At 38.1% G+C, this 72,089-nt stretch overlaps 1 long non-coding RNA gene across 1 annotated transcript; it reads left to right on the forward strand.

Moving 5' to 3' along the window:
• Positions 1-6,713: 6,713 nt before the first annotated feature.
• On the forward strand, positions 6,714-34,636 carry LOC121514683. Its single transcript, XR_005992321.1, has 4 exons — positions 6,714-6,995; positions 13,580-13,663; positions 21,350-21,484; positions 34,528-34,636. It is a non-coding gene; the product is annotated as an uncharacterized LOC121514683 (long non-coding RNA).
• The last annotated feature ends 37,453 nt before the right edge of the window (positions 34,637-72,089 follow it).

Consider the following 72,089-nt stretch of genomic DNA (forward strand, 5'->3'; position numbering starts at 1 on the left):
TTAGACTTTATAGTTGTTCTGACCTCCTCCAGCACTGAGGCCTTCCTCACTTCTGGGTTAGCTCTACATCAGCTTTGTTCGCCAGGAAAGCTGACATTTGATTTTGGTGTAATGTTTCTTTGGTTGCACTGGGTCAAATATCTCTGCACAGAGGAATGTGGAAATAAAGGAGTATTGCTCTCTGCTATCTCAACAACCTTATATACCCTCAAGCGAGGCACCTTCGACAGCTGCTCTGTGGTTTAAAGTAGTGGATGGTGGCTTTCCTGAGCTACCTCTCAGGTCAAAATAGAGTTAAATAATGTAGCGTAAGTAACTAACCTTCCTTGGATTAAATAGTAGCTGCAGAAAAATGATACAAGCAGCAGTTCAGATTTATATCCAGATTTCTGGATCCCCCCAGGTGTGCTGAATTAGCACTTTTGCATCAGTAAAGTAAGAACCTGTCATATCTGGATCAATTAGTGGTGCACAATGTTATTGGCATGATATTAATATCAGCAGATAGTAGTCTAAATGTTGGTATCAGCTGATATGAAAATTTCTGCTGATATTTACAGCTACTGTTTCCGCTTTACATATCGGCAGTACAAATCATACATACAGTTTATCTCCTCTAAATAGTGAGAGGGGTCTGGCTGAAGACTGTTAATCTCTGACGGCTACTCTGACAGACTGTTCATCTGAGACACTGTATATCTCAGAAAAGAAGTGTCATAATTTCCCAGTACATTGTTTTTCCAGTCAAGATTTTTTTTTTATTCAACTTTATTCATAAACAAAACCCAGCAGTTACATTCATGAAATAACAACACTGCAAACATTATAGACTAAGCAACATTTTATAAATACAATAGAAAAATGTCAGAGGTCTAAATATGTATAGGCCATAACCTGGTATAGATCTGTTTTGGAAGTAGTTACATGAACGGTGGCTTGCTTTAGCTCAAGCAAACATAACTACAGTAGCAACATAATTAACATTACAACATAAGCCAATGTAGCAAAGTAAACTTCAGCAATGTGAGCTTTGCGAGCTCAGCTTTAACCACACTGATAGCTATATATGTACAGTGCTTAACAAATTCATTAGACCACCTGTCATATTTGTCTCAGAGACCATCCAGCATCATGAAATGCTTTAATGCAGACTCTTTCATTTTCAGTGAGCTCTCCACGTTTTTCCATTTTGAACAGGAATGAGGGATTTCAAACTGAATTCACCCAAATTTGAGCTGGCTCACTGGGCTTCTCTGAGAAGTCAGAAATGAATCAAGCATAACATTCATACACTAAAACTCATTTTTCTGTTCAGGAGTGCAAGTAAATAACTATAATTTGACATATAAATCAAGAAATAATAATGTTCTTTACTATTTTTCAGGTTTTTTTTGTAAATCAGTAAATCTGAAAATTCATGGATAACAATAATAATTTTATTTTAGCATTAAAAATATCATTTCGGTTTATGAGCTTCTACATATTGGTGTATTAACCATTGTGGAAACATAAAAAATGATTTTGTTTATTACCAGTGCTGTTGATTTAGGGCAGCTGTGGCATAAACCTTACTTTGGTTAGGGTTAGGGTGGTCTAATAAATTTGTTAAGCACTGTAGCTACATTTGCTATGTAGCTATATTTTCTACAGTTAAGTTAACTGTAGAAAGTTAACTGCTTCGTGAACTTTAGCAAATGTAGCTAGAGCAAATGTAGTTACATAGATAATGTTGATATGTAAATGCATTGTGAGCTTAGCTCTAGCTCTGTTAGCTACATAGCTCCATTATCTACATAGCCTAATGGAGCTATATAAGCTATGCTTGCTGCATTATTGGGTTTTCATGGAGGACAGGCTTTTTTCCTGTGCGCAGACCGTTTACTGGGCCTTTAATAAACGTTTGTAATGCAGTTTTGTGGGTCAAGTTTTTATTTTTTTACCTTTTGGTATCCTAACCATTACTTCAACCCTTACCTTAACCCTAAGGAGAAGTTTAAAAAGGCTGCTCTGAGATATACACTGTCTCAGATGAATGGTCTGCAGCCAGACTATGTTTTAAATATTAGCAAAATATACAACTGTATCATCATCAGGCAAAAACACGGTTTACCAAGGAGACACTTGGTAATCAGTAAACATTTACAATAAAATGTTGTATATTTTTATTGGTATTAGTATTGGCTAAAATGAGTTGATCAAACTTTACTTAGTTGGCACCTTTTAGATAAATTCAGTTCCATGTCAAAGTGTTTTAAAAGGGGCAAAAAAGGGACTGACAAAGGGAATATTATCAAGTGAATTTGAATCAATCTACTTTAAAATGAAGTCTATAAAAACAGAAGATGGAAGTTAAAAATAATTGATCAGAAATGTAAAAAAGCCATAAGATAATGTTATTCTACCAAAAAATAAAATTTGATAAAAAGTCATAGATAATCTTAAGAAGCCATATCAGCATGTGTACGTTTTTGACTAATAGCCAGTGTTCTCTGTATGTCTGTGAATGTCTTTACTGTTTAATGCATGATGCAGTATTTTTGTTTTCCATCCTTTTTTTGAGCACTTATATCTTTGTGCCCAGGGTCCTTATCATGATAATTCAAGCAAAATTACCTCATAATTGAAAATGTACTGCTGGATATAAACTGATTGTACTTTTAAGGGTGACTTTTCTAAGAGGAAAAAAAAAATCTTATTACACAAGAAGCTTTATCAAAATCCCCCAGCAAGGACAACCCTTAAGAAAGGGCTTCTTTTAGTAATAAGGGATGCCCTTTCAATGTAAATGTGCACACACAGTATGCAGCTTCAGCAAGAAAAAGCAAGACCATTTTATTCCACAGTACTCTCCCCATCCTCTCCTCTAACAGAAGAATTAACTTTAAAAAGTTTAACTTCTGTATCATCCTCCTGTTGTGAAATAAAAGTGCTGTAGTTGCACATATGCTTCCCAGTCATATATTTTACCAAATGAAACATTGATGTTCCCTCTAAAGCCTCCATCCTTCTTACTACATGTTTCACAGACAATAGCACTTTGCCAGCAATTTGTTTCAGCCAAGATGTATGGTGTGATAAATATTTAAAATCAAATTTGGCAAAAAGACATAGATGGATGTGCCACCCCAGGCTGTTGCTGAAGCCACACACTAAAGTAAAGGGACGTCCCTGCAGAACTCTTCTACACACAGGCACTACAATACGCACATACAGTACCTGTGGAAGTATATCTGTTACCATCACTTCTTATGGGTAAATTCTCCTTTATTTCCTTATTTTTGATAACATGGTGTTGTTTTGGCTCATCAATGCATACATATCTCTGTGTGTACAAGGAAAAGCCATATTTGTGACTTGTTCAAGTATGTACATGCAAAAGAAAGCTGCTTACAGTTATGTATCTGCGTAGGAAGGGTTGGTATCAGTAGGGCATAAGGTTTTTTACACATCAAACACTCCTGCTGAGTCTGCTGAGAAAGTTACCACCTTTTTGGCATGGATGCAATCCACATTCACTGCACCTCTGAACACACACAGCTGACCTCTTTGCACATGAGTCACAAGAAATTAGCCAAAGATGTGGTCTGATCTTTTTGCCTGGAGGTCAGACCATATTCTGATGTCATGCCTTCTGATGGAGGAAAGTTTTTCCTGCTGGATGCAAAATTGAAGGGCTGAAAGTTTTATGATAATATTGATAATCTCAATCCTGAAATAATGTGAACACAAAATCACACAGGACCTCAGGGGGGGGGCCTCATCCCTTGCAAAGGAGTCTCACTGACCCTATTAGTCCCCACTTCTGCATAGAAAAGGCATTATATTATAGGATAACTAATTCTACCAGTTTGGTACAGCCATAACTTCAAATTCTATTTTTGAATGATGTGTGTAGTCTAATACGTATTAACCCTGCCATCCTGAGAGAGATGAGGGATCAGTGTGTGTAGCTGATGTCTAGTTGATGAATGACTGCTGAAATGCTGCTTCATTCATCACCATTTAACAGTAAATGCTCAGTTTCCGGGGCTTGTCATTTACCCTGTGATGACTAATAGCCTGAGTTGAGATGTCTGATAAAGGCACAGTGTAAATAATCTGCTTGGGAACAGATGATGCTCCCTGCACTGTAACTGCCCGGCCCCTTGAGCAGCTTGTGTAAACCATTTGGAAAAGTTCTCTGAGGTGCTCACTGTGGGAGTGGTGTGAAAAATGTTGCCTTTCTTCAGCCATTAATAAACTTAACAGTTTATTAAAGTTGGCTATGGGCTCAACTGTGAGGAATGTACTGTCTTGTGATTTCACTGAACCAAGACTTTAGGATTTAGCTAAGAGTCCTGAGCACTCTGCTGCCCACTGAAGGGCAGGACTGTCAAAATGTCAAAATGACCCTTGTTTGGTCGATGATTGAAGTCTGAGGAAGCAAGACATTTTGGCAATTTAACTATTTATTCATTTAACAAACAGGAGCCTCAGTAAAGAGTGGAACAACCACACGCAGCCATAACAGCCTGGCACCTCCTCCTCAGACTGGTCACTGGCCTGGTCACACAATGCTGTGGGATGGCATCTCATTCTTCACCCAGCATTTTTCTTTTGCAAGACAGCCATTGTGGTTATGCTGGTCACACTGTATGTTCACGCTGATCCTACAAGTATTCATTAGGGTTGAGGTCAAGACTGCTGGCAGGCCATTCCATCCTCTCCACTCCCAAATCCTGCAGGTAGTCTCTGATAAACCCCGCTCTGTGTTAGCATTGTCATCTTGGAGGATATAGTTACCTCAAACAATAATTGCTTCTGCCTGTTCCCATCCTAGCTTGTGTAGCCTTTTTAATGCTGCTGTACAGCAGCCCTACTGGCCCTGAAACCATCCCAGCCTGCTGGGGACTCTCACGGATCTCTAGGTTGGAGCGCAACCCGCATACTCAGCTCTGCTGCTCATCCTTCAAATGCATGTTCCTTACAGATGTGGCACCATTTAAAAGGGAAATAAACAGGCTTTTCAATGGTATAAGATCTACTGCCAATAATCATTGTAACAACAAAGAAATAATCTAACAAACACACATTTCCTTGCTTTTGTGCTTAGTTTAGTTAAATAAAAATATCTTAACTAAAATGTAAAAATCATTTAGTTAACTGAAACTAAATAAAAACTATGTTTAAAAATGAACAAACTAAAAGTGTATAGTGTGCAACACTAACAAACAAAATCAAATTAGAGACAAATTCTCCTTAGTTTTAGTCTTTGACAGTAGCATACTCACTGACATGAGCCCAGAGAGTGTAAATGGTTTGATTTGATTGAAGAAGACTTCACACAATGGTAATTTTAGATATAGAGTTGTATTCAGACAACACTTTTGAATAAATAAAAGTCAAGAGCAGCCTGTTTGAATATATTTTCAAAAATTATATGATTACTTTTTCGGACCCTTTTGGGTCACATCCTCAGCAGGTATCCCTTATAACTTAAAAAAACTAAGATCAACACAAAAACTTATAAAGCTAAACTGAACTAGCATACCAGCTGTGAATTAGATTTAAACTAAACAGAAATTTAAAATTTAGAGGAAAAACTACATAAAAATCCAAACTGATGAGAAGTCCAAAAATGATTATGACCATGGTTGTGATTTTGCTCTGTTAAAAATAATTATTTTAACCTTACACACTTTTCACATGGTACACACTTCTTGTAATTTCATCCATCCCTCTTCAAAAGAGGAGGAAACCAAAACATAACAAAAACAAACAAACAAAAAAAAAAACAAACTAAAAAAAAACAAAAAACAAAGCAGAAACTTGCATATGCATATTCTTAAGCATTTCTGTTTACATGAGTAAAGGAAGTATAAACTTATCTAGCCCTACCACCTTGAAGTCATTGTTTTGATTCCTGTCACTTAAAGAGCTACAATGATAAACAGAACGTTTGGTGAATATTGATCAATATTAACATATCAACACATCAATATGTTATATATGGTGCTTAACAAATTTATTAGACCACCTGTCTCAGAGACCATCCAGCATCATGAAGTGCTTTAATGCAGACTCTTTCATTTTCAGTGAGCTCTCCATGTTTTACCATTTTGAACAGGAATGAGGAATTTCAAACTGAATTCACCTTTTTATACCCAAATTTGAGCCGGCTCACTGGGCTTCTCTGTGAAGTCAGAAATGAATCAAGCATAACATTCAAGCACTAAAACTCATTTTTCTGTTCAGGAATGCAAGTGAATAACTTTAATTTGACATATTAATCAAGAAATATGAATGTGCTTTACTATTTTTTCATTTTTTTTTTGTATATCAGTAAATTTGAGAATTCATGGATAACAATAATAATTTTATTTTAGCGTTATAAATATCATTTCGGTTTATGAGCTTCTATATATTGGTGTATTAACCATTGCAGAAACATTAAAAAATGATTTTGGTAATTACCAATTTTTTCCCATGCTGTTAATTTAGGGCAGCTGTGGTATAAACCTTACTTTGGGTGGTCTAATAAATTTGTTAAGCACTGTATGTATTTTACAAACTAGCAACCCTATGTGTTAGTAAGTTACGAAGCTGATGTTCCCAGTTTCCAGTGAATGCAACTTGGCTGTCAGGATTGGCCATAAAGGTGTGACGTAGAAAAAGTCCGCGTGAAAAAAGTATCCTCTCTGTCGGAGACTGATAAAGCTTTTGATAAGCTTAACTTTTCAGGTTATTGGTGTGACCTTAAACACGAAGGCCTCCACCTCTCTCTCCTCCACTGCAGGTCACTGTCAGTTTGAGAACCTGTGAAAGACGTTAACTAGCTTACGGTTTTGAGACTCCGACGCCTGTTAACCCAGAGGAGCAACAACAGCAATAAGTGAAGAAAGCGCTTTTCAAGTACAACAAAGCGGATATAAGTCCTGAAAAACTTCAGCAGCTAGGCTTCTTAGTGGACGTGGCTGTCATGAAGAAAAATGAGTTTTCAAGCAGAAAGATGCTACGTAAGTAGCTAGCTAACTCAACCACACCACCTGCTGTACTGTCCTGCCTGTGAGTTAATGAAAGTTATATTCAGCTCCTTTGATGGACAGGCTAGATGTTTATCACCAATTTGCTCAACATGCTTTGAAAATGACGCAGTATTTAATTCATGCAAGCTAATTGCGCATAGCACTATGCTTAAGATTTTTAAAAATCTATTTTACAGCACACTACAGTTGTGCTGTGCATTGAAAGGTGGCATTAGCTGTTGTAGCTGCAGCTCTCCACTTTTTCTGTACCAGTGCTGATGTATTTAGAGCTTGTTCATTCAGTCAAATCATCTGTGTGAGGCCACAGTAACTCAGGCCATGGTCACTGCACTGCTGTTATTAAAGGAGACATCTTGACATGTCATAACAGGAGAAGCACAGGTGTAATTAATCACATTAACAGCATAATAGCTGAATTTAACTGAGGTCTTCCAGGTCCAGGGTCATGATATTTTACTTGCTAGCTGAATGACATGGCTCTCTGGAAGAACATTGTGGAAAAGAGCAATAATTGGTCTTATTACATCCACCTGTGCTTGTTTAGTTATGACAAGTCATATCTTCTGAAATGTTAGAAGTGGTATACAGTTGAGGTTGCTCTCTAGTGATTTGATAGACAGGCTCTTTTTAAAAGGTAAAGGTTAATTTTCACAAACAGAGCAAACTTTGGGTTCATTGTTGAGTTTGCAGTCATGCGCATTGCTGTTGCCAGATAACATGATGTAAGTTTACTCTCCAGGTGTAGCATATTTTTATTCAAACTTTCCACTGGAGCTGAGGCTGGGTTTGTGACACATAAGAAATGAATGGCAGACACTGTTTCTGCCTAACCCAGCGGTGACCTCCTTTAGCTTTATGTGTCACCTGGATAATTTCCTTTCCATGGTTTCCATTCATTACCTCTGTTGTTCTGGGTGTTAGAGATGAAATACAGTTGCCTCAACATCTCAGGTCAAAAAGACTGTAGTTTTCTTAATTAATAATGTATTAGGCTGTATACAGGATTTGTATTGCTGACTTAAAATACCCTTACTTTCAAGAGTTCTAATGGGTAGACCTGTCATGAAACACTGGCAACTTTTTCCAATAGTTGCCAAGGTATGTTATCATGCTGGAGGAATGACAGTAAAGACGGATTATAAAGTAAGATTATATCTTTCTTGCATCTTTCTCTCAGATCTCTTCTTTCCCCTTTTGTCAAAGTTTGTGAACACCCTTCATGGCAATTTAATGTTTTGTCAGCCAGGATGAGGTAATACCACAGCAATATCTCCTCTGGTGTCGCTCCTCCAGGATGGCAGTTCATTCCTCCCAGTATGCCGAAAGTGACATTACTACTTGCCTTTTACCCTAGCCCTTGGAGCTTTACACACAAATAATGGCTTAAGATAAATTTAAAATTTATTAGTATTTCCTGATCTTGAAAATTTTCCCTGTCTTGCTAATACTGTTGACAAAATGTTTCCTCAGAAATAACACCAAACAATATGTTTTGGCTTATGCTTGAAAATGTTATCTGGCCTGTTTGATGCCATAGTTGATGATGGGTCGCCATTGCTTAGAAAACTATTAGAATAATCCAACATTCAGTGTTTTTATTGGAAAGTGATTGGAAAACTGACCCAAAATACTGAATTATTACCATTTTTCTTGCAATTTTGGGAGTGCTTGTTCACTTTTGACAAGGATAGCAGTCGTAAAAGCTATCTTACACAGCTGAGGACCATGTTTGCCCAAACTTCTCCTCAACTGCACTTTTTTTTTCCCCAATGGCATTTTACTTGGGCAGTAAGGATGGCCATTCTGTCCTGACTAATTTTGAAGGTTTGATTATTTTGTTTCATCCCTTTTGATGTTCTATAGTCATGTACAAATAACATCACTCCCCTTTTCATATTAAATATTCGGTGCAGGTGAGTTGCTATCATAACCAAAGTGTTTAATAACTATCATGGTATCAGTGTGGTGTATCACATCCTCACAGTGCAGAAGTAGGATAATAATAGTAGCAGGAAGCTAGAAGAATGTTGAAAACAGCATATAAAGCTTCACTTTTGACATGAGATACCGCAACAAAATTGGTGCATTTACAGGAGGGATGTTTATTTATTAATTTATTTTTCAAGTTTATTGAATTAGGAGGTTTCACATTAATCAACATATCTGCAATACACGTTAATGTAAATACACCCGAAATAGCACAAAGGCTAAATGTCATCCATTGTCCTAAGGCAGGTAATAGGCAGGCATCTCACAGCCCACAAGACAGAACACGGAAAAACTTACATTTTTACTAACAAGATGGACACATGTTGTACACATCACAAATAACAGACCCACATCCAATAAGCCATTAAAATGCAGTAATGCATTACAGTAACTCTGTTACTTTTTATGGTAACTAGCAGTGTAACACGTTTCTTGTTAAAATCACTAACAGTGTTACAATTACAGAGAATTTAAATCACTCGTTACTCGTTACTTTTACAGCCGACAACTCGATAATGAAGGTTAGTAAACATCCGGTTCGGCGGACGTGACAGGAGTGTAAGCACAGCAGCATCTTGGGAGAAAGAACAGAGCGGCTGCACAGACACTCACAAACACAGGCACTGAAACGCATGCACACACCATGGTTGAGCACTGGAGCATAAGCTCTCTGTCTTGGAAATAAGAGCATTACTTTTCCCTCCTTGGGATAAAGGACGAAAATGAACAGGGAAGTAAACGTTTCAGCAGCCGTGAACAGTACCTCCAACCTCACGAAGTACTGAGTTCAACAACCTATTCAGCTAAGTTAGTTTTCAGAGAGCCGGACGCTACAAACACCAGTAACCCAGGTGAAGCTCACGTTAGCATAGCAGACCAAGGAGGAGCTGCTCCATCAAACAACCAAGACTTAAATCATCACCAGCTGCACCGTGTGTCACTAAGGAAGCACTAAACAGACTGATAGCAAGATATGTTGATGAAGACATGCTTCTGATGCCTTCAGAGAAATAACGAGAAAAAAATGATTAAAAAAAAAAAAAAAAAAAGATTCCACATCACATCAGGGTTAAACATATTGAAGTTGTTTTTAACTCACAAACTATAATTTTAAATACATCCTGAGTTAAATGGTCTTCAGCGTTGAAATTATTTGACAGTGCTGATCCACCAGTGTTAGTTCAAATGTTTCTGGTGAATTGTTGTTTTTTGATGTGAGACACATTTGCACCATGAGTGATGTTACCCACTGAGCTGGAGTTCACAACTGTGACTTTGGGTGCCTCCAAAGGATGCATAGAGCATATTCTTCATCGGTATTCATGGCCATGCTATGAGGTTGACTCTCAGCGTAGTTCTTTTCAGATAAGACCCACCTTGCCACAGAATTTTATGATACTGAAGCCCTGTCATAACGTAAAAAGTGTATTTTAACTATATGTAGTGTAGACCAATAAATACACTTCTAAAGTGTTCTATTTAACTCTATATGAGTTTAATCAACACTGGCAATATTGCAGTTGTTTCCAAATAAGGAAAGATCATATTTTACTGTACAACTCCTCAGTAGCTACTCAGTGCTCAGTATTTAAAGTAAACATTAAATTGAATACTTTTTACTTGAGCAGATTTATAGATCAATGCTTTTACTTACTGACTTGATGACAATAGTCATGTAACTACTTTTTCCATCTCCACCAATGTGTACTGCTTGTTTTCTATTTGACACAGTTTAAGAGTTTTGATTTCACTCCAGGTGTAAGAAAACATCTTCAACATAACCGTGCTAGGGGACGTCTCTTGCCTGTGCATGTGGTGATTACTGTATGTACAAATGTAAAACAAGACAAAATGCTCTGCAAGTGTACTCAGATGAGTGTAGATTTACCTGGGCCATCCAAGTATTGTCTACATGTGGGAAACACTGCTAGTTTTTATATTGCTCTATTTTATTCCATCATTTATATGAAATATTTTTCATATATGACAATACTTGATGCTTCATTATAAAACAGCTTCACACAGTGTTTTCATCAGTGGTCATCAAGTAAATATGCACGAGGGCCAGATTTTGTTTTGAAAGAGACTCTGCGGGGCGGACTTTTAAACAAACAAAAAATAAATTAATATTTTTGGCTGGTTAACATATTGTCTTAGTATTAGTATTTTCTTTTGAATCCCACAGAATGGACCTCCCCAATTGTGATTTAGCACCAATATTAACCCACTTCTGACACTTTTTAAGTCCTTTTCACTACTTTATTTTGGCCATGTTTTGCCACTTTTTGCCCATTTTACCACTAATAACCACTTTTAGCCACTTGCCTGCCTATTATAGCCCATGTGTGTCTTTTTCACTACGTTGCCAGGCTATTTTTGCTAGCCTATATTTTTGCCGCTTTTAGTGCATTTTTTGTACTTTTTGCCCCTTCTTGCCTCTCCAGCCCAATTTTGGAATTCTTTAATCCCCTTTTACAACTTTTCCTTCATGTTTTATCCGCTATGTGCCACTTTTGTATCCATTATTGCTAATTTTCAACTATTTTGGCCACTTTTCATCTATTTTGCCACTTTCCAAACCCTTGTCATTACTGTGTTTGCACCATTTTTTTGCCACTTTTAACCCATTTTGGTACTTTACTGCCCCTTCTTACCAATTTATGCCACAGTTAACCTCTTTTCACCACTATTCCAGCCAATTTTTGTCCCTTTGTGCCACCCCACAACCCATTTTGCTGCTATCTAACCTCTTTTCACATCTTTGTCTGGCCATTTTTGCAACATTTCCACTAGTCTTAACCTGTTTTTTGAAATACAGTGCTTAACAAATTTATTAGACCACCTGTCATATTTGTCTCAGAGACCATCCAGCATCATGAAGTGCTCTCAGTGAGCTCTCCACATTTTACCATTTTGAGCAGGAATGAGGAATTTCAAACTGAATTCACCTTTTTATACCCAAATTTGGGCCAGCTCACTGGGCTTCTCTGAGAAGTCAGAAATGAATCAAGCATAACATTCAAGCACTAAAACTCATTTTTCTGTTCAGGAATGCAAGTAAACAACTATATTTTGACATATCAATCAAGAAATAATAATCTGCTTTACTATTTTTTCAGTTTTTTTGTATATCAGTAAATTGAAAATTCATGGATAACAATAATAATTATATTCTAGCGTTGAAAATATCATTTGATTTAAAGAGCTTCTACATGTTGGTGTATTAACCATTGCAGAAACATAAAAAATGACTTGGGTCATTACCAATGCTGTTAGTTTAGGGCAGCTGTGGCATAAACCTTACTTTGGGTGGTGGTCTAATAAATTTGTTAAGCACTGTATATTTTAAGAAAATACTTATTGACAAGTGAATTTCTCTAAAAATAGATCAAATGTTTAATCATTCTAAAACTTTTTCAATATTAAATGTTATTATATTCATTTTGGGGTGGGTTTAACAGCTGCAGACATTTGAAGCCAAACAGTACCCTTGAAACCACAACATCTTCTTTTCCTCCTTTTCTGAATTTAATGATCTTCTGGGGGCCAGACAGGAAGGTTTGAGGGGCCTGATATGGCCCTCTGGCCGCCAGTTGATGATCAGTGGTTTACGTAGTCAAATACTTTGCTAACTGCACTAAAATTATTAATGTAATTTTCTTCCTTCTACCTATGGATCCAACAGCTGACACTCTTACACATTCTGTTCTGGATAAACGTATTCAGTACTCTAAAGCGTGATGTTTTTCTTACCTCTCCTAAACTCACATCCCACTTTATTTTCAGCTAAACAACTTCCTTAAGGTTTGCTGACAATGTTAGCTCACAAAAGAGTAGAGAGGAGTAGTAGGAGGTGGTGTAGGAGGCATGCAGAGGAGGAAGAAACAGTAGAAAGCAGCTTTAAAAGCAAGCTGAGCCACCAACTGCTCCTGCACATCTTTTCTCTTATCTTAATAAGTAATGAGGCTGCCACAGGCTGACAATGAAGTATTTTGAAAATAGTTCTAATGTATGGCTTTGAAAGGAGTTGCTGGGCATTGATGTATGGCACAAACAGGCTTGGAAACAAGTGAAATATTAATGGGCTGTTTCCCTGGAGTTAATGTGGGATTTACCTGATTGCTTTGGTAAGGGACGGGTGCTGGGATGAGGGCGATGGAGAAGCAGGACGAGGATATGACTGAGATGAGGCTTAAGGACCAGAGTGATGGGGCAGTTTGGAGTCGGCTTTCAGTAATCAGATATCCTAAATACAGCCATCACCATATAAATTAACATTTACCATCAAGTAAACCCTTAACTGCTGCTCTAATTGGCATGTGAAGAGCATTTCCAAGGGGCAAAAATCCTACTTGAATGACTAGGCGATACTTTCCAGTGATAAGATAAAACTGTAGAGTTTACTCTGTTTTGTTTTGCTGAAGAAAACCTGGCAACAGTTTTGCTTTTTTGTATGAATGGATGTATTTGATATATATATTTGATTTTAATCAATATTTGATCATTAACTCTTGAAACAGAAATGACCTCAGTCCATCTCTTTTCTGTTGTTATTTGATGACCAGGGACATCTGCACTTCGTGAAAGCAGCCTTTCATATCTGGATGCACCACAAGGGAGCAGCAGTGTTAAAGGAGAGAAGTCACCAGGTAAAGTGCATCACAGAGGGTTGATAACAAATAAATTCTGTTTTGGTATTTTATGGTTTTGTTATTTGTTAAAGCTGTTTAAACTTTTGATGTGCAGTAAAAAAGTTAAGGCCATTTTTTACTGGTATGACAAGGATAGTTATGCTTCTTGAAATGAAAATCCTCTTAACTGTAATTTCTTGGGGACAGATTTTTTAGTGTGTGTTGCCAACAACAGTACAGAAATGTCTGAATGGTCCACTGTTCAAATAGTGAGCTAAAATAGAGAGCATACAGTAATAGTTTAAGTGCTTTACCCTGGAGACATGGCCTGAAATAACACTGACTCATAGAATTAAAAAGAGAGGAGCAATGGTATCCCAGAATGCTTGGAAATGCCATTCAAATAGTGTAAAGGTCAATAGTTAGAATAACTTCTGTTGAAGGAAAAACAAAACTTGGCTGCAATAACACAAATTGCTTCCAGATTCTTTCTTTCTCTCAAAGCAAGTTATTACCAAAATTGAGTGCAGGGACCGACACTGTTTTAGCAGAGTTGTACATTTTTCTTTGAAGTGAGGAGTAAGTGGGCACCATTCTCAATCTGAAACAACCCTTCTTAAAGTCACCCACTTCCTGTTTGTCAAAAAAAATTGGTGCTCCTCTGGGATTAACTGCTCAAGGGGTTAAAGACTGAATTTTGATTGACAGAAAATTGCCCAATATTTTAAACTGGTCCTATTTGTTTCTTGTGTATGTGGTCCTGCACATTCTGTTGAGAAGAATCATGTGTCAAGCGCCACCTAAATGGTACTATTTATTATCTTTAACTGATTTATTAACATTAGTTGCAGCAATTTCTTATTGCAATGAAAAGTATGCCTAAGGTAGTTGCTATGGTGTATGGTACATATCTTATGAGGCAGAAGTATCCTGTGTGATTCTGAAAACAGTGATGCTTTTTTTTATCATATGCAACCATATTTTTTGAACAAAGTGTGAATTGTTTAAATTTACTATGGATAAATTCTATAAATTCTTGATTTAACATCAGCTTAGGTTTTATCAGATTGTTTTACAATTGTTCGATTGTTTCTCTAAGCGTTAAATTTTATTTCCACATTAGAATTCATTTTAAGGCCACTCTGTGTTATCTAATATTAGGGATTTGCCAAAACTGGAGCATAAGTTTTGTTTTTTTTTTATGCCCACATTACGTTTTGTGGAAGAAGAATGCTTCAGCGAGCTGATAGTGTCTGTCGAGCTAAGGCTCAAAGCCACCAGAAGAGCAGCAAAAATGAGTGTTAATTCATTTTAATTCGTGTTGACAAAGTGACTGTTACTGCAGACTTGTGGATAGACTCTATGTAGTCATAAGTCACTGTTAGCTATCTTTTCAAAGAGCAGCATATTTGGAGGAGTTGGCAGCTATGGCTGTAAAAGTTTGGAACGTTTTATTCATATTACCAAGCACCATATTGATGTTTTCTTTATATTATACGGTTAAGGTACAATTGATTTCCTACAGCTACATATTCATCTGTTTTTATGTCTTAGAATTTAAATTTGAAGTATTGATAAGCAGTAGCAGACTCAGGCAGATCCGTGTGGAACATATTTGATTTCATACAGTAAAAAATAGTTTGCAATGATTCAAGTATTTGTTCATAAGGTTGTGTAAATACTCAGGTACTGAAATTACTGTAAAATCCCATACCAAGTGGAAACTCCTGAGACAGGTTGACCAGTACATCTTCTGCCAGTCATTGTCTCACAGGAAAAGGAGGGCTTTACCTCACACATTGATCTAATGAGGTCTCACAGTGGGAGCCCTTTATGCACATTTATTTTCATTTCATCTTTGGTTAAATATATATCCTCGATTACAGTGAACTTCCGTTTGCTGACTAATCAGGTCATCCTGTCTAAAGGCCACATTCACCACACACTGGTTTTCCTCCCTCTTTGACCCAACCTGAACAGAGTACCACTGCTACTTGAAATGAAAAGCAAATATTAATATTCGCTGGTGTTACTCTGGAAGGCAAAATATCTGAGGCCCACGGAGGAGTTATACATTCCCTTCTTAATGACACATTTAGGTTCCTGAACTGTGGGCAGTTTTCCCCCAAAATGGATGTATCATCAAATGTTTTTACTGTAGTAATGATATCATTCCTGTTTCCACTTTTGTTTGCCTTTAAGAGCCTCTCAGTTAAAGACAATTTCCTCTTGATAAATGTTTTTTATGTAGCCATTAAAAAGTATACAGTGACATTTAAATGCATAATAGAAATACAGCACCTATTAAATATTTAGACCTTTAATATTAACCCATTGAGTGCCATTGACATATATATACGTCAAAGTGTTTTTTCAGCGGCTGGCACAAGGGGGCGCTCTCATGCTCCCTGTGAGTAATTTTGCGGCTTCTGGGATCCATAGTCGGATGTCTATGGTCGGAATACAGAAGAGTTGGTAGATCAAAGCCACAGAGTTAAGAGGTGGAGACCCTGGGGTCAAAAAGCAGAGCGATCGGAGGTAATCTAAGCTAAAAGTTCTAAAATAGATGCTGGAAGAAACTTTAAACTTTTGCCTGAGAAATCGCTTACTCACTGAAACCAACACTGAACTTAACAACAGCGAATCCAGGGATCGGCGAGTTCATTCATCTGCCTATGCCAGCCAAGAGGCTAAAGGATGCCGCAAGGTCTCCCCCGTAGGTCGGAGGAAAAAGGCAGCCGCTCGCCAGCTGGATGCATACAGTGACAACACTTCAGAGATGGACTTTTCTGACCCAGACTCTGAGGAATGGCTGCCGAGTGAGCGGAGCGGATCTTGTTCTCCATCCCAGAGCGATGGAGGTAAGTTAACGTCAGAAACCCACAGATTATTCAGCCAAATTTATCGAATGAAACCATCACTCATGCGTTCCTGCTCTGTGATTTCAGATGCAGACTTGAGAGAAGAGCAAGCCCCATACAGTTCTACAACACCGTCTATTGGCAGAAAAAGAGGTAAGAACAAAAAAATTCAATATTATAGATTATATATTATATATATAAAACATATTTTATATTATATTACTTCTATAATTTACAGGTAGTGCCAGGGGACATGCAAGCAGGAGAGGGTGTGGCGTATGGGGGGGTCCCGTGGGGGCCGTCCAGTTCCAGAGTGTGAATGGCATGACAGTGACTGGAAGCATTGTTATTTATTTTATAATAAAATAACATTTGCAATACAGTTTTTAGATGTCTTTTTTGTCATTGAAGGCAAAATTATAACATTCAAATCACTGTTTTGCTTGACAGACTCTCTTTCACAAAAATGCATTTTTCTCAGCTTTCTAGAAAAAAAGTGGTCTTTTTGGTGAAACTAGCCTCTATTCAACTTAAGATAAATCAAGAATGGAACAAGGTGCAAACAAATGCTTTTTTTCCGTGATGAAATAGAGAGTTTGTTCTTTCAATTGAGCTACTCTGTGTTTTCAAAGTCATAGTACAAAATATTCTGTAGGTCTTGAAAGATGACTCAAAATGACCAAAAATGCTGGCACAAGCCACTTTCCATTTTATAAAAGGGCTGGCACTCAATGAGTTTAATAAAAAACAACAGCAATGCAAATGACAGTCAATTTTCAAGTCATCAACCGTTAGAAAACAATTCAAATTTTATTGAACAAACCTCCCAATGATAACTATTTTTTAAAGAGTAAAAAACTCAAAATGCACAGTTCCACATTATTATGCACAACAGAGTTTCAAAATATTTTATTGGTGTAATGAATTAAAAATGGTCATTTGTTTCAATTTGCAGTATTAGGAGGTCATATTTACTGAAATCAAAAGCTATTTCAATCAAAAACATCTTAAAAGGCCAAGTTCCATGTTAACGTAGGAGCCCTTCTTTGATATAACCTTCAAAATCTTGCATCCAAGAATCCAAGAGTCCAAGCTGCTGTTTTGATGTGAACTGCTTCCCACCCTCATAGATCTTTTTCTTGAGGATGCTCCAAAGGTTCTTAATAGGGTTGAGGTCAGGGGAGGATCGGAGCTACACCATGAGTTTCTCTCCTTTTATGCCCGTAGCAGCCAGTGACACAGAGGTATTCTTTGCAGCAGGAGTTGGTGCATTGTCATGCATGAAGATAATTTTGCTACAGAGGGCACTGCTCTTCTTTTTGTACCACAGAAGAAATTGGTCAGTCAGAAACTCTATATACTTTGCTGAGGTCATTTTCACACCTTCAGGGACCCTAAAGGGGCCTACCAGCTCTCTCCCCATGATGCTTGAAACCTATGGCCTGCTTAATAATGTGGAACGTCCCTCTTAGTTTTCCTTTAATTGGGCTCATCTGGCAAACTAATTATCACAGGTGTCAGAGATTGAGTTTAGTAATCCAAAGAGTTGAATTTTTATGACACTAAAATTCATTTACATAATAATTTGGAACGCAGTGTAATGGTTTCTGTTTTGATACTACGGCATTAAGAAATGAGTCCAAAACAACCAATAGTGGGTAATTCCATGTTTGTTATGACTTAATATTACACTGTCTTTCATGTGTATTTGTACTAAAATGTAACCATGTACAATGTTCTCTATTTTGCACATGGCAGCTTTTGGTTAAAAGTCTGTAGTGTCTTTTAAACCTTATGACTAGAATACAGATTGAATAATTTAAAGCATATTGTGTGGATAATTATTGGTTGTCTGCAGGGTCTTAAAAAGTATTAAAAATTGATGAATCAATTTAGCAAAAATTTAGCCTTTTAAAAAGTGTTGAATAGCCTTAATTTAAAGACAGTAATGTCTTTCATTTTCAAAAGATATGTTTTTGGGCTTTTAGTGCCTTTATTTAGAGAGGAGGATAGTGGATGGAGTCAGAGACAGGGATAAGAGAGTGGGGGAGAGACATGTGGGAAAGGAGCCAAAGCCAACATCTGCACCCCAGGACTTAAATTTTAATTGTTTTCAGTTTTTATAGTTGTCATAAAAGGCATCAGGGTTTTCTGCCTTTGCTAGCTAGAAAGCTACGTCTGTGATTGAGTGGTGTGTGCATGTAAATGATGAGTAAATGCCATTTTTCTGAAAAGTAGTTAGAAGAGAAGGTGTTTGAGATAAAGCTAAGGCTGATTCTACAAATAAGCAGCTTTTGCCTGGTACTGTACTAGCACAGAGTCTGTTAATGTTAGCACCGCTAGCATCTCAAAAAGACTTTTTGCATACTACAACAACAAATACTGTCTGCATTTTCTTGACTATGTTGTCACACTTTTATCCAGCAATCTGCAGAAAAACATGTGTAACAGTGTAACTGGTTAGACATTGAAGAGCTAATGGGGTCTTAAAATAAGTTGACAAATGTCTTGTATTATCTATATTATATTATATTATATTATATTATATTATATTATATTATAGCTTATCTATATGTATTATATGTTATAGTATTGAATTTAATACCAGATATTATGTACATACCCTGAATTAGTGGAAAATATAAATTTGGATGACTTTACAGTCTCTTCCTTAGAAATCTGATCAGATCAGAATTTAAAACATAAAAGCAATAAAACATATTATCAAATATGGCCATTATTTTTGTCACACAGTATCTGTCTGATATGTATTAAGCCAGTGTTGCGTCTACGTTCTTGGTTGCAACAAAAAGAAGTAGGCACCATTTGTTATCATTGGTTTTGATTGAGGGTTTTCACTGACAATCATTTTTCTTTCATTATTGCAGCTTTATATACCACAGATAGACAGCTATGTACAAATGATATAGAAGTGTTGCTTAGAGCTACAATCCCTGGCAGTGAAAAGCTGGTTAGTATTGAAGTGTCTTTATGAGAAGAAGGGAGCGAATGCTCTGTAATTTCAGTCCAATGGATCGCCTTCACATCAGCACTCTCACATTAGGAGACCAATTACTGCATGGGGAGATGAAACAGGCTTAGTAAATATGAAATAGGTTGTCCATGGTGACATTAATAGAGTTAACCCAGGGACTGGGTGGGATCAAAGGGGCCTCAACCATATTAACCAATCTGTCTGTGTCTGTGAAAAGAACAGCTGATCGACCATAATGACAGTGTGTGTCATCAAAACACACTGGCCACCAACACAAGTGTGTGTATGTGTGCACACGTAAGCTTGACTCCTCCTCATCTGGATGTCTACAGCTGAAGAAAGAACCCTCTGTATGCACTAGTCCTCCACTAAAAACTATCAGATCCTTAACTAGTAAATCTGTTAATACATCCTAATTCAGTGCAGATATAACACACCTCTTATATTGTGAGGGAGGTTGTTAGCCATGGTGTTTAATTAGATTCATTGTATCATGTTGTTTACCATAACCAGACCTCCCCTGACACCCTTCAATGCCCCTGACACCAGCTTTAAAATATGGCACTTTTGCTTGTTGGCTTTCTTCAGCGTTGTCATCCAGATTTAAAAGCATATTGGTGTTTATGCACAGAGAGCTATAATGATCCATCATACCATGCGGGTGAGGGGGCTGAGCCCTCTGCTCCACATAAATAAGCAGCAATTTGGCCATCTGCTTGGATTCTTTCTGTCTCCCTGGAGACCCCCATCTGCCTTTACATTATCAATTACAGTTCATCCATGGCACTACCCCCTCACACTACAAAACACACTCTTTCACAAGCCCTAGATTTGTTTCAGACAGCATTACCTAAAGGAAAAGTTTAAAAAGGCATGTTGTGTTTTTTGGAAATTGCCACAGGATTTATCTGCTGCCAACAGGGAAACAGAGTTTGGTTGAATACTGTGAGGAATCTGTGAAGCTGTGAATTAGGTCTTGGATAAAATACAGATGCAGCAATATATGGTCATCCTGACAAGTGTAATATAAGACCGGTTTGCGCTGTTGCCTCACTGCAAAGAAGGTTGCTGGTTCACTTCCCAGTCAGGGCCTTTCTGTGCGGAGTTTGAGTGCCTGTTTTTTTCTCTATATACTTCAGCCCTGCAGTTAACTGGCAACCAGTTCCGGGTGTGCTACGCCTCTTATTCAGTGACAGCTGGGATAGGCTCCATCCCCCCGCAACCCCTAATGGGATAAGCAGTGTACAAATTAAATGTTTCCAAGTTTATTTTAGTTTTAAAAAAATACTATGCTCATAAACAGACTTCCTTATCAATCTCACTCACTTTGTCACTACTTCATGACACCACATGGTGGGGCTTTAAATATGAATTTGGGAAACTTATGAAGTTATTTAGCCAAAGAAGAAGTTAAAAGCAAGATAAAGAAGGCATCAGCACGGTTTAATGCTTTACAAAAACTTAGAAAATAAAGCAGCATGTGAAGTGAAACTTGCACTGAATTGCAATCATTAAATACATTAACTGCATTTTCTCTTTTTGCTGCATTTTATGTTCTTCAGTTAAACATATTTATTAATGTGTATGATTTTATTGTGATAGATGACCTACAGCAGACTAGTATTGTTTTTAATGTGCACCTTGTGTTGTATTGTATCGTATGGTGTTGAGAGATACCCTGCAATTTCCACTCTTACTTTCAGTTGCATGGTCAGCAATCTGTAGCATCCTCACAGTCTTACACAGTCTTAAACATTTAATACATGACAAAATTGTAACATATATTTTCAAATTTCATATCCACACTGCTGTGTGTCTGATCGTGGTTTGTGCTCTTTCTAATTGCAGTGTTGCATTAAGTTCCCTCAGAAGATCCTGCTTGTTTGCTTCAGATTGTGAATGTGAGGAGACACCAGCTCAAGAATGAGAAGCACCTTTATTCTGCGGTTTCCAGGAAAAGTGTTGGGGTTCTCAAGGGGACAGGTATGTGTGGGAAGAGGACCCTTGTCGAGTGCATGGTGCCTCATTAATATGGAGACAGGTGCTCTTTTGATGAGTTCATAAGCAGTTCAGCAGCAGCCTGGAAGTAGTGCACTTTACAAGGCTGTTCAAAGATCTTTGACATCTGAGGAGAGCCAGTGAAGCCAATAATCCCACTTTCAGAATGTGAGTCTTTCCTCTGAGATCAATCCCAGATCGAAACATCAAATAGAACTGCTGCTTTTCTCTTTTTAAACCCCCCCTCCTCCCCTTACAAAAATCACTTACTAGATGGTATTAGACAAGCTAGCAAAAGTGTCATTACCGCTGGGAAGAGGGGATGGATAGATTTCCGTCAAATTGTGGAATATTTTCCACCAGTTTAAGCCTGTAGTTAAGAGCGCAGCATTATTGATAAGACTGTGCTCTGGGTCCAGTGCTGTGCCCAAGGGCCCAGACAGAAGCAATCCACAGAAGTGGGCTTTCATGTTCATCTATGTACAAGAACAAAGCGAGGATTAAGTCTGGGCCTTTTATCCACAAAGCAGGGGGAGTGTTTTTTATTTTTTATTTATTTTTTTACTTCCCTCTTGGGATGGCCGTAGACTTGGCTGGGGCCCTTTCAGGAGTGCCATATCACTGTCGCCTCTAGCAGGTCTGATGATCCCCCACACTGCTCTTCTTCACCTAGCAGAGACAAGTGTGGGAACATTTCCGCCTCTATTAGGGCTGATGAAAGTTAGTCAACTCTGCAGTGCACACAAAAATGGTTGACTTTTAGTATACTGAATCAGTGAATCCAAGCTGGCTTAGGGTCACATGTAGAACTTTACAGAGGAAATAGCACAGGTTGTCTTCTCTTGTCAGTGTGAGCTATTGTCTCTACGCACTCAGTGGAAATCAGGTTAATTATTTCCAGCCTACCTTTTAATTTGAACGGATGTTTTATTTTGACAACGAACCAGTCAATCAGTTTGTATTGATGCTGTCATTTCCGGAGGCAAGGCTGGATCCAAGTTGGATTGTAGATATGCTGGGAATCATGTTTCATCCATCTCAAAGGTTTATAAGTAGATTACCTTTTGTAATTCGTTTTGTTACACCAGTCAATAAGCATCCAATGCAAATGTGGTTCATTTGTATTTGAATTGATGTCCTGTCCCCATTAACTTATGCCTCTAATGCATTCTGGTACATTAGTAAATAGACCTGCCGGATTAATCATTAGTTCATTGGGATCATTTGCCTTCCTCGTGCTTAATCGAATCTCTGACATTGGTAATAAGGGCAGACTTCACCTGCCTCCCTGGACGCTCAAAAACAAGGAAGACTAATTTCACTGGAATGTTGTAGTCTTATGTGTTTCAGTGTGCTATATCTGATGTTAGAAAAATAGCAAAGCAAGTTTTTTTGACTCTCTTTTAATATTAGATGGTCATGTTTGCTAATTTTATTGACATTTAGATTTCTACCTATTTTCCATGCAGGCTAGCCCGCCGTTATCTCCCTCCTTCACATTGACCCTGATAATTAATGACTTTATGTCTTGAGAATAAAACCTCCAAATAGGCTCCTTGCACATTATTTATTTAGTTCTAATTAATTGAAGTATACCTGGATTGAATTCAACAATTCCAAGTTTGCCTTGTCTCCATATAAGTAGCCTAATGTCCTAGGCTTGACCACCTTGCCTTTGCCTTTTACAGCCTGATAGATTAGAATTAGAAATCAATGCATTAAAGGAATGTCAGAAAGTCTTTTTATGGTTGTATTTCTGGCTGCGTGCATTTGTGACTGCATTCTGAGTCTCCTGGGATTCAGGAAGAGGGTATTTACTTTCCGTGGACAAGGATCACTAATTGTTAAGAGACATTGCCTCACTGGCCTGTGGTTTAGCATTTGTAACCTCCAAATGCTGACATGTCATCAACCCTGGATTCAGCACCACCAGAGATGATACATGGGTCGTTTGCCAAGAAGTAAGTTGTGATTAAGTACTCGTGATACATTTTGAGGCTTGAGCTAGAATTGCAGGGAATGACCTCAGTGAGTAGCTATGAATAAATTTAGAATAAAACAACTACAGATTGTCTTTTTGAGACAGTCTACAATGTTTGCCACTGTGATTCATTTTTTATGTAAGGTATCAGTGTTTTATGCATTGAAATCCATGCTTAGTGGCTGTTTTAGATGTTTGGGATGTGCTTTGAATAAATGGGATAGAGAGAAACTCCGCCTGGGGAACATGACCTTGAATACAAATACCATACAATAACATGTTCTCCACAAGTGTGAAAGTGTGTAACTGTGAGGCTGGCTTCTCCTGTGAGAGAGGAAGATTTACAATATGAACACTTATCTTAAACCAATAATTAAAAACTGTGGCTCCTTTGAGTCCTATTGTAGATTTAACGTCCTGGTCTTTCACAGCAAGGACTCACTCATCAGCTAGTGAGCTGTGTGGATAACAGCAGCAGCCATTATACCCTGTGTAGTGTCCCATCCAAACAAAGGCACCCATTGTATTTATTCCTTTAACCCATAAGGCAACCAATCAGCACTTGTGTGCTTCTTTTGTTTTCCAGCCATACCCAAGATACATCCATCTCCTTAATGGAGACTTTTCTTATGGATATGGTTCAGAATTTAGCAACACAGTCTTGGAGGAACATAGATGGAAGCAGGCCCACATAGGCCCTTAAAAAGCAAGATTAATAACCCAGCTCAGATGATCTCATAGTTAAGTGTTTTCTGTTGTATTTACACATCCGCCTGGGCTGTCAGGCTTCTGCTCGTCCCTGAGAAATGGAGCTGACACATCCTGACACTAATGCATCACTGAAAATATTTGAAATGAATAAAGCTCATGTTTTCGACCAACAGAAAGAGGGACATTACAAACACTCTATTTGACATTGACTCAGTGGTGCCTTTGCTCAGTGCAAATACTATTATTCTCACCCAGCCAGCCTACTCCCCCACAATCTCCTGCCCCCCCATGCTCCTTTGATGGAGGAGTCACACAGGGAAAAATATCCTGCACTCAATGCAAACTAATGAGACATATTAATGACATTAGACACTTAATTCATTGCATGTATAATTCATAATAATTGATTGTTCTGGTTTGAAGGAGTACCTTTGTGAGAAAAATGATCCCATTAAGGCAGGTTTAATCCAAATCTAAGCTGTCAAAACACCCGGCCCTTATTGCATCTTACACTGTTAATTGTCATAAGCATTTTAGATTTATTATTCTCACGTTTAGGAATGAACCCTCATTCATTATTTCCTCTGTTATAAAACAGGAATTACATTGGAGAACCTTCCCTGAAACGATTTTCAATTCACACAACTAAGAGGCGATATTAGCAAAACCAATTTTCAAGACAAATATTTCTGTACTTAAAATTTAATCTTAAATATCAACTTAATATTTCTTTCTTCCTCTGCCTCTGGCTCAATCTGTCGCCATAGAGTTATGGCCTTCTTATCACATAATATGGTATAGTTAGGATATTGCATGTTCAAGTAACACCATCTATAGAAACTGCTCTGTTATACACGGGCACTGAACAGCAGATTTGAAATCTAAACCTTTTTTCCTGATTGTGTTTAGGATGTCTTAGAGCTTTCCCCCTCTGCTTTACGTACTTTCCTTGTTAGTCCCTTTGTTCTGTTTGGACAATAGACAATAATCATACAGAACTACACCCCTCTTTTGCTCTATGTTTGTTAATTTACCATCATATCTAAAACAAAACAGAAAAATGATGTGAGGTTACATGTATGAGGAGGATTAAAATGTGCAAAAATATGTAAACAAAGGTTTTTGCTCGGTACTGATTTAATTTTGTCGATATTCGGTATGTGTACATATTCAAACTCATTTTAGCTGAAACTGATACCAATACTGACAGTTTCAGCTAAAATGTGTGCATGTCAATTAGGGCTGGGCTATATGGACCAAAATGTGCATCTCGATACATTTCAGCTATATCTTCATATTCGATATATATCTCTGTATATTTGTCTGTGAAGAAGGAATAAAAACAGATTCAGTTTTGAGGCAAATCCACATGAACTGAATACTGTCTTTTATTGAACCAATTGCATAGGTTGACATGTACATTAATTACATGAATAGAAACTACCTCTATATAAAGTAATAAAGAATTAAATTAAATCAAGAAATAAAGTAAGTTATTAAAGTTATAAGTAAACTAAAGTAAGTAAAGTAATAAGTAGTTATATAAAGTAAATTTCTTCTCTGCAAAACAAAATACATATAGCTGTGCAAATAAGCAAAATGTAAAAAGAGACATTACAAAACACAAATAACATTTACTACATCTGACAAAGTATCTTTTCTCTGGTAGTTCTTTCTATTAAAAGTGCTTTCTCTTGTGAACAGCCCCTGAGTCCTGAACATTCAAATATTTTGTTTTAATAAAGTAAACTGACATGGACAATGTAACAAATATGCCTCACAAAAGCTCACAAAACAGGAAATATGTGAGAACAAAAACTTCGGCAGGCCAGGCCCCGCTGCTTAACACCTCACTGTGCTAGCAATACCAGCCTGTCAACAGAATCAGGCTTCAAGGATGCTCTGTGGCAGGTTACAATGTTCCCATTACAACAGCTTTTGAGATCTCTCTCTACTTTTTACCTTTTCTTTCATAGGGCTCATTGCAACATTGTTGCACTTTCCTTTGGTTTGGCTCACATTCACATTGCTCTTGTCTCAAACGGACCAAACTGTCTTAACACCTACAAACTCTGCCCGTTAGGGGCGCTGTTGTCACAAACAAACGGCGACCAGGAAGAAGAGGGAGAGGCGTAGAAGAAGACGAAACCGGAAATTCAGCTCCTTCCGCTGGTCTTTTTTTCCCACATAATCAATGAAAAAACACCTAATTTATGCTGTCTTGGGGCTTCTGCTTTTGCACAGGGGTGTTGTGAGCAGTCAGCAAGGCAGTGAGCTGTCCAGCATGTCGTTCTTTACACGATACGAATAAATCAGCACAGACTATGACATGTTGCTATGGGTACACAGACGGTAAGTGAGGTACTGACATGTGTTTGAATGTGTTAAATCACATATAAATCCGTGTATCATTATGCTTTATGCCTCTTCCTGCCTTTGGTTCACAAATTGGTCCACACTCTTCATACTGCACCCTGTGCCGCTGCTGCAAATGATGATAGAGATTCTTCATGCTCGAGTCTTTAGTTGTGACTTGTTTTTGGCACTCTCTACAAAAAACATTAATTTGCTGATTATCTGATGTCTTAAAACAAAACCATTTCCAAATGATAGAGCCACTATTTTTCTTCTTACCGACTAACTCTTCGACTACACTCGTTTTGTTAGCAGTCTCCATGTTGTCTGTGCTGTTGTGATGAGAGGGGGAGGGGGTGGGTCCTTGAGTTTCGTGAAGTTTCGGAGCGCAAGGGAGGCAGGGAAGGACAAAGAGCAATACAGAGTCAAGAGAAGTGGGCGAAATGGCGACTCGTGTTTAAGTATTTTAACGTAAAACTAATTATATCGATATAACTGTAAAAAACTCGATATAGATCAAAATCTCAAGATATCGCCCAGCCCTAATGTCAATCAAAAAACACAAAGGGTCTTCAGTGCACACTAAGAGAGGCTGTGCCAAGTGGATCTGAGAGGAGCAGGAGAGTAAACAGTCATGTAATTGTTTTATGCTTCATTCAAAATGCCTTGTGCTCACGATGGTCCTCCATGCCCTGGGCAACCACCTATACCTGATGGTACATTCGAACTATTGCCAATATTTAAGATTGATATATGATTTATACTGCTGATATGTACATCTGATATATGGGTTGTAAATATCGGCAGAATTTTTTTTCATATTGGCCAATAACGATATTTAACTTTATAAGCTACTATCTGCCAATACTGATATCATGCAGATAAAATTCTGCATCCCTACTCATTGCAGTATGGCCTGTGCACACCTTGGCCTAATAAAGTTCAATCTGTAAAAGAACAGTGAGGTACAAAGGAACACATTATTAAGTCTTTCTTGGGTGATAAAGGTTCTCTGTAGGCATGTAAAAGTATTTTTATTCATTCTGTGCTGTTTTTAAAAAGCCTCCTGGTGTGAAAGCGGAAAGGGTTGAAGACATTACCAGTCCTTGTACATTTTAAAGACTATGTTCGGGCCTGTAGAACTAGATCACACCAACTACAGGTTTGTGTTGAAGTGGTCTGCTCTGTTAAATCCCATCTTAGCTTGTTTGTAGCCCTTCACTGAAGAACATGAGTCAGGATTTTGTACAAGCAACCACTGCACTAGCTGTTTACCAACAATGGTGTCCAGCACACTTCATCATTAATGAATATGAAACATTTCTCCAAAATGCACAGATTTTATTTGCATATTACAATGTATTTGTTTTCATTATTTCAAATCAGCAGGTATTTGGGTATACCTTTCTGTGTTGCATGTTATTTTGCATTTTTTTTATTTTCCTCTTTTTTGTCTCATGTATAATACATCATTGGTTACCAGCTATCACAAATAGTTCAAATAACACTAGATGGAACAAACTATAAGCTGCACTAATGTAAGTTAAAAAATGGATAAACTAGGGAAACCTAAAACTCTACATTTGGGACTTAATACTGTTTTTCTACTGATGAACCAAACTCGTAACAGACTGTTACCCAAAGATCAATGTATGAACCGAACTGTGACCTTTTGTTCTGTTACACCCTTCATTCTCTGGTAGTACATTTAGACTTTTGAATAATAAGGTGTTTTTAAACTGAAATGATTGACCATCATGCTTTACTTTAGTCTGTAAAAAGTCAGTACAAGACTATACCTTGCCATAACTATTGAGGTGTAAAGCCAGAAGAAGTTGGGTCGCATATAGTTATGATTTCAATAGTTTATTCTGACAACGATGTGATACTACTCTCAAATGTATGTGTGTGTAAAGTTAAGATATTACCCAATGTCCATTGCAGTAAACTGTTGTCGGAAAACATTTGCATCAATATGATTTACATTATTTTGACTGTGGTGTATTTCACATAAGCAAGTTATATTTCTATGAGCAAGTTATATACTAAGTTATATATAAGCAAGTGTTAGAACTTAAAATAAGCATTATGTTGTAGGCTTACTATCTGAAGTTCCAGTTGTGAATAAAATTGAACTTAACTGTTTAGTTTGGTCTTCCCTGTGGTCTATATTGCTATTGTTGCCCAGTTGCTTCAGATACTTCTGAGCTCAAATTGCCCACAGATGTGTTTGTCTGTGTTAACCTTGTGATATATGGCCGACCTGTCCAAGTCTGTTTCATCCCTTTTTTTAACCCCAGTTACTCGCTGGCCCTGAACTTAAGAAATATTACAGTGCCACTGGCAACAGGAGTATCATAGGCTGAGCTGAGGTGTATGAAGGGATAGTGGAGGAGAAAAGGCGGATAAGTGGGTGGATTTGTTGAACAGTGAAAACGTGACTTCTTTTCCATTTTCCTTCAATAATAACACAAGTCAAGTCAGTCTCTGTCTGACCTCATGCGTGGATGACAGAAAATTGATTTCTTAATCAGGGTGTTTTAGTAAAGGTGCTGTGGATGTTCAGCCTTCATCAGACTGTATTGTTGTGAAATCACTGGTTGAGTCCTGACCTCTGATCTATGTTTTATAAACATACATGAAGGTTGTTAGAAATTACTGGTTATGTGATGGATCAGAAAGTAATAACTGCTCATCTGTGGACATGAATGTGATTGTATGTTCAACCTTTTAACATCAACATCTCGTCTTTCTTCATATAGCTTATAATTCCAGCCAGTATAGGTTTGCATGTTCCCTGACAGTGGTAATTTATTGAATGAATACAAAATTCAATGCTCCTCGTGCATTTCAAATGACTATATTGTCTTCACATGATAAAGATTTAACAGCAAAGTATTTCCGTCATGAAATCTATGCCAATGACAGTGATGCTTTTGGCTCCAATGACTATTTAGGGCTGTGCAAAGCATCGTTGCATAGCATTCTAACCAAGCAGGGGATTTTGATAAATAAGAATTGAATTTAGTTCCAGCTGTGACATGTTGATTGATCAAAAAGCTCATGGCTAAGGCCTCCCTGCTCTCCCGTCTTATTTATTCTTTGTCAAATGGTTTCAGAATCAATACTAGCCTTGTACACAACCTTTTCTCCTGCAGGCACCCAGAGAGGGAGGGAAGAAGGAAAAAGAAAAACACTTGCTCTCCTGGTGATTGTTACTAATTTTTCCTGTCAAACATTTGAACACAGAATAATTATTTTCTGTGTGGTTTGAGGGCACAACGGATTATTGTACAATCCATTTAGATAACTTTTGAGAGGGAACGGAAAATGAAATTGCCTCAAACCACACAAGTCAGACTGAGGAGGTGATCTATCAGACACTGCGGCAAATAACTCAACTTAAAGATGCTGTAGTCTTGGATGAGAAGGATTGTCCGTGTCACAAGAAAGGGAGCAACTTTCATGTCACAGTACAGACAAAGCTTAGGTGGCTTTCATATGAACCTTTTCTGATTTGTCACGTTTACGAAAGTTGTGTTTTAAACTTTTGAAAGTGAATTTATTTGATAGTTGGTAGAGGCCAGCATTAGGTGGTATGCTACTGTAACAGATCACTCATTTTTGATAGTTTAGTGGTATACCTATGCTTTTATTCTTATATAATTAATGCTCATGTAAGCCATTCATACTTTAGACATTTGGAACATTAGCATATGATGTTAAAATAAAATATGCAAAATAAACATTTGGACTTTAATTTAGAACTCTGAATTGCATTAAAGAGTCCCCTTTTCACCTGAAGGCAATGTTTAATGATATTGTATGAGAGACAGTCAAGAGAGCCAGGATGGCAGGATGCAAAGGACCATGTTTAAAATTCAAACCCTGGCTGCAGCAAAAAGGACTCAAGGACTAATATATGGGCTACACATACTGCCATGTGACCAACCCACAAAACTTGTATTTGCTGTTTAGCTTATTTCTTTTGCACCTGTTGTGCAGAAGACACCTTTGTTATTTTGAGGTCATTTCGACAATAAATGAACAGAGGTTGCAGATAATCTGAGCCAGCTGCCTCTCTCTGGACTCCAGCAGTCCTTTGTGTCCTCCAAAAGGCACCATGGTTAAATACAGCTTGTTACTATATTAAATGGATTATATTTCTAACTTCAGTTTGAGCTTAAGAGTCTTAACTTTCACCTGAGTATACTTCTTTCTAAGTGGACTTTAACATCAACAGCAGTCCCAGTCTAGTAATTTAAAGCAGATCCTCAGTTTGGAAGCTAGGCCTGTTTGGTTTTCTTCATTTGGTGGTATGTGTATGGGTTTTTTAATATAGTTATTTTACAGTTGGTATCTTTAATATGCAAGTGGCAGCTAATTTTTATTCTTTTGTTTTAATGTGTATTATTGCAAGCCCTGACACTGTTCTCTGCTCTTTATAAGGGTTTCAATCAAAAACACGTGTACAGAAACCTTTTTTTACTTTCTTTTTTTCTTTTTTTTGAAGGGTCTGAGATTATGACCTGTGATTTTGCTTTAGTTTCACACAGCTCAGTGGAATCTGCATGCATTGTTGACCATTTATGCTTTAAAGGAAGTGGGACTAAGGTCCAAAGATGTGACTTGAAACATATTATGTTGTGTAGTTGTGTACATGTACGGGTCTCTTTGACATTGACAGGATGAGGTCTGTATCTTATTTTATGCTCTTCTTTTGTTTACTTTACTGTCAGCTGTGCTGCCTCAATGCAAAAACAAAGACGATAACCACTTTAAAGTAAGTGTACCTCTGCCAGCCATGATAAGTAACTGACCCCAGTGTTTATAAAAAGAAATGGACATTTATGAGCCATTTACAAGACACTTGAAGCGAGCAGAATGACTTGTCTCAAATTTTAATGACTTTATTGAAATTAAAGAGAAGTAACTCTATGATATGACCATTAACCTGTCTGTGGTTGGCTCTACAGCTGTAACCCAAGCACAGCTTGTACATTTCCCCGTTCACTCCCCCTAAGGCTATGACTATGGAGAGCTAAGGGAGTGTTTATCAGACGGGGTGACTCTGCCCTCGAGCCAGTCCCTTCACAGAGACAGGAGACACATCATAACATTGTCTGTCAAATGATTTGTAGCTTACTCAATGTGTAAAGGCTTTTAAAAGCATTTTTGGATCCATTTTTGAGCTAATGGAAACTCAGGACATCTCCATCCTTCTTAAACAGTAGGCAGAAAAAAGAAACAAACCCACTCTATGTAGTGGTGTGTTCAGGTGAAGAGGAACATAGTCATCAGGAGAAACAGATATAAACTGTAGGTTAACAGTTTGAGTCTTTGTGTGACAATCTCATAAGCATGGGTTCTGGGTCTCTGTTATTTTGGGAAAAAAACAAGGAGGTGACTTGAAACAGTTACTTAGACAGCTGGAGGACACTTTATTTGCTCTGAAATGTCAATTGTCTGTAACCATTAGTGAGGAAGCTCCAGGAAGTGGCTTTTTCTATGATTCACAATTAGTCGGGATGGAGGGTAGGCTGAGCCAAACCTTGTTCCGCTCCGGTCAGCACACGTAATTATTATTGTTTTGAAAATCCATTACAGTCCAGATGATGGAGCTGAAGAGTTTGTTTGAGAAAGACTGAGTTTTTCTAAAGGTTTATACAGCTGCTTGTACAAAGACAATGGCAGGTTTAAAGCCGGATTTTTGTATGTGCCGAGCATTTATGCCCAAACTTAAAAAAACATGCAAAGTATTATAATGAAAATAAGATTTTAAAAATTATAGATATGAATAACTACCCTTTTCTTTTTTTTTTTTTTAGCTCGAAAACAATTTGACAACTTTTTTAGCTTGCTCGTCTTTTTTCATAATTCCTCACTCTTTCTCTTGTGTTGTCTTTGCAGTTCCTTTTCATGTGTAATCTTGGCATCAGGAACAGTTTTCTTTTGTGCACTGAAAACATCAGGGGTCATTGGCTAGAGTAGGTCGTTATCAGCATTTTCACTATGTATGGAGTCTGGGTCTGTTGATGGCTGTGATGTTGTTTGGGCTGTGATTGCCATGTAGCAGAGAATGCAACATAAAGATGGTCTTCTTCTTAGTATCGTGAGCAGTGATGGCGGGCATGGAGAGGGGAGGCTCACCCCCAGTTCCCCAAGGTGTTGTGAGACTTATCAAACACATCTGTGAAGGGAGGTTCCCACTTGACACAGAGTCTTACTTCACATTTACATAGCTGTGTTGGTGGGTCTGTGAGGGGACATGAAGTAGGGTAGGAAGTATAACGCTGTGACTACCTGGAAGGGCTTGCATGTACAAAGCCTAAATTAGAGGTAAGATTTTCTGCCCAAGCACCAGATTGGCCTGATATGGCTTGCGGACTGAAACTGGGTTGAGACAAAAACTATAATCCAAGCAGTATATTTACTAAACATTACATCAGTGTTTTCTTTAACTGGATGTATTTGAGTAAATGTGGGAGAAAAGCTGTTAAAAGGTGTCAGTGTCAGCCTGCTCCACTTCGCGAGCACACAGTGAAATAGTGCAGTAAGGGACAGTTGGGGAGAAGAAGTGTGGCCTGGTAAAATAAATTCAGTAATGATAAAAGAACACAGCAAATATTAAGACTGGTTAGAATGAATAAAACAAGGTTTAAATGGTAAATGGAATATTTTTTTATAAAAGGTCGACATTGCCACCTAGGTTTCAAACATGCACTCCCAACTCCAGCAACCAGTTTAAAAGTCCTTCAACTGCTCCAACTCACTTATAATCCAAAGACAGAGGAAAGATTGACAAGGAGTGTGTGTGGAGGTCAGTACGTGCTCTGCTTATATCCTCTAGTCTTCATACAGTGCCGCCACTTAAACAATGTTACTCCCAGGTTATCCCTGGGTTGGAGCTTGTTGAGTACTGACCCAGGCCTGAGTGAATGGGCATGGGCAGACACTGCACCTGACTCATCGTGGAACTGTTGGCCTCCATGGCCTCCCTCTCCAGCCCTGCTGTTCGTGTGCTTTTGCAGCCCGTCTGCTCCTCCCTCCTCATGACTGGTCTGAAGCTTAAAACTCTGATCATAAAAGCCAACTTGGGTTTTGGCCCATGAATACAGTTAAAGGAGGGGCTCAGGGAGATCATGCATGGACTCAGGTAGGGTCTGACAGGAATTTTTGGGCCTGAATGAGCATCATTTCCATTAGGAGTCTTCTCACTGAGTGCAATTCTTTCATTATGGCTCATGTATCTTTGTAAGTCTGGGATTCAGTTGATTCAGCCAGTTGTTGGAAAAAGACATATGAGCTACCAGTGATACAACTCAGCACAATAAAATACATAGTAATATGAAAAATAATAAAATGCTACCTGATGTGCAGCATTGTTAGCAGACATAACTATGTCATTGCTGTAAGCCAGTGTCAGGATAAGGCTATGTTAGGTTATTATTTAGGGTCTGAATCCTAGAAAAAAATTCTTTCTTCAATTAGTAGGGTTGATTATTCATTTGGAAGCCATTGATTATAGTGGATGTGCTGTCAGCATCCTCATTATTCCTTTTGGAGGATAAGAGCACTTTGTCAAGATGCACGATGAGCCGATGATGTGTACCTCTTAGCAGTATGACATCTTCATCCATCATGGAAATTTTGGATCTCTCAATCTTCACACCCTCAACTCTCCATCATAGCTCTTGCAGCTGCTGACAGGCAGTCACTGTTACATGCTGGTGGAGCCACAGATGAGCTCTCCATTAATGAAAAAATAACATATCACACAATACAAATGGGTGCAGAGAAGTGAGAGCACTTCAGAAATGCCCAGATAATTAGACTGTCCGGCAGCAGATTGATGGATGCACTATAATTACCTTTGTATTATTATTTCAGGGCCAGACAAAAAGAAAAGCTGGTTTCTCTACTTTGAGTTGCACTGATTCATTAATCTCATTAATGTGTGGAATTAATATCATTTTATCAGACATTCCAGAGCTGCTGGTGGTGTGTGCGGCTAGAGCCATGATTCAGAACTGTCAGACGAAGAGGATGCATCAATCTAACTCAACACCATCAGCTCATCTGCCTTCCAGTCACGAGATGCTGAAAAGTGTACACAACAAATGTGGAGCTGTTTTTCCCTTTGTTCAGTGTCAGACGTTTCTTTCAGTGTCACTTTACTGTTCTTTCCTTCAGAGAAAGCGCTAATGTTTCTCATATAAGCATCTTGGAATTTACTTTTAAACCTAAATGTGACACAAAAACTAGTTGATATTACTTGAACAAGGTCTTAGTAATACAATAAAAAAAATAGTGATGTTTCAATAGAACACATTCACTAGATTCTTTACTGTTCAGTTTTAGCAAAATGCCACATAGAAAACTCATTTTATTGTCACAGTTTGCAAAAGGAGACTGCCTTGACAGCGTTTTCCTACAGTGGTAAGACTTGGACTGGCTGCCTTAATAATGCACAACTGCTATGGATTAGTATTTATGGTGTTCTATTTCTGAGTCCAGGAGGACATAGACAACGACACCGTGAAGCATGCATTAGTTTGAGTCTGACTTTGGTTTAAACATGTAAGGGTAAATCAGTTTCCAACAACATGATCTTGTGTATTCGTCTGATTTCTAGTAACGCAACTCAAAATTAAATTTGGTATAATTTTGAAATAGAATGTGAAAATGTTTCACATCAGCTCTGCCATAGAAAAGGAAACTATGAACACATGGAGTGATTACACATACTTTATTTGTAAATTATTTTCTGAATTTATTTTTAATACTTGTTGCATTAATACGCATGCTAAAGGGCTTTGCATACTGTGTCCTTTTTTTCGTCCAAAATTGTCGTACATTTAAAAGAAATACAATCTTATGTCATGCAAATTGTGTTTGCACACCAGTGTTTTCCCTCAGTGCTTAAGACTTGAGGTGGCTGCCTTAACAACACACAACTGCTATGATTAGTGTTCATGCTGTTCTACTTCTGAAGTAATGGGCAATTTCATTATTTCTGATTTTGGAATATTACAAAGAGTAGATTATAAAACATTTAGTTTAAATTTAAACTTGATAAACCCTCAGGCCCCCTCTATTGTAGCCAAATGATAGGATAGTGAAGGAGGCCGCAGACCTCAACGACATCATATCCTATCACCCTGCAGGTGGTTCAGTTTGTCGATGGGAGGAAATGGGATCTTTACACCCAATTTGAGGTGAAGTGACTCAGAGTTTACATGTAGGATATCCCGTGACCCCAGTGTAATGACTTCCAGACTGCAGGTGGTCCTTCTCTTGTGTGTCAGTGATAGGACTCTGTAAACAGACTTAATCACATTCTTCCAGCCGTCTCTCTCACTCTCTCTGTGTCTTTCTTTCCCTCTCTCCCACTGGCCTGTGCTTGGTAGCCTTTTTTTATAATATCAGTGTCTCTCCTTAAGACCTTTTCTTTCTGCTCTCTTTATCTGTCCTTTGAAAATGCTACATCAGGAATAGTTAGATCCCACACACACTTGTTTGCATGTACATAAATGTCATTTTCTGGCACTCATATTTACAATGGTGCACACCACCATGAACACACACTTGGCCTATGTCTCCATCCACATATAGGTACATCTCGAAAAATTAGAATATCATGAAAAAGTTCAATATTTGTCATCACTCATTTCAGAAAGTGAAACCCATATATTATATAGACTCAATACACATAGTGAAATATTTCAAGCCTTTATTTCTTGAAATGTTGATGATTATGGCTCACAGATAATGAAAATCCAAGATTCAGTGTCTCAGAAAATTAGAATGTTACACAAGATTTATAAAAAATGATATTTTAAACAGAAATGTCAGGCTTCTGAAAAGTATGTTCATTTCTATGAACTCAATACTTGGTTGGGCCTCCTTTTGCATGAATTACTGCATCAATGCGGCGTGGCATGGAGGTGATCAGCCTGTGGCGCAGGTGTAATGGAAGCCCAGGTTGCTTTGGTAGTGGCCTTCAGGTCATCTGCATAGTTGGATCTGGTGTCTCTCATCCTCCTCTTGACAATATCCCATAGATTCTCTATGGGGTTCAGGTCAGGCCAGTTAGCGGGCCAATCAAGCACAGTAACACATGATCAGTGAACCAATTTTTGGTACCTTTGGCAGTGTGGGCAGGTGCCAAGTCCTGCTGGAAAATGAAATCAGCATCTCCATAAAGCTTGTCAGCAGAAGGAAGCATGAAGTGCTCTAAAACAGGGGTTCTTAACCTTTTTAATCTCGGGGCCCAACCTTTCCAGTACAGAGGGACCCGGGGCCCATTCAAATTTTAACACTGAATTGGTAATCATGCTCTTGATTTGATTTGTACTCAATAACTACATCTAATGTACATACAGGTGATCAGACGGAAGAGGAAAAGAGACATGAGCGCTGCTGTGCTCCTGTTAACGTATGAGTATTTAAGACAATAACAGAGAACCGTGCCTGTCTCTACAGCCTTATGCCTCATATCAGTGAAAATGTGAAATTATACCTCATTATTGGATTTACCAACAAAGAGATTTATTCTTTGCCACATAAACACACAGTGTCTATGATCTGCTGTTAATAATAACAAGTTTCCACTTTTTTCTCGTCATTTCAACTTTAATCTCGACTTGCCCAAAATTATTTTATCCATCAAAAATGGCCCTAATCCACTTCCGTACTTTCATCTTCATTTTTTCGCTTAACAAACTTATTCATAACTTCTTCTCCAGACTTGCGGCTGTCTTCTTCTGCTTGTTTGAGCTTGTTAGTCAACTGACTGATGCATTACTGCCACCAAGTGGCGGGGAGGTGTATTACAACGGAGTGACTTGCGGCCAATACTTACTCCTCGCGGCCCTCACAGCCCACAGGTGAAAAAAAGGATTTTTTTTGGCTGCCCACTAGCAGGCGCTCGAGGCCCAACCATGGGTCATGGCCCCATGGTTAAGAATCACTGCTCTAAAATGTCCTGGTAGATGGCTGCGTTGACTGTGGACTTCAGAACACACAGTGGACCAACACCAGCAGATGCCATGGCAGCCCAAATCATCACTGACTGTGGAAACTTCACACTGGACTTCATGCAATGTGGATTCTGTGCCTCTCCACTCTTCCTCCGGGCTCTGGGACCTTGATTTCCAAATGACATGCAAAATTTTCTTTCATTTGGAAAGAGGACTTTGGACCACTGAGCAACAGTTCAGTTCTTTTTCTCCACAGCCCAGGTGAGACGCTTCTGATGTCGTCTCTGGTTCAGGAGAGGCTTGACACGAGGAATGCCACATTTGTAGCCCATGTCTAGGATTCGTCTGTACGTAGTGGCTCTTGACGTGCTTACTCCAGCCTCAGTCCACTCCTTGTGAAGCTCCCCTAAATTCTTGAATGGATTTTGCTTGACAATCCTCTCAAAGCTGTGGTTTTCCTTTATGCTGGTGCACCCTTTCCTACCACACTTTTTCCTTCCACTCAACTTTCTATGAATATTCTTGGATACAGCTCTCTGTTAACAACCAGTTTCTTTAGCAATGACCTTTTGTGGCTTACCCTCCTTGTGGAGGATGTCAACGACTGTCTTCTGGACATCTGTCAAGTCTGCAGTCTTCCCCATGATTGTGTAGCCTACTGACCCAGACTGAGAGACCATTTAAAGGCTCAGGAAACCTTAGCAGGTGTTTGGAGTTAATTAGCTGATTAGGGTGTGACACCATGACTTTCCAATATTGAACTTTTTCACAATATTCGAATTTTCTGAGACACTGAATTTTGGGTTTTCTTGTCTGTGAGCCATAATCATCAACATTTCAAGAAATAAAGGCTCAAAATATTTCACTCTATGTGTAATGAGTCTATATAATATATGTGTTTCACTTTCTGAAATGAGTGACAACAAATATTGATCTTTTTCATGATATTCTAATTTTTCGAGATGTACCTGTATCTCTGTCTCTTAAAATGCAGATGGATGTAGTACACACAGTCTACCCTGTCATATGTTCACCATGTGAGGAAGAAGTTAAGCAGGCTACCGTGGGGGTTGTGGTAATCCTGACCCAGTCTCACAGAGGGAAATCATGGCAAGCAGTATGAGCCGTCACAGAAAACAGCTGTTCACGCATCCTTTCTCTTTTTAATGGCACTTCCGTGGCATCCCATAGGTCGTCTGGTATTGAAATACAACAGCCACTCCTTTCCAAGTACAAACGCGGTTTGTATTTAATTGTTTTCAGATCTTTTTTTTTCTTTTCCCCCCACCCACTGAAACCTTTTCCAGGCCTTAATAACAGAGTGGTTGTGTAAGACTAGGTTAGAGTCAGAACTCCATGAACAGAAGTAGTTCTTCCAGGACTGTGCTGATTCCAGCAGGCAGCATGTTGCCCAAATGGAAGCTGCCTGTTGAACAGAATAAAACACTCATTAAGACAGACTGATGTGTGGCCTTGACTAAATCTAGAGCAGGTTTTCTTGGCCAACATCCACTTGCCTATTCTCTAGCACCACAGCCATTCTTAACTCTCTTTCTTTTTACTTTTACATTCATATCCGTTACAGACCTTCCTATTCCTACAGTCTGAGCTCTTTTTCTCTCGTCAAGCCACAGTCTAAGGTAGGCTGCTTCATTTTGGTTTCATTTGATTCATATTTCCAATGTGTTTTAGGCTTCATAGTTGATGAGCTTACGGCTAAAGTGCTCTTTTGGCTAGGGATGGGAACCAATTCCAATTGGTTCAGTCCACCAACATCATTTACATTTAATCTTAATGATTTCTTTGTCAATGCCTTACTTCCATGTGCATTGAAAAAAAAGGTTTTATCCCAAATCTCCCAAACACTTGATGTTTAACATTTTTTCTTATCAAAATTGGTTATTATAGCCAGTAATTTAAGTGTGCTTATCATTGACTCTCACTGAAGGTGAGAGTCAATGATAAGCACACATCTTATTCAGTGTTCAGAGAGAAAGAGACTCAATAAAATTAGAGTTTTTAAAATTAAAAGGAACGATTTACACAGGAAGGAACCGATAAGAGAATTGAGAAAGAAATGAATCGATAAGAAGTAACGATAATGGCATCGATACCAGTAAAACCATATCAATTCCCATCCCTACTTTGGGCTACTTGTCTGTCTGTGTCACTGCTCTGAACTCTGACAGATAGTCACAGTGAGTGGGGAGTGAGAGGAGAAACAGCGATACCTCCACCCCCTGACATGTTTATGTTTTTTACTCCATCCGCCTCAGAAATGATAGTGGTGTGAAAAAAATCATTTTGACAATACGTGGTGATGCAGGCGTGGATGATTCTGCACTGATGCAGAAGCAGCTCATAATCCACACAGACAGATGCTGCTTGTGTATTTTCTCGCTGAAGCTAGACTTATTGTAAATACTCAAATAACAACCTGTTTCCTTTCAAACAGGGCATCTTTCAATGCATTTCAACAGTAGTGTGTGTCAGTGTTAATTTCATTAACTAAAACTATGACGAAAAATGTTCGTTGACAACCTTTTTTCAAGGAGGAAGACAGGACGAGGATGGGCTAAAAATAGATTACTGATGATAAAAAAAGTAGATTTCTATTTGTTACAAAGAAGAGGCGAGATTAAATGTCCATGCCGCACTGATGGACATTCAGATTCTGTGATATTTCTCCTCTGTGTGTCTGACCTGTTGTCTGTTAAAACAACCAGAAGAAAGAAAGCAGGAGGAGCAGCAGTGTGCCTGGGTGCCTGAAGCAGCATGACAGAGCGAGGATCTGTTAGGTATATTAACATGTAGCTCTGCTCTGTATTCTAGTGGTAGTCTTTAAAAGAAATTAAACTAAATGCAGCCAGCGTATCTTTGAATTGTTGAAAAACACCATCAGCTATTTAGTAGCATAGACTTCTAATGTTAGCTTCTGTCACTGTTGTACAGTAATCCTCCTCAGTCTTGGACAGAGTTGTAGTGATTAAAAAAACCCCTCCAAAACCTTGTTGAAGGTGCCTTTGGTTAAAAATATTAATCCCACGTTGAAATCCACATTAACATCGTTGAGACAAATGCTAATTAGCAAGTAAAAGAAAACGACATACTGTTACATTATGAGGTGTTTAAAGAGGCTCAGATTTTTGGCAATTTAAGGAGAATAAAGTGATTTATTGTGATGTGTTCAAAGTCCCACGGAGAAATTTGAATTTTAGTTTTTTACGAGAAATCTGAATGAATGTGGTCTTTTATTGGAGAAATGATTATTTAATCACTAGTATAAAATAGATATAAAGCATGAGTTCAGTTAAAAACATGTCGTCTCATTTTTCCACCCCAAATGCACCATCATGAATAAAAATGTTATCCAATGTTTCTTAGTGTTTTCATCAGTTTAGATTATTAAATGTAGGCTATTGATGGTAGTAGATGAATGTTTGTTTTTTACAATTTGACAGATTTTCTAAGAGAGAAAATATGATGTGAATAAAGGTAAAGACTTAAATGTTTTCAGAGTTTTCATCAACAAAACTATCAAACTAGGGTGAACAGGACTAAAATGTGACTAAAACTAAAACTTTTTTGTCCTAAGACTAAAACTAAGACTAAATCTAAAATGGACTGCCAAAAAAACACTGGTGTATTTTAAATGGTGCAGCTTTTCTTAAGAAAGAAAGAAATTTAGAGCGACATAGGGAGTTCATCAGATAGCCTTCCTCCATTGATCAAAAGTAGCCATGTGCAGTCATATAGAAAAAGAAGGAAGCGTCTGATGAATTATGATGCATCATGATGAATCGGGATATCAAATCAAATCGTTGGCCTTATCATCATGATCCAATCGAATCATGACAGTCGTCAAGATGCACAGCTTTAGTAAACGAACCAACATCGCATGCTGTCTTGACATTATTTACAGTGATATTAAAGCATTGTTATCACTAATAGTTATCATGAAAATCAAAATATTAACTGTCTGATAACTGTAGGGGAAATGTTATCATTGTTATCAGTAATACCGATAACCATTTCAACTCTAGTTTTTAGACAGGCTACCTAAACTGTTCAAAAGTACAGAAAGACTCTAATTTGATTTATTAACATTATAAACATGTACTTTGAGTCTTTTAAAACTGGCTTCTAAATTTTCCAGCAAAACCATGTGGCATTTAAATTAGCTTCAAAAGTTTTCGATAAAGGTTTTCAAACTGCACCCTAGTGGTGCTTTAAGTGTAAGAATTTAAATAGCCCTTCCGCTTAGCACAAGAAAGTAAGGAGTCCATTGGATGATTTCCACTCCATGTTACCCTAGCCACACTACATATGCTACTTAGAAAAATTGAATGAGTAAATTATCACTATTTAGCCTACAGCAATTGTATATAGGCCCTGTTTCTACTGCAATATATACATATTTTGCATCTTAATGATAATCTACTTTGTATGTTCATAACAGAAAATGTTACCATCCTTTAGATGCAGTGGAGTGGAGAGTATGCTGGGCTCTGTCCTATCTAGATTGCAGTGTCTTGTCCAAAATTGGAGGTTGTTGATATAAGAGAGTTGAGCTGTTGAGACATGCCTGAAAGAAATTATCACTGGTTAGGGGCAGTGTGGGCAGTAGGAACCCATGAAACCTGCCATCTAGGCCTTAATTTGAGGTCATTAATCATGTGAGGCTGTCCTGCAGTGAACGGCTCTGTGTTTCTCTTTGCTGTTTGGCTATCATGTAGAGGTCTCCTGTATGGACAAGGCCTCTGAATCATGCCCACACACTAAAGTCAAGACCTGCATGTATATCTGAGCTTTATCTCTAACTGTAAATCTGCCAGGAAAATGGTGTATACACTGATGTATGATTTTAAAGTGCATTTACCATATTTCACTTTTGGATGTGTTAAATATTTAAGGTGGAGCTCTGCTTTTTGTCTACGATAAACTCAAACTATTCCATCTCACTGAGGGAGTTTTAAGTCACTGATATGAATTAGGAGTGGGAGTATATCTGAAAGCTGGAAATCATGACCCCCTTCCAGCAGCTATTGATTGGAGTAGCAGAAAATCCATAGTGGCTGATTTGTGAACCATTAAGTTTTGAACCCAAAGCTCATAATGTTCATATTCACAGCTTTACTCTGTGCTGATGAGGGTGAGGGTGGGATAAAGAGGCAGGGGGTTAGGGCGTTAGATGCTGAGGGGTTAGAGGCAGGCTGTTAGAAAATGCGGGAAAAGCGTTGGAGGGATTGAAGATCATTAAACAAATCAATTCAACTCTATCTGGAAGATTGCCCACACATGCAATAAAACAACAAGGGAAGTGTAAAGGAGGGGCAATTTCTTATAATCATATTTACAAGTCTGTTCTAATTTATCTTTAAATTTATTGAGCAAATGCAGAGCAGTACAGGCAGGGGCAGGGGCTCTTACCGTCCCCTGGCCACAATCCTTATTTTATACAGAAATGAAATGGAGCCAACACTGTCAGCACTCCTCTTAGATGGTAGCAAGCCTCTATAGGGGAAAACCAACAAAATGCCTCATGCAGGCATCACAGCCTTGGATCAAATTCTCCTGTTAAACTCTACACCATTTCTTTTGGCATTTTCTTGCTATTTCCTTAGTTTTATATTGGATTGGAGTAAAAGTTTGTTGAGATCAAGCGTTTAAATGAAATATCTGCTTAATATATATATTTTTTCCTTATTTCCCGTCACCCATGTATAATCTGGAAATGTTGAGGTTTTGAACAAATAGACCTGTTCATAATGTACCTCAGCCCCTAAATTAAGATGTATTCCTGAGCTATATAACTCCGGCCTTGTTCCCTCTCCCTCAGGTCGGCCAGAGGTCACATCACACAGAAGCTGCACTGATTTTCTTAGCTGTCTGTGCTAAGATGCCACCAGACCAAAAATTAAAGACTTTATGGATGCATAATAAGCTCCTTGCTTTTCCCCAGCCTTCGTCTTTTTCCAGAGCGACCTCTCACGCAAGCTGAAAATGACTCTACTAGTCAGGTAAAATGCTGATGACAAAATTCTTCAGTGAAATGAAAAGATAATTAGCCATCTCTAAAATAAGGAGCCATTACACCAGAGGTGTCAAAAAAGTCATGAGAAGACATTAATCACAGCCCGAATCACACGTTCTCAGGCACACACATGCCGGTCCATGGACCATCATCTTAACAGCCTTGTGCATTCAAAAACTGTGGCAAGCCTCCGGGGAAACACTGATATGTTTTTTATATACATATTTTGATTTCATCCTTCTGCAGGCTGCATGTGAAAGTTGCCCTTGACTCACAGAACGCCATTGAGACTTGCTGGATGTCATCCATCTGTTCACAGTAATTGGGGGAGGTGGGGAAGCAAGGCTAAACTTGGTCACTCAACAGTTGAGCCTTTTACTACACAGGCACTTGTAACCTTCCTGGAGCCAGTCGTATATTGTTAAAGGAGTAGGATTAGCTGTAATTGTTACAGAAATTGTCACTCTGGGCATTGCTGTTTCAAGTTTAAACATTAAGTCAAGACCGCAGGCCAGAGATTTCAAAATGTTTTTTAATAGTACAACTTGTTCAGCCTACCAGAAAAGTGTTTTGTAGGACTGCAGTTTTTCCATTTTTTTAAATCAGGTAACTTGTTAAACTCAAAACCAGGCTTACCAAACAACGTGGACTAAATCATTCTTTAAAATTAGCACTATGACTAAACATGTTCTTCTTTGATAGGAGAGCACCAATACACTCAGACTGACTGCCATGTTAACATTCAGTTTTACCATTTATCACACAGTGTGTACATTGTTACACATTGTTACAGGGCCACTGATATATCTGAAAACATCCCTTCAGAAATCTTGAGAAGCAGCCTTATCTGCAGGAAATATTTTCTCATCTCCTTCCTTGATGTGTTGAGTGGCGTCCTAATCAAAAATCAATGTGCCCACTTGAGTGGGCCCACAAGGCTTCTGTAGCGGGTTATGTAATCTGATAATATCAATCATAACTGTGTTAGAGGCAATCCATCTGACTTTCACAGGGCTGGGGTCAGTGAGTAGAGGGGAGGCAGGGTGAGGGAGCTTTGGCCTCCCATGCCATCAATTACCACTTATTATGGGGGGTCTTACTCTGCCAGAGAGCTGTGTAGGCCCCCTTCCATAAATAATATTAACAGGAGCAGCCTCATCAATCAATACCAGCACAGTTGTATTGCTGCAGCCTAAATGGCAGCTTCCATGGCTCTCCAGCCTCGATCAATGGCTATGGCTCCTCCAGAATAACACATAAGGGTAAATCTAGCTCTGTCTGAGCCCTGGGGTCTTCATCCTACCTTCTCCTGATACTACAGTGTTTTGTATCCCCTGGCTCTGTGACTGCCTGTCTCCATGTTGCTTTTTTCTCTTTTCCGGGCCCAACTATCACTGCCATGTAAAGCTGCAGCTCACATTTGCCGCTGCAGTCTCTGCTGGCCTCGTACAGGCTAGCATGCTAAAAGTATGATTCAGACAGGGGAAGTGTCAGAAAAGTGTCAGGAAGAGTGATTACATTGATTTAATACGCCAATTAATGATTCTCCATCCCCTGTTTGATCTCTCTCCACTTTTCTGTGTGATTTCCTGCTGTAAGAGATGTGGTGTGAAGAAGAGCTTTTTAAACACTGTTCTAGCCAACGTGAACATAAGGGTGCCACTTCAGGGTGGTGTGAAGTGATTTTTCACTTGTTTTCTGAGACGGATGTCACAAATAAAGTCATGTGATTCCATTTCTTGCCACCACATGCACCATAAATTTAAATTTATGGGCTGTTAATGTAGCTACAGGCGGGATGTTGAGATGGGCTGCATCAGTTCAGTAGGGTGGTGTTGTATTAGGGGCATAATTACGGAAGCAAATAATTAGCAAGTGGAGTGCAAAGCAAGATTAATTAGCCTCATCATCTGCCTGTGACCTTAGCTCCTGCGATTCATTCCCTGAATGACCAACTCTGCCATAAGCCAATCATTCACCCTGGGACTGAGCACTCTGTGCCCAGCTACCAATGAGAGAGTAAAAGGCTTGGACAACCTTTGCCCTGGGACTGTTTTTGGGCATAAAGCACATGTATCATTGTAAGATGTGAAAACAGTCTTTTGTGGGTGGGCCACAGCTGAGTTTAGATTTTACTTAGGAGGAAATACAATGTGTTCCTTTTTAAGTGAGCTATCCTGAACAAGTACTCATTGACTGGAATGTGAGTGAAAGATCTTAAAGTGATGTAGTCTAGGTAACTTGAAAATTTTGCTCACATTTCTTTTTTCTTTTCTTTTTCTTTTTTTTTTTTTCAAGTTTTATTTTCGGCATTTTGTGCCTTTATTGATAGAGGAGGACAGTGGATAGAGCTGAAATCAGGAGAGAGAGTGGGGAGAGACATGCAGTAAAGGGCCACAGGCTGGATTCAAACCTGGCCGCCCGTGTACATGGGTAGCGCCTTAGACTGCTAGGCCATTTACGCACCCTAAAATTCTGCTTACATTTCTTAGCATGGGAAAGGACTCACGTCCTGGACACAGGTCTGCCCAGCCTATATACCAGAAATGATTACAACATTTTGGTCATAAATTCACCTTAAAAGTCACAAAGTTGTATATTAATTCTGTTCAAATGAGAAAAAAATGAACTGTTAGAAACGAAAACCCTACTGTTCTTGAGTCTTTGCTTCTGCTGTTATTCTAGTGCCCTCACCACATTCAGCTTAGTCCAAACTCAGCAGTGACTTCAAATGCTGGCCTTATACTGACCTGCAGACTTCAAAGCTTGATCAAGTCTTCCCCAGACAAGGAATTCTGTGGTTCAGGCAATTTGTTAAACAGGAGAGAGGGTTAGTGTGATTTGGAAGTAAAAAGATGTTTCAGTAGCCCTGGCTAACCCCAAGCTCAGACACTTAGGACCTGAGAAAAGCACTGAGGATCCAACATAACTATTACAAAAAGACAAAAAATTAATTGTTGCTAATGCTTCTGGGTTTGGATGAAGGGCCTTGTTTTTCTTTAAAATAGGTAAAATTTATTGCATATGAGCCTAAGTTAGCATGGTAGCCTCCACGTAATTGGAGGCATTTTATTATTATGAAAATATCCTCAGGTATTATCAATAGATTCCATAATGTGACAATATTTATGCAGTTATTGAAAGCATAATACTGACAATATCTATGAGGGAAGTTCTTATGTGGTCCGTAGATAAGCAGTATTCCTTTTCCATATGATTTCTTTCTTTCTTTTATGTATTTTTACAAATCCATATTCTACTAAGAAAAATGAGGTCTCTGAAGTATTCAGGTCAAGCAGATTAACTCATTTTTACAGTCCTAGAAGTACGGTTTCAGTACTGCTTGCCAGCTATAGAACAAAAAAACAACCTTTGCTGGAGTCATGGGAGGATGTACTCCTTGTTTATAATGTGTGCTTGAGTCTCATCTAAATATCTTCTCTGTGGAATATAAGCTTCAATCTACTCATTCACTCTGGTGTCAGGAAAACAATTAGGAGATGTATCAGACAGGCACAGAGACATTTCCTCAACAGTTGGTTTGCTTTAATACAGGGAAAAGGCCAAAAAGAAATTACTTGCTGTCATATTAAAAGTACAACTCTGGCATGTGAAACTTAATTAGAATTAAAGTAGACTTGCATTTTTTAACCTCTTTCTTTTGTCCCTGCTTGAAATCATTCAAAACATGCCATCTATCTTTAGATTGCGTATTGCAGTCTGTTAAAAATGCATTTGCTGTGTTTTCAGATGTTTCATTTCCATCATTTTCACTTGGGGGAAATCCAAACCACTCCCTTGATGAGGATTTACAGTTTGACATGAGCTCTGTATTTACCTTCAGTAATGGTCACAGTCGGTTGAAACCTGTCAAGCTAAGATGTATGAGCGGGTATGTAAAGCGGACATAATTTCATGGTAAAGATGGGAAATGTTATTGCTGTTTGATTATTGAACCTTGTGGTGCAAATGCTAAAGTCTTTACTCCGGATTAATGTTCGTGTTAGACCCAGTTATTTATGTGTACTACAAAATGATGTTTTGAGATCTGTCTCCCCTTTTAAACACTGTAAACAAAGGCTATCAATCATAACACTCGACAGCTCTAATTGCTACCAGAGATGGTGAGTTTGTCCAATCACTATAGCTTCAAGAGATCATTCAGTCCAGCAGTATTCTGTGCCAAGCTAACAAAGTCACTGGTTTGAATGTATAACAGTCTATTTCCAGTGGTGTAAACTTTAAAACAGTTATTTTTTTCTGTTTATGAAAGCTGATTTCCTGATTTTCTGGGCTTTTTCATATTCTACATAAGGGACTCAATGACCCAGCAGATTTGGCTGCACAAAGGCACTTTTTGTCTTCAATTATAACTATTGTTTTCCCTCTTATACCAGCAGTTAACATAAGTACACAGCTAACAGTCACTGCTGTGCTTTTTTATTTGTATAATACTTTCTTATATTAGCTCCAGCACTTATTTTCTCTATTTGTCAGTTCTACCTCTTTCTTTTCATTGCTTCTTTTCTCCCATTTTCTTTAAAATCAGACAGACATGATGCTTATGACAATACAGAATTTAAAATAGAAATAATAAGCAGTTGTAATCCTGCCTCTGTTTTGTCTAATTCATTACATGCCAAGTCATAAACCTCTAGGCTCCTGTAATCAAATAAACAGGAAGTTGATAAGTAAGTGGTTGGAGTAGAAAAGGAAGCGGAGACGATGCTGCCTGACTCCTTTTACATTAATGAATGGAGAGGCATAGATTTTATGGAGTCGGGCTTTATTGACCTGTAGCTGACATCCACTTTTTAGTTTCATAACATAATCAGCACTTGACACATGATTATAATAACCCGATGCAATTTACTGCATTCTCTGCAAACACATTGATTTTTTTGAACAGCTCCCAGAACCAATTACATTAATATTGCCGCATAATTAGTTTACACATTACTAAATTACTGACAGATTAAAAGTGAAATAGCACAGTTCATACCCTGCCCACATAACTGCCAGAGAGGAAATTAATATGGATTCAAAAGGTCCTCAGAGGCCTGAGCAGTAAAAGGGAAAAAAAGCAACAATCTATAAGGCATGCTTGGATAAGGATATCCTCTCTGCAGGCTTGCCAGGTGTTGGTTTCAGCAGAGATGCTCAAGCCCAGGCAATTAATATGGTCTTTAGCTGGATTTGCATATGAATATTGATAGGTCCTGCTCCTGTAGGGAGGCTTATAGTTCTTTACTTTCGAAAGCGTTTGTGCAGAACTACGGGGGCAGCCCATGGGTTGGTATAGGTTCAATATCAAAACTTCCCAGGCTCTGATAACCCTGATATTTTTACAGTGACCATACATGCTGCTGACTAAAGCATATTTTTATGTTCCTGTCTATGATTGGAAATACTAAAGGAGCATAGCACAAGGTAGAAAACATCATCAATGTAAATTTATCTGTCTGTCTTTATTGCTTCTCCCTCATGCTATGCAGAGTGTTGGTTCCTGCCAGATGAGCTGCTTGATGGCACACTAACTTTTCAGCAGAAATGTATTGCTCTGACCTTTGATGTCCACATTGATCCAAAGCACTGAGTGGCCATTTCCCCAGAAACAAACATATATAATTGGTATTGGGATCCAATGGTGCTCTTTCAATGTCTTGGGGATGCTTTGCAGCAATATAAATCAATTCACACTTATAGACACAATATAGATGCATTAGTGCTGACTGCTCATTTGAGGATGGCTGAGAGCTAAAAATTCAATAGACCTTGATCAGGCACAACCAATCTATCTTTATCAATCACCAACTTCCTGTTGGGCACCAAAGCCTTTGATATAATGAAGTTTGGTTCAAATATTTTTAACCGTGCTTCTTCATGAACATTATTTATAGAGATGCACTGGTTGTGAAAATTAGGGCCTACAGAATCTGATATCAATGTTTAGCATAATAATAATGTTGATATTGATGCTGATACTGATTTTTTTCATCACTTTTTCTAGTGTAAAACTCACAGTATGCCAACATTTCCTCTCCCATTTGAACATGAAAACTGCTCAGCTTATCTAATGGTCAATTTCTCTGCACTGTAAGCAAAATTTCTTATTTGGTGTCGAAGCTGGATTTACAGTACCAGGTGGTAGCATACAGTTGTTATGACACTACTAGGACTGTTAACCTTAACAGGTTGATCTCATGATTAATCTGGAAACCTTCACACTAAAAAAAAACAAAAAAGTAAATATTTATCAAATACCAAGTTTGACCACAATTTCCTCCGTTGGCCTCCAGCGCTTATGTTTATGTGCTTTGTTTGGAGAGGTGAAAATGCTGAGTGAGGAGACGGACTCAGGTCTGCTTAACAACACATTTCAGATTAAAAAGCGGCTGAATTGAAGTTTAGATAAAACCAAAGTTGAGTGTTAGCAAAGGGATGGGATCAACATGGGATCCAGCCGTGGTTGTCAAGTTACACTGGCAGAATGTAGCAGACCTGATGTTGAATGAAGAGTGGTGTAAAGATAATCTGATATGGATCGGTTAACCGATCTTGATGTCAGCGGTCCAAGTGCATCGGTCCACGGAGCCCTGGATCGGTAAAAGGGCGGCACGTTAAAATCGGTCTTTTAACGACCGATTTTAACGTTATAGATCAGTTAATTGAGGCTCTGCTGCTTGTTTTCATAGCCCATACCACCATGCTCTGGCTCAGCGTCTGGAACCTTGTGTGACCTTTAGTGACCTTTTACCTTTAAACGAGAGCTCCGTTCACCATGGTGCTTGCTAGGTAGCTGGATGTGTTTTACCGGTCGTCACCTAAACATCTTTTAGTTACAGTTCTGCACCTCAGGAAAAGTTATGTGGACTTTATATGAAGGAAGGATAACTCTCGAAATGTCTGCCCTTCTGTACGCTTTTAAGAACTACAGCAGCTCATAAATCTCACCTGTTGAGACGGTGGAGCTAAAGTTTAGCTAAGATGCTAACACAGCACAAACAGACCCAAACATAAACACTTTTCTGAGTTAAAACTCGGAGAAGTCTTTAGTTGTCACCATAACAGCATCCCCTCTATTCAGTGGATTTACCCCTGTAACGTGTTGTTGGGAGTGATTGATTTGGTGACATAATCAATACATCTGAGCCCACTGATGTGATATTAAACAGAGAGGACTTCACTGATCTGGAGATCAGCTGTTCTCTAGTGAATTAATTCAAGAATGGAAACCATCAAGAACGGTCAGATACACAGAGAAAGGAAATAACCATGTTTTTGCTACATGTAGACTGAATACTCACTTTAAGAAGAATTATGAAAGGAAAAAAAATGAATAGAAAGCTGTTATAATTTGACTGTTTTCAATATTATAATCACGTACCAGTAAAAACTCATTTTAATGTTGATCTCCTAGTTTAATGTCAAAGTAAGACACCTGGGTGTGATGAAAACTTTCTTAAACATAATTTCAGAATGTTAGCACAGGAGGCCTGGCATTTAGTCTGTTTTATAAATAACATCAAATAAATTTAGATGTATTATTATTTTTATTATCATTAGATTATGAAATTATCTTGTTTTCTGCTTTTTTGCTAATTTTTGTTAAAGCAAAAAGTTTTTTATTCAGTAATCAGATTGTACCAAGATCAAATTGAATTGGATCAGATCGGACCGAATCGTTCTTTATTTTAATGAATCGTCAGTGAATCGAATCGTAGTCTGTGAATCAAGATTCAAATCGAATCGTCTTGAGAAGGAGAGATTGACACCCCTATAAATAAAGTTTAAAAACTATAGTGTACCATACTTGTGCTTCTTTTATCTCAAACCAAACTGCAAGTTAATGCTATTTGAAATTACTAATTAATTATGATTAATCACAGCATACTTGTGCCATCAACTTTATTAATTTTGTAATCAATTACCAGCACTAGACAACACAGAGAAACAGTGATATCTCTTATTCCACATCATTTGGCTGATAGCTGATATTTGTGAACAGAACCAATATTAGCCAATATAGATGTTAAACTGATGCATCCCTAATTATTTTTAATGTTTCCATAAAAAAGCAAGTGGTTGTGAATAGCAACCAAAACAAGAAAGGATTTAGTTTTTTAGCAAAACATAGACTGTTAACATTTGTTGAAAAAATGAATTCTAGAAACATACACAGATGTATGCATGTAAATATTGGATAATAAGATTGGATCTTTATTGCTCTATGTGCTTTGCCTTTCTTTGCCCTCCTGATTAGATGGTATATTGCAGATGCATGGCATCAGCCACCAGAATTTACATGCATCAATCCCTCTGATGCTTTTCTCTGTTTACAGCCTCATAAATGACCTTTTTAAGTGACTCAGTAATACAAACAAAGCTTAAGCAACAGTTCTTTGATAAATCTCTGAGGGGAAGCCATTCAGTCTGCAGGAATAAAAATACATTGAGACATCTCCCTAGCTTTGAATAATACATTTACATAATTCCCCCACTTTCCTCTCAAAGATATTGATTCTTCTCATTTTCCAAACATCTCCAGAGCCCTCTGGTCTTGTTGGTTTTCATATCCGTCTTTGAAGTTGGCTGAATAGACCCGGAGTAAAGATCTTAATTCTCCTTGAACTTCTTTCGCTGTGGTGTATGAGATGTGGGTTTACTGAGGAGGACTACAGTGAAATCTCTTCAACGTCTCTCACTGCTGTGGGAATTAACACCCTGGTATAACAAATGTCTCCATAGATTGACCACATGAGGAATATAACAGACAGATCACTGAGATATAGAAACAAAAAACTGAGTTACCTCCCAAAAGGTCCACAGCTAAGGAAGGCGTATGGCAACGGCTCAAATGAAAGTCATAGATAAGAACAGCTCAAAAGCCCAAAGATGGATCTCATTCTTATCAAAGAAAGAATTTTCTTGTCTTGTTTCAGCTCTGTCTTTTTCATGCCTCTAATATGGGTGCTATCACATTTAGTCTGTCTGTTGGTGACTTAAGATTAGAGTCTAAAATCATCAGGAAAGAGAATATTTATTGTTATACTTTAATGTGGAGAAGTCATGCAAAAGTTAGTCTAATGTAAGTACACCTCGTTATTTTGTTTAAGCAAATAGCCTGATTTGTATTTGAACTATGGTTGCTGTGTCCAGTGTAATAATGGTTGTATTGGTCAGTGCAGAAAGGATCAGCATTGGTTGTTACCTGTCCACCATATAGCTCTGCTGTTTACTCAGCTGTAGGCCCTCTGCCTCCAGTGGAAAGGCAAAAGCAACAGGTCACTAAATATTTCATTTCCCAAGTAAAACATGCTTCCCCTCGTCAGCTGCAAAAAAGAAACAGATCACAGTGATGAATGTGCAATCAGGCTGATTAAGTCGTTATTAGTTGTCCACTAGATCCACTGAAGGAAATGAGGGCAAGAAGCAAAAAAGGTTGTTTATATGTCTCGTGCTCAGAGTTATGAATGTGATTTGAGGAAGAGGCCTCCCTGAACTTTTAGCTCTGAAGTTGAAGTATGATTCTGACAAACGGAGCCTGTTCCCACCGTCTGGGTCATCTTTATTCAGTCATGTAGGTCTTTTTGTCCAAAGCACCAAACAGTACCATGACTGCATAGGCTGTACAATGAATGACCCAGAGACACTCTCTCTGACCGATGTTTCTGCCAACTTCTCTCAAACTTTGTATTTTTATTATGACTGTCTTTTAGCCAGCAGATGGTGCTGCAATCTCTTTGCACTGCAACCACCGTGGCAATACACACCATATGCTCTCCCCGTCTCCCACAGACATGCACTGCACACTTTAAGAAGCAGGAAAAAAAAGTCCGACTTGGTTCTTGAGCTGAGCCAAATGTTTGTTGAAATAAGTGGAGATTTCCTGGTTTTCTTTGTGCAGGAAAAAAAGGGAAAGAAGCAAAGTTTTTTTTTCATAGGATGAGCTCCAGGAGTTCTGCAATTACCCTTACTGGTGCTCTTGCTCTTTTTCCCCTGGCTGAGCAGGAACAGACAATGTTTTCCATTCCAGTTGCCACTGACAGTTGCAGAGAGGGAGCTGGTGGGCTCAGTGTTAGGGACTTTACTGTTGTGGAACATGGTGGGTAGGATGGCTGGGCCAAATATCACAGCTGTGGACATAGGTAAGAGCAGCATGAACATCTTTCTTTGTAAGTGCACCGAGAGTAGACAGCGAGGGGAGAGCAAACTGGATTTCACTGTAAAGAGGTTAATAATTAAGCTTATGAGCATCTGCCAGGACCTTGTTGTTTCCAGTTACAGGAATAGATTGTATTTATGCCACAGCTATATTAAACATTACTGCAGTTCTTCTTTGCTTTCACTTCTATAACGAAGTTCTCTTGATTATTATTATTGTTATTAAGTCAGTTTGTTTTTGTGTAAAACACCTGTGACTTGTCAAATGGCTAACATTTGCTTTTCACACTATTAGGGGAGGTGTAGACTGACCTGGAGAAGAGGTGTGTGTGTGTGCATTTGTGTGTGTGTTGGGGGGTGTATGGTGAGTCAGGGGTGCAGAGGTGGGGGACCGTAGCGTGTAAGCTATTGAAAGAAGGAATGTGAGAGAGCATTATTGCCCACACTTCAAGTGAATGGAAAAGGGGTTAAAGAAATGACAGCGTACAGTGGGTGGTAGGGCCTCAGCGCAGCCTGGGAGGAAATGGAATGAGAAAGTGCAGTCAGGCAGACCACTCATTCACCATGACAAATGGGAGAGGCCTCGGCCAAGGGGATACCTGATACCACACGGTGGACTGCGCGCACCTGCCTGGCTCCATGTGCACAGAAGTGCAAATAAACCTCAGCCACTTGTAGCAGCACATCTCCATTGATTACACTGGGAGATATTTATCATTAGATATGGAGAAAATAAAGGAATTATGGTTGAAAATAGTTTTTATAGTGTTCTTTCGAAGTCTTTTTTTTTCATTCTCACCTTGAGCCATTTTTACTTAAAGTACTGTTATTATGAAGAAAACCAAACATGGCAGGAATAAGGGCATGACAGTGTATGAGACATTACCATTGGCATGTAATTGCAACCAGTTATTTAAAGAATTCACAGTCAATGCTTCTATTGTTTACAATGTTTCAATTTTGAATATACTGTAAACTGAAAAATAGAACAGCTGCACAGTTTGCTGCGCTGTTGCTCATTCAAAATCTCTCAACAAAATGTGAGATAATGTAAGTTTTTAAACATCAGAGCTGATGTGTTTGGAATTACAAACTTGCTAAAGTCAGACTTAATTGTTATTGGACAATTGGTTTTGGACTTCCATCGTAGTGTGCCTTTAATTCTTTAAAGAACTATAGTAGTTAGTCAACAAAGAAATAAGAAATATGCATTTTTATTTTTCATTAAAAAAGACTAATTAAAGGATACCATTGGGACTGGTACCATAACAATTATTTATTATTTGTCATTCAACAAATTTTAATTTCTTCTTTCCTTAATTGTAGTTTTTACAACTTTTTGCCAAGTAATGCTTCATATAGCTTGGTTTACCTGTGTCCATGCAGTATGGAAACACTCACAAAGAGTTAAGAACTGTTTAAACAGGAGGTCACAAGGAGCATGTCATGAGGTTTCTATCTAAATTAAGTCATATATCAAATTCCAGTGGAGTATTAAATCTTTGGGAACTGTTGAGAATCAGTGGAGTTCTGCTATAATCCAATTGTATAAGAGGACAGAAGACGAGACACACAAACACGTGGTTAAGAAAGTATACTCTTCCTCAGAGCTGTCACTCCTCGAGCGTCAGGGAAACACTGCTGACCTTATCTCCTGCAGGCAGATGAGCTGTGGTCACTCTAACACTGGTCAGTCTGTGTAGTCAGGGTGCATTGCAGCATGCCATGAGCATAGTCAATCTCAGGTCCTATTTCAGTGCTTAGATTGAGCTGTGGATTGACCACAGGCTGACAGTATCGTTGAGCCTGCATGAGGAGAAGAAAAACACACAGTGAGCTTACTAGATTCTGGTTTAGTTTGTCACATTTACTAGAAAAATGAAGGATGACTTTAAGTGTCACTTCCTTAAATTCTTCTCTTTGAAATCCATGTTAAGACACATTTGTTTTACTTTTTCATACATATTTGAAAAGAAAAGAGTAACTTAACAGCAATGGAAGTCCCTCCTCCACTGCCTGCTGTTTTTTTATTACAGTCAACTGGGTGTCATGATTCCACTTGAATAGTTGTCACCAGTGACATAGTGCAAGATATTGGTGGATTGAGATAACAGTCTAGCATCTAATGAGTGCTGATAATGCAAAAGAATAATTAAAATGTAATGATTAATGTCACAATTTTCCCCAGAAATTTAAATGTGAACACACAAATGAAACTTAAATTAGAATTTTTGTCAGATCTTTCTCTGGTTTTGGTATAATTAGATTTAGAAAAAAAATCCCAGAATTTAAAGTCCTGTGTTGTATGAAGTTAATTCTATAACTTGTATGACCTTTTGTATTTAATGATTTTGTAAGTGTGGGGCGGAGTCAAGACAGATTTCACTACAGGGACATTAAAGTCTATCTTCTCTTATCTTTTCTTATTGTTTCTGATACTTTATTTATATATTCCATTATTTATCTACTCTGGCTATATTAGTCAGTAGTCCTTTTTAACTGAGAAAGTCACTTCTTTCTCTTTTTTCCTGCAGGAGATATTGTACAAGTTACCTGATCATCCATAGTCAAAAATCTCTCAGCTCAAGGTGGTTAAAAGAATTTGATAATTTTGTCCCTGTTTCAGTCCTTTAGTTTGAAGCCAGTCTTCTTTTTCTAGGTGTAGAGGTATTCTCACTTAAAGGAGATTCTTTCCTTTCTTAAATTATTTGATAGGCACATTTTCCCATCATTTAATTATTTTTTTCTAAACTTCTATTGGCACTGTAGAGAAAAGTTTGCACAGTCTTAAACCCCTGCCAGCTCGTGGCTCATCAGTAGATAGCAGTAGAGGGTCTCCTCTGTGTGTGTGGTGTGTATCACCTCTTGTGTGTGTGTGATTGCTCTCCTCCAACCGTTGGAAACATACATACATGTTCGGTAATGAGAATCCCTTCACAACAGCTGTAAACATCTACTAAATACCTGTGTATTCCCACTATTCCTGAATATTGATAATGTATTTTATTGGTTTTATGCTGTCTTGATTTTTCACTGTTATCATTATGTGTTAATTCTTTGCATTTTCCACCATGCTAGCAGCCAGTGTGTGTTTTTTTTATTCCTGCACAGAGCATCTGGGTTAATCTCATATTAGTCAAGAAGGATCGTTCTCACAAACAGTCTTAGACTTGTTTCACAGCACTACGCTCTAAATTAAATGCATGGCGTCAGTGGATTACTCTTTTATCACTTCAGAGTTCCCTTTATAAAAACATGTTATAAATGAATTTTTATTTTTTCAAAGAATCACATCCCATCATGATAGCCTAATTTGTTGTCATAAAGTTTGAATTAATTATTAGAAATTCCCATGAGTCCATTTATGTTGGCTAAGTTTAATGTTTCAATTTTACACAGTTTGTTTTCTCACCGTTTCCCATCAATAGTGCTGTGTTGCATTGCTCTGTACTGTACTGTGTTTATTAATGTTATTTGGTGTGTCCTGTGGTTTGCATTATTCAATTGCATATTCCCTGCCCTTTACACACAACCATGCTCTCACAGTAACTGTTGTATTTTCACACTGAAATGTATTTATTTGTGCAGGAGCAGCGGGTGGCAGGGACATCTGTTGCACTAATGCCCAACAGATTAAACAATATGTTTTGAATTAAGATTTGACCTTGGAATAAGCCTTATCGTATTTAATAATCATAGTGAGTTAAATATGCTTTGTAAGTAGATTAGGTCATGTGGAGCCCCCCCAAAGGCACAGTCTCTCAGAGAGATGTAATCCAGATTCATAATCCAATGATTCCTACAAGCTGTTTTGTGTTGTTAAATACCGGGTATTTGTGTTGATTTAATATCATTCTAATCCCCTCTAAACTGCCAGTTGCTGTCTGGTTCACAGCCATATTGTTTATTGCTTGTTCTCTACTCTTTATTACTCCTTCCTGTATACTGAATAAAGAAATCATAGATGACCAGTGGACCTCATGGATGGTGATGAAATATTGATATGTTCACTAAATGTTTGTTAAAATAACTTCAGTGACCAAAAACTAGAGTGTTTTAGTTCAAATGCTACATCAAAGTTTGATGTGTTTTTCAACAGCCTGTTATTATCCTGCTTAACCTAAACTACACAATCTAACTTGCAGTATTTTGACCTTTTTTTTCCTCACAGCCATCTTTTTTGAAAAGCAGGATCCTGGAGAAACAGCAACATCATAGAATTAAACCTTCTTCACTGTGGAAACCCATTCTTTACTTTTCTGTCCCTCCGTGATGTAGTTACCACTTTATAAAGCCCATTTGCTGCATTTTAACTCTGTAAATCTTGTAGATTGCAGCGATTTTAATCATAAAAATGTTTTATTTCACATTTAATTCATTTTGACAAATTCTTTTCTTCTAGGACTTCTGGTTTTGTATGATTATTGTATTAAAAAATTTTTTTTTGTATATCTGTGCATATGACGTGTTAATTTTTTTATTTTTACTTTAGAGAAACGTAAACGTCTGATAATGCATCAGAGGAAAGAGTGAGCACGAGTGTTTGTACCAGTATGTGATTTTTGGTTGCAGGAGCTAAGCTGGGTAAAAGGCTTAAACCAACTTTTAGTGTTCAGTTCAACAGGTGGTTCTGAGAATTTTGTCCTAATAGGTGTTTACCGTCATATCTAATTAGCAGTAATTGAGTTGTCATAAAGCTTAGTCTGATTCTTCTCCTTGCTATTTTTATTTAGTTTTATAGTAAGTGGATTCTGCTCCCAGCAGATTTCTGCAGCGCTCTGACTTGCATGTCCAATATTATTAGTCGCTATGAGTTCAGCCTTTGCAAATCTGTTAATGCATAAGACCATAAGAGCTTCTTATGTTCCAAGCCCGGTCCTAGTGAAGACACATCAGATTAATATTTGATCATGCAGAAGGGCCCTTAATCAGATTTGCTTATTCCCTTAGCTGGGTGCTCTGCTGCAATTATCATAATTGTAGCGCTAAACATGCTTGTCTTTACGGCTGGCGGTTGGACGTGAGCGTGTGCAGTGAGAGGGGGATTCCAGCACCAAACCCAATTAATGCAGGATGGATGGCTGGGCGAGCTGAGGGAGTGGAGGAATATAGGGGCAAGGAAGGGGAGGGCAATAGGCAGGGCTGATGGTCCAACCCACAGACAGAGACGCACCCCAGTGTCACATGTACGACTCCAGCCACCTGAAGCTTGCCAGGCAGGCTCTCCCTGTGCTGTAATCCTCTCTCAGTCTTGCCACCATTTCTGGTGGATATAAGGACAACCAGAGCCGCTACAGGAAAAGGATGATTTCATCCTAAAATTGTGTGTTCAGTCTCAATACAATACAGTACATACGTAGATTTTCTAAGCATGTTAGTACCAGATTCCTCTTCTTTCTCTTACAACCTCTGAACTGGTGATAAAAATCATATGTGAAAAATAACAATAAATGAATGAGGGGGGTGGTTCTTCCTTTGCCAGCCTTTTAAATTCAACAGTAATATTTATTTATTTTTCTGTTGGATTTTTTTCATCCTATGTCTTAATAAAACTGTGGAACAGTGCAGAAATGCTAAGTTATACTTTTTTTGGATTGACTGTCACACAGAAAACATCAGGGCTGGGTGATATAGCTTGAAAATAAAATATTTGTTTTAAATACAATTTACAAATCAACTTTCTACTTCTTAGAAAAACTAAAGAATGATGAAGAAATAACTCAACACAAGTTCTGCGTTCATTTATCAATGAAGTTAAACAAAATCAAACTAAATTTCCCTTGTTAGATAAACAACAAAACTGTATTTAACTTTAAGGGTTAAAGTGGAAGCTCTAAACTTATCTTTAAAAGTGATCTGTGTCATTTAAGGGGAGGGGGAGTCATTTACATTCACTCTAAAGGCTGCCTTTTTGGTGACAAACTTTGCATTAACATTATGCTGCTATAATTTGTGTCTCTTTAGAAAGCTGGTGGTGGCGAGATTGGTGTTGGTTTTGGTGGGGGGATGGGAGGGGGTCACTACAGAGTAGTGGAGGAAAGTCTATTTATAATCTGGAGTCATCGATTCATTGCACAGCCCTAGACATCAGTTCTATAAGGTTCCTGCAGATCCTTGAAAAGTCTTTAAAAGTCTTGAACTGGTCTTTTGAAATATAAGGCCATAAAAAGTCTTACTTTGTTATGAGAGATCTTAAATCTTAGAAGGCACTTTAAGTCATGTCTATATCCCATCTTTGTTTTCTAGCTAAATGTATCATTCTTCAATCATTTGATCATTCTTTTTTGTTTGTAATGCTTGTCCATGTTACAATTGATTATCAGATTTGGGTGTTTATGACCTAAACATTTCTTGCCCTACACCATTTGATGTTTCATTAACAGCTTGTTAAATCAGAAAATTTAGTCCGGGGTACCGAGAAATCTCACACAGCTTTCATTTTTACCATTTGCTTTACAAAACATGGTGTTAATTTTTATCAGTTTAAGTCTTATAAGGGTCTTAACAAATCTTATATTTGTTTTATTAAAAGTGTGTGGGAACCCTAATTCAAGTAGCATGATTGTCTATGGAAAGACATGCTGCTTAAAGATATCAGTATTCAAGCTGCAGTATCAACAGTATCATGTCTGAAGATTGCAGAGTTGTTCAGTAACAGAGGTTTTACCTAGTAATGTAAGTAAACCTGACCATCTGTGACTATCTGATTGACAATCTGTGAAACATTGCTTTAAGAATCTCATGGAAAAACACCTACAGATTTTTAAAAAATCTGTTCTTTAACTGTAATTACACATTTCACACCATGTTTCCATGGGTCAAAATGACAAGAACTGTATATTCAAACTTCTATTTCGTGATGGAAAACAAAACAAAACAAAAAACATTTTCTGAGTAGTCGATTCAGTGCTTTACTACTTTTTTTTTTTACCTAATTTTATCATAACAAGAAAGTTTGAATATATTTTAGTGAAATAAATAAAACAACTTCAATCTTGAAAAATAACACTCTGGTGGCTTTAATGCAAAATATGACGTTTATACAACATTAATAAATACAAATAACCACACAGAGTTAAAAGATTCAGGTATTCACAATCCTCCGATGTAAGGGGAGAGAAATTAGCCAGACTTTTATCATTTATTATTATGTTTAATAATATTATTATAATATTATTTATATTATTTCTACTTAAATTGTATTTCTACCTATTAAAATTGTTTTTGAAAAATTGTGTGATTTTGATAGCTCTCTGAATACGATTTCGTCACATCAGTTTGTCATAAAGATGTCCATTAAACAAATGAGTCTGTGAACCAGTCGTGTCTGTATAAAAGTCATCCATCTTGCTGGAGGCATGGCACTGCGCAAAGAAACACTGGGAGAGATGCTTCCCCATTAATCTACACTGACTGGCTGGAAATTGCATCTTTGTAATGAGTATTAGGTGTGCATCTACATGAATTAAAGCTGAATGAGCCTCTGATTGATCACCTCCTCCCAAATGATGCTCCTTCTGTGATCATTATTGTTTAAAAGTGACTCAATCATATCGGGATGATTAAAAGTACCAGCTCTGAGGGGGCAGAAGTACAGACATGGCGATAGAAAATTCTGCCTATATAGAGTGGGATGTTGTCAAAAAAAGTCACATTTTTGTAACAGTTTAAAGTTAAATACAGGATTTTATGCATTTACCTTGTGTAATTTGGGAGTTTGTGGAACAGAAGGATGCAAGGTTGTTTATATCAAGTATCATGAGCTCTAATCAAAACACAATAAATGCACATGGAGTTATCTGTTTAATAAACTCCGTGTTCTTTTGAAGCTTGCTCTGTTTTTCCCAGTTTTTTGCATTTAAATGTGTATGAAGATCAATAAAATAACATTTGGTAAGGAGAAATATCCTACACACACCCAGTTAAGTGGTGTATATTTCCCTACTCCATCCTTGTTGCAGCTGCCCACCTTCAGCTATTACTGGATCAAATCATTTTTTGGAGTATCCTGACCACATGAAAGGTCTGCGGGGGTGAACAGAGTGCACCAGCAATGTTTGAAGTCAGGGCCAAAACATCCAGGTGCTTTTACAGGCATTGTGGCATTTATATGCTCTAAACTTTACGTCTGGAGTCGCCTGAACAAAAGTGCTAGACATCCCTACCAGGTATTCAGTTACTTCTGAAAGTATCTTCCACTGTAGGCAGCTGATTTGCTGCAGTTTGAGTCTCAGCCGTAAAATCATGATTGTTTGGACTCCTACTTGACTCTGGTATTTACAAAAAAGCCCTCATGTCTAACAACCGGAGAGACCACAGTGCAAGTTCAACTGTTCTCACGCAGCCATTTTGCACTTCCATGTTCTAAAACTTTATTTCTAAAGGATTATCACCACACCTGTTATTGTTTCAAGGATAAATTGTAACTGATTTTCCCAGGAGCAGTTTGGCACACGTGGAAAAAGTAACAGCTTGTTTTGTAAAAAAGAATAAAGATCCGGCTTCAGAAAAAGAGCAGACTTCGTCACCTTGTATCTCGACATATTTACTGTACCTGGACACACTAATGTTCCTCTGTAATGTCTTTCTGGTAATTATACTGCCAAGCACCCTGTTGGGGTAATTATACTTAAAACACCCTCATTAGCAGCATCAAGATGTAAACCCCCAGAAGCCTTGCTATCTTTCCCCTCATGCACCCTCGGAAGGCAACTTCACTTCCTACTAAACTTTATGCTTGTTGCAGTACAACACAGTTTCATATTACTGCTTTTCAGGATGGATGCATTCAGTTTGCAGCACTTATATGTAAATTAAATGTTATCAAATATTGTCCTTGAACAGTTATAAAGATAAGATAATCCTTTATTGATCCCTAGTGGGGAAATTCAGGTGTTACAGCAACACATAGACATAAACATAGAAGTGAGGGAATGCAAATAGAAATAGAAGAGGTCAAATGAATAAGCACATGCTTACACAAAAGATTGAGACTTCTGTAGGATTTAATGAGTTAAAATTCAAACATAATAGTGTGACTTAGCAGTTTACATTATAGTGAAAAGTTAAAGATGATATTTATGTTTTAAATTAGACTTGATCTATTAAAAAACACAAATTAAACCTTTAAGAAGTATGAGACAATGTCAGCTGTAGTATGGCCTGTTATATGAAATGTGTACACTCACAAAGTCCTGGTTTCTGGCTAGGTCTTTAGCTCGTGGCTATGCATAGCAAATGGTTTAAATCAGAAATGCTAACACTACAGAGAGGCATTTAATAATTCATACTGCATGGATTTAAGAATGGCATATGTAACGCATTGCACACACTTGCAAAATCTGTCTGTGAAATAAAGAAATATTTGTAAAAATGCACCCAAAGAAGTGGATAAAATGCAGATGCATGGAAAAATAAAGGAGTTAAGTCATATTAATCTCATTATGGCTACAAATGCTTGGTATGGTTTTATTGTTTTTATTTAAATACAGAATAAAAGCCCAAATGTGTCAGCCAAACATTCTAACATTAAAGTACAGTACAAATCTAGTGATGTTGAGGTTTTCTCTGCTCATACAAAATAGACATACTGCCCAGTGCTCACCATAACACAGGAATTACAACAGTCCAGAGCCCTGCACTGTTTGGCAATTTGCTTCGTTTAAATAATTCAGAGGCTGGCTTTTTTTTTTTTTTTTTTTTTGTCAGCAACTGTGTGCTTTTTTTTTCTCGTGACAAAGCTAGCTTCACCTAATAGTTTCACTGCGTCTGCCGTTTTATGACTGACATAGCAATAAGCAGATTGTCGGGATATTTATGCCATCTGCAGTGAGGAGAGATAATTAAAGTATATAAATTAATCAAGTGCAATTAATTAGAGGCTTTATGTTCACAGCAGTACATCTTTGCATGTATAATTTATATTTATTGATTTGTTTGGTTTCATTAGCCTATAAGATAACAGTGCAAATGCATTAGAGGGGAAAATGCACAATTAGCATGCAGTAAGGGCTGCTGGTAATTGATAGATCAGCGAGCACTCCCTGCAGATATAAAGCTGTGTAAACTGTCATAAGCAGTTACAATCGATGACTGATATTTCTCGCCATATCTCCTGCTTGATTAATGATGTTTTTGAAAGCAGCCCCCCCACTTAATGGGACCCTGATAGGCATGCTGAATTTACTGTTTAATCAGGGGATAGAATTTATTGTGGTCCAGAACCTGTGTCGTTGCTGCTGGTGGAAATGTATGATTGGTCCTCTGTAAGTGCTATGCTGATGTTATTTGCTCCCGTCAGCAGCCAATATGGCTGAGCATTAAGAGCTTTGTGCTTCCCAGTTGATTTTTCATTGACTGTGCTGCCATCGTTCATCACTGGCTGCTTTCCCTCCGTTCTGCAGAGCTGATAGGAAAGAGAGCTGGGAAGTCAATAGTGGACGATGTGTTTGAAGCATTCCGGCGTTTCCTGCAGAGTTAACTGTGGGTAAACTGCATTATGGAAAAAAAATACAGACATTTCTTTATGAAGTCTTCTTTCATTTTGTGTGATTACAATCTTGTTTTGCATATCCTGCTAACATGGACATTTATGCATTATTTTAAGAGATGGGCCAATCCAGTTTTTTTTCAGTCCCCATCTGATTCTGATACATCGGTACTGATATCTGATATGAAATCTAGTATTGTTAAAAATCATAATTAATAGTTGTTGTTTTTGGTGGTATTTTGTGTGCATCAAACTCAATATTGTTCTCAATACATATTTTTAAACTCTGTGCTGGCCTCACATAGAAACAGAAACAAATTTGATATTGTCAAATTAAACATTTGAAACTACATTGCAGTGTAAAAATAGCAGCAACAATGGTAGACAACCAACCGCAGCTTACTTGAATAAAAAGTACATATGTAGAAATAAATACCCATGGGTATGGATATGGATATCCAAATGACCAAAATAAAAAATATATTAATATACTAACTAATCTCTTCAAATAAGTTAAAAAAAAAAAAAAAATCAAGTGATTCAATTTAACAGGATATATCTAAGGACACTTGCTGCAGGAATAAACAAATGTGAAGTTTTGAGACTATAAATTGACACAATAAAAGCAAGTTGCCAATGAAAGAGCTACATTTTCTGTTGTGGGCTTTACCAATAAAAGCACTCAGGAAAAACAACAACTACGGACTTTCATTGTGTTGATTTGTCAGAAGTACCACGTTTTTCATAGATTTAACTTAGCTGTAGCAGGGACCACCATGTTTACAGTCAACCTCGCTGTCACTCTGTATAGCTTCTTCTCTGACCTCATTAAATGCCACAGCCCACTTCTTTGAATCATCGTTGACTTAAGACAAGGCAGCCATAAGTTAAAACACATTTAAACAGTTGTTTAAAGTCACTGCAGCTCGTATTAAAGCCTCAGACAGGCTGATCGAGTAGACTCCTTCATGTTGCGGTTAATTCAGACATCAAACTTAGACAGGAGAGAACACACCTTTTGCCCTTTTAACTGTGCTTCACATTAATCACACTGATACAAACAGGTGATGTTTGGGTTGTTATTTGACTGCTCTTTAGTGTCATGATGAAATATGGAGATGGGTGGACTCAGACTGAGCTGCTGTCTCTCATATAGCCAACTGCTAAGCTAGCAGTGGCGCCTTGAGTGTGCGTGTTTTCGGTCCAGTGAAGCATCATGATTTGGATCGGCAATGTGGATCAGCAGCACCAGTCCGATATAAAAATAAGTAAATATCAGACCTGATACTGATATTGGCTTGTCAATACAAGAATTCTAATCTTTGATATGACTCTACAAAATCCCAAACAATACTAATGTCTGATTAGATAAGAACGGGTCCTTTCTTTGTTTTAATTACCAATATTGCAGGAAAAATCTGCAGTCCATCTAAATACACACAAACAATACATTTCCAATAGGGCTGCACAATATTATTGGCATGATATTGGTACAGGCAGACACTAGCTGAAAAGGTTAAGTATCAAATCAGCAGATATGAACATTTCTGCACATATTTACTTATATTGGCTGTAAATATCAATATTTACCATTATGTTTGTGGCGTTTTAGCCAGGACCAACAGATCTACTGTATGTCAGCTGAAGTCTTTTTCTTTGTTCATCCTTATTCCTTGTGTTTTCAGGACTTAAGTTTTGGGTGTGAAGTGCATAAATAAATCAGGATTAGCTAAGATAAATTTGTTAATTTCAGTATAGGATATCAGCAAAAGTTCAGAAGTGTACATTCCTAACTGCCAGTGTTTTGCACAGTTTTGAGAGTGTGTTTTCATTCATTTTAATGGACCTCTCCTATGCACCTGCCTCATGAAATAGCTATACATTTTTTAAGAACTTTTTGATATCAATGAATGAAATGATAGAGATTGTATCATTTTCAAATTCAAGGGATCAAAAGTGTCAACATTTTTACAAGCTTAAAAGAGCACGATGATTTCAGAGGCCATAAGGATAACAAGGCATAAAGAAATACAAACAAGTCTTTCAACTTTTCACGCAGTCATTCATATTCCTCCGTTGTAATTTTCCCTCTCACTAACCCTGTAATGGAAACTGGAGTCAACTGAATTGGTAGCTCCTGTTGGATGCGGCTGACATATTTTGAAGATGTTGTCACTATGTGTTGCGTCACTGATAATTCATGTGGCTGTAGGGATATAATTACCCTGAATAGGATGTGGGTTTATGGGCACCACATGTTGCTGTTTGGGAGCAGCTTCTGTGTGTTTAGGCTCTTGTTGAGGTCGACAACTTTCTCTTGTTTCACTTCGAACTCGGTCTCAGATGTGACGTTCTCTCCATGTACAGTATTCCCAGGAGATGTGAGGCACAGGTGTGTGGTTTAGCTGAATAAAGCTAGCCAGACATGAGTATACAGCGAGGTGTACAGTATGTCACACTGTTTTTGAGGAGTTTGGTCCTGCAGCTGGTTGCCAGACTTCCATACATTTTTGCCCTGCGTCTGAGGCAATTTCCTCCCCTGATGTCATTGTAAATGCTCACAGAGACACCGCCCCCTGTTTAAGTTTGCAGATATGCGCTGTGGAAGAGGAAGAAGCCATTTGCCTTCTGGTGATGTGCTCAAAATTAGGGTCTTACTTTACACCTGCTGGTATACACTCTCATTTCCCATCCTTGAGGCATCTCCCAAGATGGTGTGCTAAAGATTGACTAAATGTTTTCTGCCTGTACCTTCAGTTTCACAGAACTATTTATATTCCAGGTCTACATACGTGTAACAGATCAAGTTGGCTTTACTCTTTAAAAGAGTGGTCAGAAAATGGCTTTATTTGGAATATGAGTATGCCTGGCTGCTGTGAATAATGCAACTAAAAGGTCTGTTACTCCTGAAGAAACAGTAACAGAAACCCTTTGACCTTCTTCTCCTCTATGTTGCTTATTTCTGTACATAGGGCTAGCAGCTGGAGGTGTTTGGAGCTTGCTTCATCTTGCTGTAGGAGCTGGTAAAGAGGCTGGCTGTCTGATAGCCCAGCCATATTGACCCTGCTGGACCTTTGTGGCCTTTAAACCCACAACAGGCTATCTGATTTCCTTCCCCAGAGAGAGAGGGCTTCCATTCTTCCTAACTTGTGTATAAGTAAACTGCAGAACCTGACTGGGAGGTCAAATCAATCTCTGCTATTTATTACATAGAAATGTGACACTCCGTCTTAAATGCTCCCATCTCAAGGGGTTTAGCCTTGTGTCTGTGTTATGTCCACAGAGTGTGGGGGTGTGCATGTGTGCGTGAGCATGCCAGCGAGACGGGGAGCGCTGTGTTTTACGACCATTGTGCCAAATTGTCTTTTTCTCCGTCTTGTCTCTTGTAAACAAAGATGGGTTAATATGTCCTTTGAAGACAGTTTTATGTAAAGCTTTTAGCCCTGGTGTATGTATCATATTTACTGTAAGTACACTTCAAACACAAGGGCAGGCTAATGCAGTGAGAATGACTAAGAATCATAGTCATGCACAGGTCAACTGCTGAACACAGAGTCTAAATATGATCGGTATCTCCTGTCCGATCAGCACGCTTTGATGCTCGCTCAGGTTCTGTCTGTATTAAGCAGACCGTGCAGGAAAATATGACAGTGACACAGTCATTAGGCCCTAAAGGGAGGATGCAACTCTGTTTCTGTGGGAAGCTCAGCTCTGTTTTCTGCGTGACAATGTGATATTGTGCTGCTCATGCTGTCTTAATTGGAAACAGTCTCACCCCACAAAAGGTGCATAAGACCCTTGATTTTGTGAGGCAATCTCACCCCTCCCCTTTCCCACTCCCCCATCACCCCCCTCCTTCACCTCCTTCCCTCTGAAGAGCAGCAAAACCCCTTGAAGCATTTCCTTAATCCTCCGGAAGATCATGCTCTCCCACTAAATATGGTACCTGTGGACAAACAATAGATTTTTCCATAATAATAAGTTGAAGATTTCATTATGAGTGGCTAATGGATGGACGGGTCTAGGTCTGAGCAGATACACGGAGAAGCTTCCTTTTGATCAGCAGCATAGGGTTAATCCATGGTAAGAAATAATGGAGGTTTAAAGTGAGGAGGGGGGAGCAGTATTGAGCCGGGCTGAATTTACAGCCGAGAGGGCTCAGTAAAAGGATGATTTTTAGAGCCTCTCGCTGCGTATTGAAGGGAAGACTGTCTGACAAGTCATCAATGAGCCCCGGCGCTGTACTAAACTAATGAAAGCTGCATTTGATCTTCTCCGAAGAGGTTCAATACCACTCCTGCTATTATTTAAGTCCTCAGCTTCACCCAAACCTGTTTTCAGATCCACAGAAATCATTAAATTGCACAGTGAAGTAAACTGTGTTTGTAAGTATTGGATGAGGAGGAAATATCTAAACTACTTGTGTCCCTGCTGATTGCATCCAATAGACACTTCCTGACTAGTTGAACGCATGTCCGTGTCTTTCTGCATGTCTAGGTTAAGTCAACGGAAACATCTAAATTCTACTGTGTGGGTGCTCGTCTTATTTATCTTTAACTTTTAAATGTTACAGATGGGCACAGACAGATCTGTCATGCACTTTTTTATTGCTTTGTTTGGTCATCTTGTGTGGTCTAATCATTTTGACGTGAATGTGAAATACAAGGACAGTACTTGATGCATTTTATGTGATTTGACCTTGTCAGTGTCCCATCATTGCACTCTTTGAGAGGCCGGTTGTTGTAACTATCTAAACTGTACTATTAACTAAAACACTCAAGTCTGCTGCTGGATAAGTTAATTTTTCATTGTACCAAAATTAAAACAAAGCTTGATTGAAGAATTTATCCTCAAGCTGAAATGTTAAGGACCACCTCAGCCGCACTCGAGAGGCAAACAGGATGAAAGATTCAGTCTGAGCCTGTGCCAAGGAACAGGGCATGCGTCATCTGCTAACATCAATGACGGGGCTGCACCGCAAGCAAAACAGCCTCATCCTCGCACTTGAACTGCAGTGATTCAAGGTTATGTTAACTGAAACATGTTGAAGTAATAATATAAACACTGTGATAAACCAGCCGCTTGCAAGATTTCGGTCATAAATCTGGCCAGAGGGGGCCTGACTGAAATTTGTGATGACATCAAGTGGTTGTTAGTGTAAAAGTCTCCCATTATGCATCTGTTCTGTATCCATCGGCGTCCATCCTGCAGGAGCTGTGGTGGAATATTTTTTTACTGAATATTGTAAATAAATAAATAAATGAGCAGTTAATACTTTAAAATAACAACTTAATTATCCATTAAAGCCCTCCCTAAAACCTGCGAAAGTGTTTTGCATTTTAGAACACCTTTAAACTTTTCTTTTCCCAAGAAACAAAAAAGTTTTTTGCTTTTGGATCCTTAATTATCATTTAAAGAGTCTAACTCTTAACTGTATGGGGTTTAAAGCCAATGCCAGAAAAATGTGGCAGACTTTCTAAAGCTTAATAAAACAAATAAAAGTAAGAACTTCAGGTTTTCTTTTGACCATAACCAGCAGAAAAGAAAGTGGGCAAATTCACTTCTTTTTTCAACATCTTGAAGCTCATGTGAGCAGTTTTTAGCTGGTTATGAAACAAAGTGGAAATAAGACCGGTACCTTTTTGTGACCTACAATAGCAAACAAGACCAACAGTGATGAGACTGAATACTTCTTACTTGTAAGTTATTCAGAGGATTATTTTATAGCTTGACACCACAGCCATGGGGTAGGTGTTAGATTGGGTGATCAATATGTGGCTCTTTCACTGCATGTCATCCCCCACTCTCTCATCCCTGTTTACAGCTCTATCCACTGTTCTATCTCTCAAATAGTGGTAAGAAAAAAAAGTCCAAAAATATATCTTTAAATACACAAAATGTGTTCTGGGGGCTGAGACAATTTCTTGAATAATTTGAGTAACTATTGCTGAACTTCCTTGAGGTAAGTTATCTGCCTCAAGGCTTCATTTAAATTAACTATGCACACACACATGTTGATGGTTAAAGTACCTTCATTGCACTGTGTATCACACGGTGCAAAGTGTTTTATGATTTTTCATGCATAATGCACCTATTTCTTCTGTTGATGTAAAACCTGCAGTAAAGTTGATGCAAAGCATCATAATCATGGAGGAAGAGAAAATACAGACTGCTAAAAAAGGATACCACAGAAAGTGTCCAAAGTGTGGGATCACCACAGGTTAAAAAGAAAGCATGGTGCAGTGTGTCCATAATGAATCAGAGTTAGCATACTACAACTGCACCCTGTCTATGTTGCAGCACCTTTCATAACATATCACTTGCTAATACCACAGTATCCAAAAAGTGTAAGTTAATAATATGGTAACAGCATTTAAAAAATCAGTGTATTCAGCAGTTAATAATAAGGCTAGCAGAGACACTGTATTAATTTTGGAAGTATTTTTTCTTATGATTGCCTACTTTGATTTCCATTGCAGTTCAATGTATGAGCACTTAAATTGACTTTTTTGAAGTGTGTTTTCTGTAGAAAATCTGTTGTATGTGTGATAATGGCAATCTTGAATAACAAAGTAGTTAGTTATTGAAGAGACCTGTCTACTCTCTTATCTTTATGCAATTGCTCTTGAGGGAAAAGGGGATTGAGTTTAGAAAAATGCTGAGCAAGCAATATTATATAATATATAATATTATAATATACTTAATTACTAAGATAAGGTGACATAAGACAATCCTGACAAAGTGCTTGAAGTAACAGGAAAAACTAGGGCTGTCAAACAATGAAGGGTAATTGACTTCCTGTTTGTATAGATTATGACATGAACTTAACCACATGAAAGAAAACCTGTCCCGGATTCAAAAGGATCAAAGGGAACAGTAAAAAAGTACACTTTTAATATCACAAGGTGCAGACGATTTTTGACTTGTCCGCTGAGCTGTATGTAAGTTTTTAAAGTAAAATGAGATATTAAGGAGCAGTGGTAAACTTTTTTTTTCATCACTGTGGCTGCAGGGAGATGCTGACATGGCTTAACCACATCAGTAGATGTTGAAAGGGACATTTAATCATGCTGTTAATTGATATTCAATGAGAATAATACACTGTTTATGAACCTTTGTTTATCACAATAAATGTATTAATGCTGACAGCCCTAAAAAAAACATTCTCAAAACCTTAAACTATTGTTCAGATCAAAAACCTCGTCCCTGAGATCTCACTTTAGAGTAGAAGAAATGAATATTAAATAAAATGAAATTTTAAAAAACTTCAATTAGGGTGGGCCTGTTGATTCTGCTTAATATCGACTGTTCATAGAGGGAGAATTTTCAAATCAGTGGATACTAATCACTTTTTGGCTTTAATCTGCCTGTGTGTTATCATGTCAGCATTACTATGTATTCATAATGGATATGAATTACTGATTTAAATGGAAGTTCATTTTTGTATCCTTTTCAGTGTCATTGGAAGTATTGTGCCCCATCGATCTGTAGCCTACTTCACTCTTATGAAATTGTTTTGGGTAAGTTGAAAAAAAAAAAAAAAAATCAAAATTTATTTTGAAAGTGAGAGAAAGGAAGAGTCAAGAGGAAAGTGGTGAGGAGCCAGTGAGCAGCACAGTGGATGTAGGAAAGAGGGCAGTAGAGCTGGAACCTCACCAGAGACAGCGGTCATCAGAGAACATGGGGTGAAGGGAGATGCATGTGAGAGGGGACAACCCTGTTAATCCTCATATATATGTTCTCCTAATTAATCCTGATTACCACTTTTTAATCAGCCTGTTCAGCCTACCCTGGAATAAAGTGACACTTCCTAATGAATTAAACCTGCAGTTTACAACTGGTGCACTATTTTCCCCGTGTTGTTTTTTTCAGCC

The sequence above is a fragment of the Cheilinus undulatus genome, linkage group 1 (genome assembly GCF_018320785.1).
Source record: "Cheilinus undulatus linkage group 1, ASM1832078v1, whole genome shotgun sequence".
Taxonomy (NCBI): domain Eukaryota; kingdom Metazoa; phylum Chordata; class Actinopteri; order Labriformes; family Labridae; genus Cheilinus; species Cheilinus undulatus.